We start from the raw sequence: 72,089 nt of genomic DNA, 5'->3' as shown, positions 1-72,089 counted from the left end.
AGTTACTAGAGCAAGACCGCTCTACCTGTCTATCCTGCATAGAAGTATCTCGCACAACCGACTCTCTGCTTTGCTCAGTCACTAGCAAAGCATGCATGTCTGACTCTGTCACCTCTCTGTGTGATTGCTCAAGTCGTGCCCCAACTGTGTGCACAACGAGCTCACTACTCTGCACTCCATGCAAAGCACCATACAACCCATGAGAAAAAGAGACTGTCCGGGTCTCTCGCTCTGTGCATGGCTGTAACAAGATTGAGACTCAAACATCTCACACCAGGACTACGTGCAATGGGTACCATGTGCCAACTGTAGCACCTCTCGCAATCACTAGAGAACCCAAATGCAACGCAAAAGATCGCTCAAGCAGTGATACCCGACATCCACTATCCCTGAGCTAACCAATAGAGATCAAACTCATCGTCAAATCTGGCAGATGACGCACATCTCTGAGCACGTACGATGCACCACTCGGTAATGACAATCTCACATCTCTTGAACCAGCAATCTCATGCAGTGACCCATCTGCCAATCGCACACTACCATGCACTCTGCTAGAATAGTTACTGAACCAGTCACGATACGAAGTGACATGAAAAGTAGCGTCCCTGTCTAGCACCCACTGCAAAAGAAGTGCACTATCCTCAGACGTCAAAAAATCAGGAGTAATATAGGAAGCAAATGTGACCTCACTGTCACTAGGGTACTCAGACTCTGTATCTGATCCTGCAAAACTGTTAAGTCAACAGAGCCTATATCATCTACTGCATCCTTGAGACTAGCCTGTCTCCTGTGCTGTCTCATACGACGAAAGAGTCGCCGTCTAATGTGCCCTGTGTGATCACAATGCCAACATCTCAAGTGTCGACACGAACGAGAACGCCGTCTCTCATGAGTCATTGTCATAGACTCGAAAGTCTCACATATATTGACTACTATAAGTGAATGTCAAAAATAACCAAGAGCTGTAACTCTACTCTAGGTACGGTAGCAATGAAATGCACTCAACTGATCCAAAAGAAGCAACCTGCAACGAGAAAATGCTCTCAAAAAAAGAGCTCACCAGCAGTCTACTATTTTGCTCATAACTTGAGCTACAAAGCTCTGATACCAATTGAAGGGGATCGGAGAGCACCACAGACGGAGAGTGTGAGAGAGAAGGAGACACACGACACACATATATGGGTGGGGAGACTCAATGAGTGAGCAACCCCCTATACACTTATGCTATGTATAAGGTATACAAGTCAGTGGGTGCCCAGACTCTGGGCAGCCGGGCAAGGCACAGGCGCCTATACCCCAACAAGGGATAATTATCCCTTATAGTGGCTGCATTTACCTTTTTGAGGTTTACACACACTTGCAGTTTTCCGTTCTTTTTGGGGACTACCACAATGGGTGACACCCAATTTGTATGTTCGATTTCATAGATGAATTCAACATCCATCAGCTTCTCAATCTCCTCTTTGATTCGTTTAGCAAATGTGTCATTATATGTATAAGGACGCTACTTGATCGGTTTGGCATCTGATTTCAAAGGAATTGTATGTTGGCATATCGATGGATCAACTCCTTTGAGGTCTTTGTAGGACCATGCGAACACATATTTATATTTCTTGAGAAGTTGTGTTAGCCGTTCTTCTTCTTTAGGCTCTAAATCAGTTGCTATATAGAGCGGCTGAGGCTTTTCACCTAGTTCAGCGAGGTGTATCCTTTTTGCATTTTCCGGCCCATCGTAAGATCCCCGGTTTGTTCTTTCCCTGACTGGTGGCGTCATTATGATTTTTCTGTCCTGGATGGTAAATTTTCGATAGTGTGATGGTACATTCATGTTTCCTTTTTCTGACTCCCCCTTTACCATCACTATCTCCCTCAGTAGTCCATTCCTCTCGTAAAGACCGTTTCAGTTCTTGGTATTTCTGTTTACGCTCCAGTTTGGTCCACTCTTGGTCTTTCTTGTTTCTTTTTTTGATTTTTGCTCTTTTTGTGATTTTGTTTTGGTTTTAGCTTTCCGTACTTGTCTTATTTCCTCTCGCGTTCCTTTTCTTCGAACTTTTGAGAATATTCCTGATATTTGATCTTTTACACAATCCTGTGCTTTGACAAGCATTAGATAGTGAGTTTTATCTTTTATCCTGGGCATCAGGTTTTCTCTCGCTTTGTTTTCTGCTCGTTTTCTCCTATAGCATTCTTGGCGTCTAGGGTGCTGATTAGCAAAATCAAAAAACATGATATTCTCTATTTTCTTCCCACGCTCACTTGAGCTATCTGAACACTCATTATCTGCATCGTTATTGACCTCCAGATGCTCAGAGGAGTTATAAAACTCTTCTTGTTCTGGTGGTTCTACCATCTCATCTCCTCCTGGTATAATGCTTACCATGTAATAGGTAGCACATCATAGCCATCCTTATCGCAAAATTTCATTGTTGGACTATCTGTAATGGTACAGACATCCAATGTTGCTAGTATGTGTTCCCATTCCAGAGGTTCCAAGGCATCTTCAGGAAAAGGTTCCGGAATATAATCCTTGTCCAATAGCTCTCTCTAAGACGCATTCCTCTCTTTTTAAGCTTCCACAATGTGAAGCTCCGCACATCCATAGCTCTTCTTGTTGCCCTAACCATGCTGGGAGTTTCGATCCTGCGATTGTAGCTGAATCAAACTCTTCCACTGGTGTCTGGTTCACATCTTTGTAACTATGGTCTTTCAAGTGAATTTTGGTTGTTGTCTCACCATGTCTGAGGTATATGTGGTCGTAACTCCAATCCTGGACCATCTTCAATTGTCTCATGAATGGTCTTCCCAAGATGATATCGTAATTGTTCTTTTTGTCAAAATCGACTATTGCAAATGTATGCTCATACTCGATTCCGCACGAGGTGACAATCACTTTTTCTAAGAGTCCTAGAGGCTTCCCCATGAACCCGTTTGCCAATTGCAATTTCATTCTGGTAACTCTTAAAGCTGGTTTTCCCCATTTTTTCCAGATTTCCTTGGTGGCGATAGCAACTCCCTCTCCATTGTCCAGAATAGCTTTGGACACTACTCCTTGGAATTCTACTGGTAGCGTGGTGTTTCCATCTTTCCCCTCACAATACTCTCCAACCTTGTTTAAAGGTACTGGCCTAGTATTTAGTTGATGCCTGTCCAATTCTCCGATCCCTTCCTGAAGCTTAGAGGTGGGGTCTTTCACTCCAAATTTTTCTAGGCATTTGCCTACTGTGGTCCACATGTTTGGTCGTAACCTTAGGAGTTCGGCTAATGTGATTGTGCATGCCACCGGGGTGGAAAATAACTCAATCAACCCTTGTGAATCCATCACTTTGTTAGAAGAAAATCTTTGAGATGGGATTGCTCTCACCTCAGACTTGGCTTCATACTCTCCTAGGTAAGAGAGTAGAGTTTTGAGCGAGTCTGGTTGGCTGTGCCCCGAACTAATCGATCCTTAGTCTCCCCCTTGTGAATGTATATCAAAGTTCATTTGTGATCTTGCCTCAAATTCTTCAATAGGAGGTAAGATCTCATTTTTCTCTTTTCCTTTGTTGTTCATGTGGGAACTCTCCCTGTTAGCTTCGTTGGCCTCACGGATTTGCTTCCACAGATCATCTAGAACGTTACAGTCCTTACCCATTTCTACTAATGTTTTAGGTTGGAACCCGTCACTTGCTTCATCTGTAGTATTTGGCACTATGATAGGCTCTCCCCTAGACTCATAGGCATTCGTGAGTCTTTCCTTCGTTTCTACTTGTTCCTCTAAAGTTGGTTTGATAGGGGTTGGAGTTGGTACTTCATGCCCATTTGCAGGTTTACCAAGCAGGTTTTCTATCAAGGATTGAGCTGTTTCAATCATCTTTCTACACATTTTCAACCTCTGTTTTTCTATTTTAGCATATGGATAAGTCATCCATCTTTGCTCTTGGGTCTGGTTCTTTTTGAGTCTGGCTTTGTAAGCTTTTAGAAGTGCATCTAACTGCTGTCTGCCAGTACTGATCCTCCCGATCCTGCACTTTTGGGTTCCGCTATTTCCTTGGGTGGTATGGTTGCCGCAGTGTGTGAGCTTAGGCTAGCTAGATCCTCTAACCGCTCTAATCTATCCTTTGTGTGTTTTAACTCCTCGGATAGAGCCATTTGCTCTCGTTCTTTCCTGGCTTTCATCCGCGCCTTTCTAGCTTTCCAAGTGCTTCTCTGATTTTTCGTTTCTGAACTTGGGGCATCGGTTTTTGGCTCTTCAATTATGGGTTCATTTGTCATTCTTTGCGCTTGGGCTCGTGTCACTGCCTGAATAGGTATTATTGTCTCATTTTATAACCCTCCACTGGAAGGCACTGCTTCTAGCATGTTCAAGGTAGTTTTTGCTCCTTTGCTCGGGTTCTTAGGGAAATCAAGAATCAAATGAGTAACTCCACAATCGGTGCAATATGCGTTGACTCTAATGATTTCATCATAAGGACAGTCTCTTAGCCAATGGTCTCCACCACACTTGTAGCAGGGTCCTTTAGGCTGTTGAGGTGCTCCTTGAGCTCCTCTTTGTTGGTATGCATGTCTCTGTCCGCCCATGCCTCCGTTGGCTATGAACAACAATGTTCGTTCATTTAAGCTATATCTTCCTTCTCTTGCTGCCTGTGCAGCTGTTGGTGGTCCTGTATTTCCTATCATGCTCCATGGTTCTGGTGTTGAGGGTTCTTCCGGTGGATAATAGGCAGGATTTGCAGCATATCCATTGGGATCTTCATAATATGCATGCATAGGCACCAAAGCCTTCTCTTATGATTCGGTTATGGTTGGTGCGTATCTTATGCCAACTGGTCGTACTCCTGGTAGGGGTGGTTGTTGCCCCAACATTGGTTGTGGTCTTTCTACACCTACAGGTCCTGGTAGGTTGCCTACTTGATACCTAGGCATCAGTGGAAGTTGAGGAGATGCTACCTAAGCTTGGGGAGCATAAGGTCTCTCTCTCACATATCCCTTGTTATAATAACATTCCTCCGTCCCATGGTTTGTCCATTTTTGTTCAATAGCACACCACTTCGGCTGTTTAGCTTGGGGTTTGGCGTACAAGTTAATCTTTTTTAGCACTTCCTCTACAAGCTGCTCCTGGTTTACAACTACTTCTCCTTTCGGTGCTATCTTAGAAGACTTGCTTCCACTTTGTTGTGAGGATGAATCATCGTCAAGATCCTTGAACTCACCCTCTTTGTAAACCGCACAATTTTCATCAAGGTAAAGAGCCTCCTTGGTTAACTCATTCAACGTCGTGCTCCTCTTCATATGTAAGTCCTTCTGGAGATCTGCATTCTTTAGTCCTTGGATAAATATAAGCATAAGTCTGGACTAAGTTGGCAGTTCTTCCATAGGGTAGAACTTAGCATATCTTTTTAGTCGTAGGGCTGCCTTTCGCATAGATTCTCCGTCTTTTTGTTTGAATTTATGGATTTGTGAGACGGTATTATGAGCTATTCCCCTTTGTGAGAATTCCTCGATAAACTCGTCAAATACCTCCTCCATAGACTCAAAGTCTCTATGCTCCACAAAATCAAACCAAGTAGCAGCGTCATCCTCTAGGGTTAGTCGAAACCCTGCAAATTGGGTAGGGAACGGTCTAACACCTCTTCCACTCTAATTACATGCACAAAGGCTGCTACATGATCTCTTGGATCTCTGTTTCCAGTGTATTTTTTGTTTACCCATTTTTGCACTTGAGAAGGTCTAATTCTACGATGGTCTACAAATCTCATCATTGGATCTCCTCTTCCCAATCTATATACCTCCTCAGGTCTTCTGCAATAGGGTGGTTCCTCTCCCAATGGTGCTCCTAAGCCATAATTTCTAACAGTTCTTGCAAGAGATGGCTCATCTCTTCGAACTCGTTCTATGTGTGGTCTCCCAGGATGTGTTGTCCCTTGATTTTTTGGCTTACTCTCTCCTTGGTACCTTGAATAGAGTGGTGGTTCTTGTAAATCCCTTAGCCCTCGTGCGGCTTAATAACCATCTTGGTTTCGGTCTTGTTCTAATGTTGCACTCTGTCAAAGCCATGCCTGCAATGATGGCTGGGTTGCTGGTTGGTTTTGGTTGTTGAATGTCTGCGGTCGGATGGAATGTGAGGTCACATCATACTCCTCTGAAAAGGGATTTGTCGACTTGGTAGGGGTCTAGGTGGATCTTGGCACTTCATCGGGGGCATATGTTGATGCTCCTAGAACTGTTGCCTTTTCTACCTCCTCTGGGAGAATACGTTGGTGTTCTATCCCGTACCTATCAACAAAAACGATATCCTTCCCCATAGAGAATAAGTTAAGAACCTTGTCCTTGCTTAACTCGGTCGGGTATGGTTCTTTGCAGTGAAAGTAAGAGACTATTCCCTCGCTCTCATGCTTGTAAATTCCCACGTTCTCATTATAAGCTGAAACCATGGTTGTTTTCTTATCATACATAAAAATTACTCCAGGTCGATCAATGTTTGGAGGCGGTTCTTGAGTTTCCGAAACCATTTTCCCCTTCGCTATGTTATCTCCATATCTGTTGTAATCTTCAGGGTTACTAACTATCAGATAGTGGTTCCCCTTTTCGTTTTGGAATCTATCTCCATCATCATAGACCCGAATCATCTCCAGTCTCTGGGCCGGTCTTTCTTCAATTCAAATGCACTTGCGTCCTCGATAGTCAGAATAAATTAGGGCTTCCCTCGAGTTTGTTCCTTCTAAGAAGATCACAATGAACTTGGAATCATTCAAAGGATTAAGGGAGGTGCTTCCTCCTGTCATGGGTCCGTCATAGGTGAAACCTCCTGGTTGTTGACTACCCATCATGAAGAAGGATTTGTCTGATGAAGTGTCAGTATCACTACCTTCCTCAATAATCGGTGCTAACGGATCTAGCCTTGCCCGAGTTACACTCTCCTCGGTGGACACTAAGCTACCTTGGTCACCTGCCACCTTCTGGTCTCTAAAAATGTATCTTCCTGATCTTAAATTCATCAAACTTAGCAATGCAACTTATCACAAATCCAACCACTCACCTGGAAAAGGATCAGTCTCCACACAACTTCTTGCTTTGCTGCTGCTGAATATACCTGTACACAAGCGTTTAATTTCGGCAATCGAATCAAAGCATTTAACCGCTAGAGGTGATCTCAGTAATGATTGGTATAACTGGAGAGTTAACCTCAACCACTACTGTATTTTATACATTGCTGATGTTCTGGATTAGGTCTGCTAATCTGGAACTATACTTCCCTCGGATGTTGGTCAATTTACATGAACTTGGGTAGGATGTCTGGCAATTTCAGTCTATCTGGCCTTATCCTCTCAAGATATGGTCAAATTTCCACTTTCCAGGTGAAAATAGGGTAAAACCTACCTTCTGAACACGCTGGTCAACTCAAAATTCCAAAATTCTCACCAGATTAGCCTGTAGACATCCTACGCGTAGGATGTCTCCTAGCTTAAAATTAAATTTTTTTCTGACAGAAATGCTCCTAATGCTCTATTGCTCTATCAAAAACACTCACAGTAACTTTTGGACTTCACTTCAGCTTTCAAACACACTTTTGCGTCTTTTACAACCTTGTGATGACTCTAACAAGCAAGTATACATGCATGAAGTGCTCTAGATCCTGAATCATGATGTCCTACTTACTCTACTCCTACTCATCCTGTGAAATGGTGATAATGGTGTTTTGGTTGCTTCCTGGCCTCTCCGGACACTCAAGCTCTCCTCTCACCGCTTCTACCACTCCAACTCCTACTCTTCTAATACCTAAAACTATCTCAGTCTACCTAAATCTACCTAAGTCGAAGGTGTTGGGGTATAAAGCCCAATGTGGTTGCCCAGGTAAGTGGGCGGGCCGCCAGGTATGTACACATATTCTTTTGTAAAAACCTAATAAGAACTCACTATGCTCTACACATTATAGTAGAGCGAGTTCACCATATCGTCGTGCTCTTCTTCTCGCACTCTCTCTCGCGTCGCACTTCCGCTCGTACTCCTTCAACTGGTATCAGAGCTCAGATCGAAGCTCGGGGCAGCATTTTGCAGGTAGCCAGAGTCACCTGCTCAGATTGGAGTGAGATTCGACAGGCGAAGACACGACCCCAATTCCTGTGGGTAAGCCCGAAGAACTTGGTGTACTCAGAATTTCATTCTGAGGTCATCTCGGCCACCGTTCGGCTTCGACAAAGATCTGCGCAGGCCATTTTCGACTACGTGGTCTCGGCGGGTGCAGATCCGACTCTGCAATTTTGGGGTTTCGGCCTACGAATGCAAGTGCTGAGGATATCTGCACTTCTAGAGTGCTGATTTGTGGCTATCTACACAACGAAGGACGGCTTACAGTTCTTGGAGGCGTGTCACATACGACACGGGCGAACTTACACACAGATTGTAGGCGACATCCACTAGTTCATCAGGTAGCTTGTGTTTGCTGCTTGATATTCCAGATTTCATCTTGACATTGCAGGTACTTCCACATGGGATGTATTGTCAGAGATGATGTATGTCTGTTGAGGGTTTGCTGGCTGTGAGTCACGCAGCAAACAACCGCCGCAGCGGTTACAACATGCAGTGGGAAATTTGTGGATGTATGACTTTGTGGGAAGTCTATGTACTGTCAGATTTACTGCAGCCTTTGTTGAGGGTCGAGTGAGGTTTTATTGAGCTGGGGGATTCTCGAATGTTGAGATCCTTTCGGTGATACAGGTCTTGGAGCGATCCCTCGAGCACCCTTAGATAGGCAGCTAGGATGTATTGATTGTGAGTTAGATAGTTGGGATTGCATCTTTGCTTTACTGCCGTTGAGGCATTGTTGCAGTCTATGCTTACAGGACAGTGAGAGACAGTACAGGTGCAGGACAGGTTTACCTACAGCTTACAGTGTTAAAGAGACAGTGGTTTTTTGAGCTGTTTTTGGTCTGTTTTTAGTACACCAGAGGCATTTTACAAAGGAGACTCTGCCAAAATTTCTACAGAATTTGAAGCTTTATTGGTTCATTTGACAGGTTGATATTGGTTCAGAGGTTAGTTTACAGGAGAAACTCTGCCCAATTTTTCCCAGGAAAGTAAACTACTGTGAAGCGTAGCTATGGCTGGATCACAGGACACTGCTCTTTACAATATCAAGAAGCTGGATGGAACCAATTTCCCATTGTGGAAGAAGCAGATTTGGCATGTGTTGGTACAAAAGAAGCAGATAAAACCTATAAAGCTCAAGGGGATAAAACCACAAGATATGGACAAAGATGAATGGAGCGAAATGGATGAATTGGCACTTTCTACCATTATGCTGACTTTGGCAGAAAGCGTTTACTTCAATGTAGCAGACGAGATGTCGGCTTATGAAGCATGGACAAAGCTGAGTGATCTTTATGAGAAGCAGAGTGCAGCTTCACAGGTATACTGGCTTAAGAAGCTTGTTGACTTGAAGATGAAAGAAGGGACACCTATGTCCAATCATCTGAATGAATTCAACACCATCTACAGTCAGTTGTCAGTTCAAGGTGTCAAGTTTGATGAACCTGTTAGAGCTATGTTCTTGCTGATCACATTGCCGGAAAGTTGGGACATTTTTCGCACAGCTTTGAGTAATTCTGCACCTCCAGATGGTTTGACCATAGCAGGTGTAGAAGGCAGTCTGCTTACTGAAGAAACCAACAGAAAGACAATGGACAAAGGCAAAGGAACAACCTTAGTTGTCAGGGGAAGGACCAAAGAAAAGTACAAAGGTGGAAAGAGGGATCAGTCTCGTAGCAAGTCCCGTAGTGCTAAAGGCAAGAGTGACATAGAATGCTACCATTGTGGCAAGAAGGGTCACATGAAAAGAGACTATAGAGAATGGAAAGCAAAAAAAGGCAAAGAGAAAGCAGAAGACCATGGTGAGAAGAACAAGTCCTCAGTGAAGATTCAAGAAATAAATGTGACAAACACTGTTGCAGAGGATGACAGTCTAGTGTCAGGAGATATCTACTTCTTGAAAAATACAATGGACTCAACTCTTCTTACATCATCTGATGGAAATGCACTGAATGACTGGATTATAGAATCAGGGGCATCACTTCATGTGTCTCCAAACAAGGAGTGGTTTATCTCTTATGTAACCACTAAAGATCATGTTCGATTAGACAATGGGCAGACATGTGAGATCTTAGGTGTTGGAGATGTTCAATTGAAGTTTCAGAATGGCTCTTCTTTCACGCTGAAGAATGTGAGACATGTTCCCGCAATTACAAAGAGCTTGATCAGCACAAGTTTACTTGATGATGCTAGCTACGTCACCACTTTTGGACAGAACATGTGGAAGATATCCAAGGGTTCTATGACAGTAGCACATGGAGTAAAGTCTCGAGGACTTTACATGATTTATGTATCAAATGTCTCTAAAAATGTAATCAATGTAACCGAGCAGCCGAACGTTTCTTTGTGGCATAGCCGGTTAGGACATATGTCCAAGAAGGGAATGGAAATCTTGTCTCGTTCTGGTTATTTGCCTGGCTTGTCATTTAATGATTTTGAATTCTGTGAATATTGTCTGTATGGTAAGAAAACACAGCAGCCACATAAGCATAGAAGCAGTAGAAGAGATACACAGTTGGCACTTGTTCATAGTGATTTGTGTGGACCTATGCCTAACCTATCTCTAGGGGGAGCTTCTTACTTTATGACATTTATAGATGATTACTTGAGGAAAGTATGGGTTTACTTTCTCAAGCACAAGGATGAAGCGTTTAGTGTTTTCAAAACGTTTGTGACACTTGTGATGAATCAGAGTGGCAAGAAGATTAAATGCTTACGCACTGACAATGGTGGAGAGTATGTTTCAAAGGCCTCTCAGGACTTTTGTGAGTCAAAAGGTATAAAACGTGAACTTACTGCTCCTTACAATCCTCCTCAAAATGGTGTTGCTGAGAGGATGAATAGGACCATACAAGAGAAGGTCAGAAGTATGTTGTCTAATGCACAACTGCCAAATGGGTTTTGGGTTGAAGTTGTATCAACAGCTGTTCATCTTATAAATAGATCTCCTAGCAAGGTTTTGCAGAAGGATTCAGTGGCAGAGATGGTATGGTTAGGAAAAATGCCCTCATACAAGCATCTCAGAGTCTTTGGCTATGAGGCATATACTCATGTTCCAAAGGAATTTAGGAACAAACTTGAGCCAAAGAGTAGAAAGTGCATCTTTCTAGGCTATGGTAATTTTGCTGAGATGGGGTACAGACTTTGGGATCCCGAATCCAGAAAGGTTATCCGCAACAATGATGTTCACTTTAATGAAGCCAAATATCATTCTAAACCAGAGAGGGTTGAGGAGATTAGAAGATTTTTCTTACAAGAAGATGGACCTGCACGTGCAAGATAAAATGTGAGGGCTCAAGAGGAGCAAGGACATGATAGAGTGGAACCACAGGTTGTGGCTGAGCCTGAGCCACCTATTTTGCGTAGATCTGGACGTATCACCCGACCTCTGGATAGGTTTGTTCCATCTATGAACTATGTCATGTTGACTGATTGCAATGAGCCTTCATGTTACAAGGAAGCAGTGCAAATGAAGGACTCCGGGAATTGGCAACTGGCCATGCAGTCAGATATGACAGCTCTGCATAAAAACCAGACATGGAAGCTAGTTAAATTACCACAGGGAAAAAAGGCTCTACCTTGTAAATGGGTTTACAGGTATAAGATCACCGCTCATGATAGTCAGCCAAAGTACAAAGCAAGGCTTGTTGCCAAGGGCTTTAAGCAAGAACAAGGCATTGACTTTGATGAAGTCTTCTCTCCAGTGGTCAAGATGACTACATTGAGATGCTTTCTTGCATTGGTTGCCATATTAGATTTGGTGTTGCACCAAATGGATGTCAAGACAACGTTCTTGCATGGTGATTTAGATGTGGAAATTTACATGCAGCAGCCAGAAGGGTTTGTTGAGAAAGGCAAGGAAGATTTGGTATGCCAGTTGTTAAAGAGTCTTTATGGCTTAAAACAATCACCGAGTGCATGGTACCATAAGTTCCACAAGTTTATGCTTTCTCAAGGCTACAAACGTAGTGAGTTCGATCACTGTCTATATACAAAGAAGGCTAAGGATGGTAGTTGGCTGATCCTTATTTTGTATGTGGATGACATGTTGATTGCTGGCAAGCACTTGGAAGAAATTTCAGCTTTGAAGTCAAAGATGGCAAAATCGTTTAACATGAAAGACATGGGTGAGGCAAGTCATATACTTGGTATGCGCATTGAGAGAGACAGATCAAAGAAGTTGATTTGGTTATCTCAAACAGAGTATATTGACAAGGTTTTGCAATGTTTCAATATGGAGAAGGGAAAGGCATTGAGTGTTCCATTGCCACCATATGTGAAACTTAGCAAACAAGATTGTCCTATGTCTGAGGAAGAACATGCTGAAATGGATAAGATTCCATATGCGTCTGCAGTGGGTAGTTTGATGTATGCAATGATTGCTACTCGCCCAGACATTGCATTTGCAGTGGGAGTAGTAAGTCGATACATGTCAAACCCAGGCAAGAAACATTGGGAGGCAGTGAAAGGAATATTGAGATACCTGAAAGCTACAAAGAGTATGCGCATATGCTATGGGAGTCAGGAGCTAAGTGTAAAGGGTTTTACATACTGAGATTATGCAGGTGACTTAGACAACCGAAGGTCTACGTTAGGGTATGTCTTTACACTGGCTGGTGGAGCAGTATCATGGAGTTCTAGATTACAAGATTGTGTTACTCAGTCTACTAGAGAGGCTGAATATGTTGCAGCATCAGAGGTATGCAAAGAATCAATTTGTCTTAATCGACTAGTAACAGATTTGGGAATCAAAGAAGAGATGCCTGTGTTATATTGTGATAGTCAAAGTGCTATACAATTGGCTCGCAATCCAGTTTATCACTCAAAGACAAAGCATGTGGATGTGAAGTATCATTTCATCAGGGAAATGGTCGAGGATAAGCAACTTCAGCTTGTCAAAGTTCACACCACAGAAAATCCTGCTGATCTACTTCCAAAAGGACTTCCCTTAGAGAGCTTTGCACATTTTCGCAAGCAGTTAGGTGTAGGGTAGTACATCACTTCTCTACATCTCTTGTATATTAGCTTGTATAGTAGCTTCTCTCACACTTAAAGTACCACATTGGACTTTAAGTGGGAGGTTGTTGGGGTATAAAGCCCAATGTGGTTGCCCAGGTAAGTGGGCGGGCCGTCAAGTATGTACACATATTCTTTTGTAAAAACCTAATAAGAACTCACTATGCTCTACACATTACAGTAGAGCGAGTTCACCATATCATCGTGCTCTTCTTCTCGCACTCTCTCTCGCGTCGCACTTCCGCTCGTACTCCTTCAGAAGGATCTAGGCCAGACACATGCTCCCTAGACTCCCTCTAAGACCTAGAGAGTCCTCCATCCTCTGATCCTATCTAAATGTAAAACGAGACTCTTGGCAAGCCAAAGAATCCCTCTCGTCAAGGACTAGTCTCGGTCACCTACCTAAGGTTTTCGTCCCTGGTAGCGATGCCAATGTTGGACGGATACGCCGCGACGGACGTCAGCATAGCTAGAACTTACCTAACAAGATTTGTCAGCTAAGGACGAAGCTCGATCTGCAGGTGCGTGGAAGCAAGCATAGGGTCTCAACCTACACTCGACCGACTCCTAACTAATTCCTACAGAGGTCTCTACCCAATGTCTAAGCTACAGTCTTCAAGATTGCATAAGAGGAAACTTCCTACAACGCTTTCTAGAGCCGAACACCCATCAAACAATCTCGAAACACCACAGAACTTGAAGGAGACCCTACTAACACAAATAGGTCGCTCTCCCTAAGGTCTATGAACCAAAACCCCAACCCAAAACACCCGGTGCAAAATCAGGTAGGATGTCTGGCCGAAATTTGCAGGTCTTCGTTTCCAAAATCTAAAGTGCCTAATGTGTAGCTCTACTCAATGCGAACGCGTGGATATGCTGCAATGCAAAATCGGACAATGTATGCTCACCGAATCACCAGATGAAGCTCATAGATGGAACTCGCAAATCCGGACCGTACGCGCACAATGTAGGTATTGGCGTGTAGCTCTCGTCGGGGGCAACACGCTGCACTTCTCCGCACTCGATTCCGATCACCAGTACGCGCGTAGCGTCAAGATGAAGCTCTCACTCTCTCTCGTACACAGTACGCTCACTCACAGACTTCAAACTTTTCAAAATGACAAAAGGTTTTTCATTAAGCTCAAAAAGTGGTATAAATACCTTACAATTCTCAAACCCTAAAGTTCCAAATTAACCATCTACTCAATCTAAATGTCAAAACTGGGATACAATCTGAAAACTTCTGTAAGCCCCAATATTTATAAGGTGAAATGTCGGGTTTTTCTCAATAAATGAATAATTACAAAAAATAATAATCTTGTCGAGCAGTCATTTTCCGTAGGGTGTGTCCAGCTTCTAACATATGTGCTTGGGGAGGAGGCAGATTTTCATATCTTAGTCTGCTTCCCAAGCTTGAGGTGGGAATATCTTCCTTAATTTTTAGGATTGGTTTTAAGCAGAATGCTACCCACTCTGGGGGTTCTTGTTCAGGAGACATACACTTCTAAAGGCGGTTTGACAGACTCAAGTGAGTGGTGGTTGGATTAGACAAAGTGTGGAGTATTTGGGCGTCTCGAACTAGTGCTTCATTAGCAAATAGATGGGCCATCTTACAAGGGCCTGTCCACCCAAGAGAGCTCGGCGAGCTCCACAGCCACACGTCCCTAGGGCCCTCCATCGAGCTTTGAGGTCCCCCCAACCGGGGCTTTGGAGACCCCAGAGATCCACTTTCAATAGTGACAGATGACCAGATTGTCTTGCCATGCAAGATGAATATGATGCAATTGTGAAGAATAATACTTGGTCTCTATGTGACTTGCTCCCTAGTAAGAAGGTCTTTGGTACAATGTGGATTCAAAGCAAGGCTATGCTCAGTAAAAGGGGATTGATTATGAAGAAAATTTTCCTCCCTCTTGTCGTATAACTACTGTTCAGTTCATTTGTGCATTGACAATTTATTTTGGAGGGGATGTACATCAATCGGACATTAAAATTGCAGTTAAAACCTCTACCTTTAGAACCCCTTGCTACCAAGCATAGGCCAAGAATAAGGATCACTTTGGTCCCCATTCCCACCTAGCTCTTAGTTGTTTCCTGTAGAACTCAGGAGCTTTGTTTTAACAATAAAAATGGGTCCTTATTTTTAGCACCAAACCATGATTTAAACATACTAGTGGTAGTACTTCAGAGCTGAGTCATGCCGTGTGTTAGTGGGGGGCAAGAAGAAGAAAGCTAATTGTAGAAAGTCCTAAAAGCTCTCCATGAATGTAGAAGCCATGCTAGTCTTGTGTTAACACCATGAGAAAAGGACATATTAAGCTATAGTTTTGGCAGTGAAGTTCTCTCCTCATTTGTAGAAGGACCTCCTCCAATCAGAGATAGGCACATTCAAACACAATTTTCTCCCTGCATCTACCTTTTCATTGAACACACACAGGGTGCGACCTCGCTTGCTCCTTCCCCCCACTCCCCCCACTCTCCTTGGTGCGGCTCAACTCTTAACAAAAAACTCTTAAGATTCCCTTCATCAATGTTGACGAAGTTTAATAAAGCCCAAGCCATGACAACCCGCTAACAACACACACACACACACACACACACACACACACACACACACAAGAGCGAGAAGAATGTGAAGAGCTATTAATTGCCATGGCAACGGTTCCTCCGAGAGTAGCAGGAAGACAGAGGGAGAGCACGCAGGACGGATGCTAGAAGGGGTTGCAAGTGCCAACCATGATACAAGCAGTCAAAGGGTTCAATGTGGAGGGATGGATGCAATGGCGAGGAGTGAGAAGAAGACGTGAAGATAATGTTTAATATTGTGGGAACATTTTCCAAAGACCTCATGATCTGTTTGAACTCAAGACCAAGGCGCAAACTAAGGATGGGTTCAGACAAGCTCGCAACAAAGGGAGAGGAGATGCCATTGCTTGACTCATCAGGAGGTTCAGAAGCAAAAACGTAATGTCAACCTTATTTAGGGCTATTTCGCACGGGCTGAGTTGGAACCCCCGCCGGTTGACCTGAGAGAGAGAGAGAGAGAGAGAGAGAGAGAGAGAGAGAGAGAGAGAGAGGATCACAACACAAATGCTGCTATGTGTGGAAGAGGGGTCGATGAGCCCCCCCCATTGACCATCAAACTGAAAACACCAATGAAAACACCAATGAAAGGCAATGTACAGATGATGATGAAATGTCTACCCCCCTGATATATATGAGTGCCCAAGGTGGGCGCCCAACTCAAGTGGGCGGCCGGTCCCAAACTTGGGCGGCCAGACAAGGTACAACCTATGCTATGGGTGGCAAGCCCATAAACACTCGCCGTACAAGGAAGTTCCCTGGACCTGTGTGTAGCAGCAGAGTGGTGTAAATCTAACACCCCCTCGCAGGATTGGATGCCAAAGAAACTGCATGAAGCCAAAGATGTGAGGCAAATGATGAAGATACATGTTGCAATGTCTGCAACAATCTGGGCTGTCCCAACCTCCGAGAAATCTCCATGGAAAGATGTCACCGCGAGCACTATTACGAACTACTATACCCCGCCGATACATGGTGAAGTTACTACGTGAAGGTCATGACCTGAGTGTGAAAACAACTCCTTGTCATGAAAGGAGTGCAATAGGCCCGCAAGTGTCCTGCCCAATAGGATGTGTGGTGTCTGTAGTCAAACCATATGGAGAAAATGGGGAAGCCCACGAATCGTCATGAGAATGACCGGAAGCATGTCAATGCATGAATTTGTAACCCAGAGTGACCAGGTGTTTAAGCTGTGTAAAACTCCAGGAAGGCCAGCTACAGCTATCATCGATAAACCGCACAGACCACCACCAGATGGTGTCCTCTCAATAGGTAGGATAATCCAATATGAGGGGAAAGCCAGATTCGACAGTCTGTGCTGTGAAGGGCCTCTAAGAAGAGGTGTGGTCATACCAAGCTGTCTGCACCGTAGCCATCCTGTATGAAGAAGGGAAGCCAGACTAGGCAGTTTGCGCTGTGAAGAACCTCTGAGAAGAGGAAAAGCCATACCAATTTGTCTGCACCATCTTGCATGTATCTATTGCCTCCAATCCTCCGGTGTCAACCAAAACAGAATCCGTGCCAACAATGCCACCAAACCGCAACTAGGCGTGGCTCTCAATGTGAATAAGTTGGGAGTGACCTACTACCCAGGTCGGGGGATAAGTCTAATGTAATGTTATCAAGGGTGAGTGTAAGCAACTTTGAAGGTAGAAATCCAAATGATCAGGAGTGTAGAAGAGCAACTGCACTACCATCCAAGCCACACTCCGAGTGACTCTAGATGTAGTCGTGGGATGCCCGATCTCCTGCATCTCTCGAGTAAACTCTCCAAGAGATTCCAAAGCACTGAAGTCCCACTCCAGTCTATAGATCCAAGCAATGAACTTGCCCAAGAAGAGATTCATGATCCTATCCCTAAGTCCATGTAGATGCTCCAATGCATGCAAGTGATCTGACATGTCGAGGTCAAGTGGTAAGTCTGTCCACCCAAGATGGTGGTGTCTTCTCTAGAAATGTCGGAATCCCATATGCCATGAGCATGGCCATATCTCGTGTGAACTCCTTTGATGAGTGCATAGGTGTTTCCACAGCAAACCACAAGTCACCACCCCCTCTAGAGTGCTCAACCACCAAATGATGGATGGAATGAATGGATCTCCAAAGGATCGTATGTCCGTAGATGATCAAGCTGATGTTGAAACTACCGTGTACTACAACAATCACTACAAGATGGCACGGACCACCACCAACGGTGTCTTGGCAAGAGGTAACTTCATCCTCTATGAAAAACATAAGCCAAGAGGCGGAGATTTGCCAAAATTGCAAATCTGGCTAAAAACGCAGATAGAGGGGAAGGGTTTTTTGACGACCAAAAGTCCCAAGAAGGGTACCAAGGCAGCCATATGCAAAAATTCAAGTAGCCCAACAAAAAATACAGATCTTGCAAAAAATGATGGCTAATGTTATCGCTTGGGAGGAGAACCTCTACAGAAACGCTTGGTCCATGGAGAGCCTGAAGCTGCTGATACCATGTGAGAGTGCACGTGTGCGAAAGCGTGAGAGAGGATACAAAAAGAGAGAGAGAGAGAGAGAGAGAGAGAGAGAGAGAGAGAGAGAGAGAGAGAGAGAGAGAGAGAGAGAGAGAGAGAGAGAGAGAGAGACCACACACAAACATTGGAGTGTGGAAGAGGGGGCGATCAGCCCCCCGTGACTACTAAAATAGAAGACTCATATAATGATCAGATGATAATGATATGTGTATTACCCCTAGCCCCATATATATGAGTCCTCAAGGTGGGAGCCCAACTCAAGTGGGTGGTCGGTCCAAAACTTGGGTGGCCAAACAAGGTACAACCTATGTTATGGGTGGCCATCCTGGAGACACTAGTCATACAAGGAAGTACCCAAGACCTGTGTGAAGCAGTAGAGTGGTGTAAATATAACACCCCCTCTTAGCACCTGATGCTGAATCAACCGCATGAAGCCGGATATGTGAGGCAAATAATGAAGATATCTGTTGAAATGTCCACTAAAGGAAAATACTCTGGCAGACTCCGCAAGTGCATCAGCAGTCCGGGGTGTCACAATCGCCAAGAAATCTCCATGGGAAAGTGTCATCATGAGCAGTGTAGCAAACTGATGTACTCCGTCGATACAGGTTGAAGATACCGTGTGAAGGCCCCGAATTGAGTGTGAAAACAAATCCTTGTCGTGAAAGAAGTGCCAATAGACTTGCAAGTGTCCTACCCAATAGGATTTGTGGTGTAGTCAACCCGTCTTGAGAAAATGGGGAAGCCCAAGAACCGCCATGAGAATGATTGAAAGCCTATCAATGCATGAACCTGCAACCAAACATGGCCATGTGGCTATGGATTTGTAAAACTCCAGGAAGGCCAGATGTAGCAATTTGAGTCGTAAACATCCTCCAAAACAAGGAAAGACAGACTAAACAGTTTGCACTATAGAAGCTACCGCAAGCTGCAGCAGTCACTGAGAGACCGCATGGACTAGCACTGGATGGTGTCCTCTCAGTAGGTAGGGTAATCCAAGATGAGGGGAAAGCCAGACTCAATAGTCTGGATTGTGAAGGGCCTCTGAGAAGAGGTGTGGTGAGACCAAGCTGTCTGCACCCTGATAATCCTACATGAAGAAGGGAAGCTAGACTGAGCAGTTTGCTGTGAATAATCTCTAAGAAGTGAAGTGGCCAGACCAAGATGTCTGCATCGTCTTGCCTTATCTCTTGCCTCCAATCCTTCAGTGTCAACCAAAATAGAATGTGTGCCAACAACACCACCAAATTGCATGTCAGTGTCTCTCTCAATGTGAATGAGCTGGGAGTGGCCTACTGCCCACGTTGGGGGATAAGTCTACTGTAAGGTTAATTAGTGCTAAGTTGTGTTCAACTATGATTTGAGAAAAACGCGTTACCTCGAAGACGCTCGCTGCTGCTGCACGCTCCCCCCCCCCCCCCCTGTTGCACCATCACTGCCCCTCCCCCCCCCCCCCCCCCCCCCCCCTCTCTCTCGCCCTCGCGCTGCCTCCAGCCCCCGCGCTGCCCCCTCGCCCTAGCGCTACCTCCCTTGCCTCTCGCTGCCCCCCTCACCCTCGCGTTGCCTCCCTCGCCCAGCCCAGCCCGCCACCCTTGCCCTCTGCTGCCCGCCGCCCTCGCCCCTTGCTGCCCCCAAGCCCGTCCGCTGCCCCCCCCTTCCCTGGCCGCTTCCCCCCCCCCCGCACAGCCTCTTGAACTCTCGCTCGCCGCTTTATCCGTCCCCCCATCCCCCCCCCCCCCCTGTCCTCATCGTTCCCGAAGGTCTTCTGCACTTGGCTCTGCAACACTTATTCTTTGGACAAGTGCTTGGCGTACTCGGTTGCATAATTTCTTCACCGTCCGCTTCTTCGACTCAGCAGTAGACACAGATGGAGGCTCCAGCTCCGCCATAGAGGGACTTGCCTGAAGCCCCCTCGCCCGACCCAGCTGAGCCCACCATTCGACTTGCTCTTTCGTCGACAGAGCAAGCGAGCCTTGCCGCAGAGGTAGAGCGTGTGCAGGCGACTTCTGTCATCTGCAAGGTTCTCGGCACCCGTCCTACCAGAGGAGAGCTGCGAGACCTTCTCCAGGCCCGCCTTCTCGTAGAGGTGGGCAAGATCTTGGATGTCCAGATTCTCGGACACGGGTACTACCAGATCGAGTTCGAGACTTCCGAGATGGCCTCCAAGGTTATAGCTATGAGTCCACTGGCCATCCGAGCATCACGCGCCCACTTTCTACAGTGGCGACATGGTTTTGACCCGACTTTGGATGTGCTAGTAGAGGAGGCAGACATCCCCATCTCAGTCTGCTTTCCGGGTTTACGGAGGGAGTACCTTCCACTTCTCTCCAGGATTGGCTCCGTCATCGGGACTGTCCTGGAGACACCTCGTACGACAGCATCAGTAGTAGTTGCCAAGGCGATTGGCATCTCTTGAGTTCGAGTTTTGGTCAGAGATACCCACACGCTCCCGAAGGTCATCCTTCTACCTCAGGTGAGTGGGGGTTGGTTTAGACAGAGTGTGGAGTACTCGGGTGTCCACGAAAGAGGCCACGACCTGCACCTCAGCCTTAGTCCCAGCCTGCCAAGGCTGGTGGGCCGTAGCCACAGCCAGCGGCACTGCGCACAGAGTGAGATCCACCCTCCGAGCCTGGGGCTCCAGCGGAGGAGGGGTGGCAACAGGCCCGTGGACATCGACGCCAGGGGCCACAGCGAGACAGCCTGGCACTGAGAGTGGCCCTCAGGTGCCTACTCAGCAGCAGTGGGAGGGAACCAAAGCGGTTCCCACGGGGAACCGCTTTGGTCCTCTTGAGGAGGAGGAGCCCCCTACGCCAGCCTCCACCTCCGCTTCACCCTCGCCAGCCACCCCACCTTTAGATTTCCCCTCCTCCTCCTCACCCCCTCCCCCGCCCTCTGCTCCCGCCCACTCCCCACCTCGCCCCCCCTGTCTCTGTCGCCCCACCCCGCTTCTCTTCTCCTCCGCCCCCCCAGCTCCTTCTCCCCCTCCTCCTGCTTCAGTACCACAGTCGACTCAGGAGACTGGTCCCTCGCCGACGGCTAGGAGATCTCTTGGCAGCGCCTTTGCCACGAGTCGCCTAGCGAGAGAGGGTCAGCCCTTCTTGCGGCCCCCTCTGCAGATTCAGACATCTTTCCTTGCAGTTATCCCTCGTGGTCTGACGAGCATTGACCTCCAACGCCACTGGGATTTCTTCGATTACGGGTTCACTCGCTTTCTCGGTGATTCGGTAGTAGACCACGAGGCAGCCTGCTTCAGGGTCCATGCTTTGTTCCTCGCCGCTAGGGGGACAAAGGCCTTGGACTCAGTAGTTGGTTTCTCCTTCCCCCTCTGTGGTAGGACTGAGATAGAGTGGTCCCTCGACTCAGTGGTTGGATGGTTGCATACACAGGTTCTCGAGTTCTCTCACCACATGGGAGAACTTGGAGTTACAGATTTGCTGCAGACTTTGTGGCCCCCAGACTCAGCAGGATGTAGGCACATTGCGGTGTACTTTTTTGCTGATACGCAGTGTTTACCTTGCTATGTATACATTCATGAGGACTCTTGGACAGAGGAGGTTGCTTTACGCACGGCTCGCTCTGCTTGGGCTTGGGTGAGGCACTCACTGCAGTCTCGCCTATCTAGAGGATGCTCGGATGCGGATTACTCCCCATCCAAGCCAGCCTCGAAGATAGCCCGTCTTGCTGCTGCGGAAGCATCTGTTCTCTCTCGCTCCCCATGAGGATCGTCTCGTGGAATGTGCAGGGACTAGGTGGGCCCCAGTTTCAGTGACAGCGGGGCCGACTGCGTCAGGAGCTTCAGCGTTGCCTTGTGAGAGGAGAGATTGATCTCCTTATGCTTCAGGAGCACCATTTGTCTGAGAGCCGCATTTGGCGATGTGGTTAGATTTTGCGTGGACGTTATGATACCTTTTGGTCAGCTGCTTTTGGACCTAGAGGCATCCAGGGTGGGGTATGTATGACTATTGCGGACTCATTGCAGCAGGCCATTGTGGGCAGAGGGATTATTGTGCTAGGCAGGGCTCAGTGGATTACTATGCAGGTTTAGGGTGGCCTTGTGGGCTTCCTGAACATCTATGCACCCAATGTGGCGAGTGCTCGTGCAGAGTTTTGGTCACAGATTGTTGAGTCTTTGCCACAGGTTGACCATTGGTGTGTAGGAGGGGACTTCAACATGTTGGAGGACCCTTCTGACAGGATCGGAGGCAGCCATGCTACTGTGCATGGAGCCGAGTTAGTAGCTTGGGAGAGGTTGTGTATGACTTTGAGGGTCTCGGATACATGGCAGCATTTTGGCTTTGTGAGGCCTCTAGAGAGTCTTGCCTTCTCTAGATCGGACCGCAGAGTGGGAGGAGTGAATCTATCGCGAATAGATCGCTTCTACACTAGTGACCACTTCAGTGACTTGGGGGGATCAGTGGGCATCCTGGCAGGGACATCCTTCTCGGACCATGCACCAGTTATCCTCACAGTGGCAGACAGGCAGAGGAGTGGGATCATGATGCTTTACATTCGCATCCCAGAGCGGGTCTTGCTGGACTCAACACTCAGAGAGAGGGTAGAGGCTCTTTGGACAGAGGGCATGGATAGCCAGGCTCTTCCTGCAGACAGAGTGGCCTTAGGCCTAGCTCAGCTTAGCCACTTTTTTCTCTAGGAGTCGCTGGATCGACGGGTTGCAGCGAGAGAGGAGGAGCAGCGTCTCAGACGAGGCATTGCTTCACTACAGAGGATGCAAGAGCAACATCCAGACAGTCCATGGTTGGAGGAGTAGTTACAGCAGGCTCGACAGGAGCTTGCTTGCACAGAGGAGAGGCGCCATGAGTTTGCCTTTCATCGACAGGCATCTCAGTGGACTCAGGTGGGTGACAGAGTGACAGGTTCTTTTTTTGAGACAGTGGGACCTCGGCACTCGCATGCCAAGGTCAATCAGTTGAGGAGACCCGATGGGTCAGTTGTTTGTGAGCCCGAGGATATGCGTGCAGTTGCTACTGACTTTTACCGTGAGTTACTGTCGCAGCTGAGCCCCAGTCAGAGAGACAAGATGCATGCAGGGAGCAGGTTTGGGCACAGATGCCTTGTCTAGTGACTGAGGAGATGCGCCGGAGGCTAGAGATACCTCTTCAGCTTGAGGAGTTGCACACGGCTCTTAGGGCCCTCCCTCGTGGTAGCTGTCCAGGTGAGGATGGGCTGACTCCCAGCTTCTTCTTGGAGTACTGGGACCTGCTTGGCCCAGATCTTTGTAGTGCCTCTGCACACAGGAGTGATGCCGAATAGCATGAGTGAGGGCCTGATTTACCTCATTACAAAGGAGGGTGGCTCCTTGGATGAGATTCGACAGTGGCGCCCCATCACCATCCTCAACTCAGCCTACAAAATTCTTGCCAAGGCTCTGAGTTTGAGGATTCAGCCACTTTTGGAGAGCCTTATACATGGGACTCAGATAGGTTTTGTCAAGGAACGCAGTATCCTTGACAACATCTTCACTTTCTGGGAGGCTTCTACCCTGGCACGACTCCGTGGGGAGGACCTTGTGATTCTTCTTCTCGATTTTGAGAAGGCATACGACAGAGTTGACTGGGACTTTCTAGAGGGCACGTTACGCAGGATGGGCTTCTCAGATGCTTGGATCAGAGGGGTGTCAGCTTTGTACAGACAGGCTCACAGTCAGGTGCTTTTGGCAGGAGGTAGAGGTGAGCGCTTCATGCTCACACGATCGGTCAGATAGAGTTGTCCTCTTGCCCCCTTTCTCTTTCTGTTCTATGCGGAGGCGATGAGTAGATTTTTGGTGTCACAGCAGGTTGGTCTGAGGGGCTTAGCACTCCCTATACGGGGAGATGAGCTTCTGGACGCTGAGTTTGCCGATGACTCAGCCTTGTACTTAGAGGGCTAGGAGGCCAATTTACACAGATGTGAGCAGGATTTGGAGACCTTCTGCTGTGCATCGGGCGCACTGATCAACTGGAGAAAGACAGTGGCTTTCTCGGTTGGCAGTGCTCCTGTTCCAGATTGGATGCCAGGAGAGGGTTTTAGGTGGATTCCTCCAGGGACTGTAGTTCGGTACTTGGGTTGTCAGGTTGGTTTGGACTTGATTGTCCCCCGAGCAGCAGATTGCTCCTCTTCTCCTGTCCATCAGGAGAAAGTTGTTACATTGGAGCTCAGCACGACTTTCACTGGCTGGTAGAGTAGTAGTTTCCAACCAGGTGTTGTTGGCGACTATGTGGTACATCACTTCTTGCTGGATCTTCTCGAGTTCTTGTATCAGCCAAGTAGAGAGGCTGATCAGGAACCTCCTTTGGTCAGGTCACGACACTCAGATTGCCCGAGCCAAGGTGGCTTGGTCGGTCATCACACTTCCTTGTTCTCAGGGAGGGCTTGGGATCATTGATCCAGCACAATAGAGCAGAGCCCTTCTTGAGACGTTCGTCGCCAGAGGACTTCTTCCAGGCGAGGAGCCCTGGAAGGAGTTCTTGCTGCAGAGGCTTCATGCCAGGGTGCCTCAGTCAGGAGGCCCTTGGCAACCTTCGACCAGATGGATCTTTACAGAGTTGCGCCGAGTTGGTTTGAGCAGGAGACTGAAGGACCGATTCGCTGTGAGTTTGCTTCGATCTTGGAAGCTCTTACGGCGTGGCCTAGAGCAGAGACAGCGCACGGAGGAGCGCTTACGACAGCGCCTCGTCTGGAACCCCATGGTTAGCACTCAGAGAGGCCACTTGGTTGGGAGTCGGCCTCATGTTTCTTGGGGTCCCATGGCAGCAGGTCCAACGCGCTCTCTAGGTGACTGGCTAGAGTTCACAGGTTTGTCAGAGGAGGTGCAGGCTGTCCAGCTACAGGGCATGAAAGGGGTGCAGAGCATGTGTCAAGACATCTCAGAGTCAGTTCCAGCTGAGTGGCTCACGCCTCTCGAGCCAGTAGCACCCCGGTGGATGGGAGCCTTCACACGACTAGAGGTTCTCATTTCAGTCAGGGCTTGCTCAGAGACTGTCCCAGCCCTGTTCATTGAGCTTCAGGGTGGGGGACGTGTACAACGAGTTACAGTAGAGGCCCCGCAGGTAGCAGAGTGCTGTTTCCAGAGGATCCGAGTTGTGGGCATTTGTGGGAGGACTTGCGTCATAGACCCTGACCTAGCAGCTCTTGAGACAGGACACTGGAGGCTATGGGCTTGGGAGTGCAGTGGGATCCTGGTGAGTGGCTATGGAGGGACCCCTTCTCTTCTGCAGACCGCCCAGGATTCCCCTTCTTTCAGTACACTGTTCGGCTTGGACGTCATATACTTGCAGCACAGAGAGAGGCCCACCCCGCTGCAGCACGTCATTGGCAGGAGGAGGGCCTCACAGTCGAGTTCTTGGCAGCTTTTTGGCAAAGGCTGTGGGACTCCAAACAGCCGAGGCGCGTCACTTTGTTCCAGTGGCTGGTTGCACACAGAGCCACAGCAGTAGGGAGCTGGCTTGTGCATAGTGGTGTCTCGGCCGCATGTGCAGCCTGTGACGAGTTGGTGGAGAGTCAGCGTCACTGTCTTTGGGACTGTCCCTCGGCCCAGCAGGTGTGGCTACGAGTTCTTCGGCTGATGCTTGCCCTCTCCACGGCTCGACAGTACACTTGGGGGGCAGCGGCTTGGTCCACCCTCACGGGCCTGACACTCTAGTTTGAGCTATCTTCCACCAACAGGATGATAGTGATGCAGGGGGGGGCGACCTACACTCCAGCCTGCTACAGATCTTACTCCACAGGAGTGGTGCAGTGAGAGAGAGGAGTGTTGGGAGCTCATCAGCGGCCTAGCTCTCTGGTTCATTTGGCGGGCCTGCTGTTTCCGCATCTTTGAGGCTCGCCCTGTGCCACTAGCAGAGACTGTTCATGACATTTGGCTAGAGCTGATCCATACTCTCAAAGGACAGCTTGAGGGACTACAGGGCAGATCTGACCGCATGCGGGAGCACCGCGAGGCTTTCCTTTGACTCTGGCGCCCTGGGCCTTTCTTCACCATTGTCCAGGGGGTTCTCAGATGGCACTACTGTCCACCTGTGTGGCTCTTCCCTCCCCCCATCTCTTGATTTAGCCTCATTGTATATATGCTGTTTTTTCATTGGGAGAGTCTCCCCATCATGCTTGTTGTAGACCTCTCCTGCAGGGGTGGATGTAGCCCTATGGGCAGTTTTCATTAACTAATAGAAGGATCTTTTTCTCGAAAAAAAATAAAAGTCTACTATAAGGTTACCGCGGGTGAGTGCAAGAAAATATGAAGGTAGAAATCCAAATGATCAGGAGTGTAGAAGAGCAACTACACTACCATCCAAGCCGACTCCGGATGTAGTCGCGGAATGCCTGATCTCTCGCATCTCACAGGTAAACTCTCCAAGAGAGTCCAAAGCATTGAAGTCCCACTCCTATCTGTAGATCCAAGCAATGAACTTGTCCAAGAAGACATTCATGATCCTCTCCCTAAGTCCATGTAGATGCTCCTATGTAAGCAAGTGATCTGATGTGTTGAGGTCAAATGGTAAGTGTCTCTCCACCCAAGATGGTGGTGTCTTCTCTGGGAATGTCGGAATCCCATATGCCATGATCATGGCCATATCTTGTGTGAACTCCTTTGATGAGTGCATAGGTGTGTCCATAGCAAAACACAAGTCACCACCCCCTCTGGAGTGCGCAACCTCCGAATGATGGCTGAAATGAATGGATCTCCCAAGGATAGTATGCCTGTAGATGATGAAGCCGATGTTGAAACTACCGTGTACTGCAGCACTCATTGAGAGACGGCGCGGACCACCATCAGATGGTGTCCTGGCAGGAGGTAGCATCCTCCAATGCATAAAACACACGCTTGTAGGTTGTTGTCCACCCAAAAATGCAATTGCAAGGTGGTGAAAACGCTATTGTCCAATGATTTTTAGCGTGCTCGTACGCTCCTAGAACAGATCGGAGCGAAGCAGAGGGTCCTTAAAGGGTTTATCTCTGTGTGAATAGTTGTTGGAGGGCTGAAAATAGAGAAAAAATAACACCAAAATTCCTACAAAACGGTGCCAAAGGAGAGGAATCTAAGCCGGTCCAGGCATGAGATGCCTAACTAGGTAGATAGAGTAAGATCTGACAAGATCTGGGGTGTACCTTGTGCCACAAGCAACCCCATGCCTAGAAAATGTAGTTCCTCCAAAAAACACAGTCCCCCCCCAAATGCAGGTGGCTGCCTCAACAATGCAGATGGAGGGGTGTTGTTCTGGCAAGGGGAAGGGGTCCAAGCCCTAGAGCTAGCAGAGTGAGAGACAATAGCTTCTTGTAAATACAAAAACGCAGGTGGAAACTGAGTTCTTTGTGATAGAAGTGCTTCAAACTCCATCATTCGCTTGGTTGACGCAAAAACACTAGCAGATAAGGCTTGGGGAGAGAACCTTTGTAGGAGTGATGCTCCCATGCAGAGCCTGAAGCTGCTGATACCATGTGAGAGTGCACATGCACGGAAGCGTGAGAGAGGAGAGACTATAGACACAAAAACGCTAGAGTATGGAAGAGGGGTTGATCAGCTCCCCATGACTACCAGAGTAACAATACCCGTACAATGATCAAATGATAATGATATGTGTACCCCCCCCTAGCCCCATATATATGGGCGCCCAACTCAAGTGGGCAGCCGGCCCCAAAGTCGGGCGGTCGGACAAGCTACAACCTATGCTATGGGTGGCCAACCCAGAGACACTAGCCGTACAAGGAAGTGCCTTAGACCTGTGTGAAGCAGCAAAGTGTTGTAAATCTAACAAGTGAACGCTGCGTGCTGCTTCCCACTTTACTAATTTTTGCAAAGTTGGAAAACACCCTCTTCTACCCCCGCTTTTGAAATGATGGGTAGCTCACGCATAGAGCCTCGAAAATCACTACGCTCCAAAATGGATTAATAGCGATGGGGGTTCTACCCCGCCATGTGGATGTGCCCTTAGTGGGATATGCAAAGCTGGTGCCACCTTATCCTCCGTTTGATTTTCTCTCTTTGATATTGTAGGTCTTGCGAGCTTTTCTATGCATAGTTCTATCGGAGAGGTGGAGGCAATAAAGGTTCCTCCGTCTGAACTCACCCTAGTAACCATGCAAATTGTGTGTGTGTGTGTGTGTGTGTGTGTGTGTGTGTGTTTTGTTGTTTTTAAACTAATACTTAAACACAAAAGAACATATCAATTCAAAAGACAACTTGCTTTAGACAAAGGACAAGCCTTTAGCACAAAAAAGACTAAGTCTTTGATTCATTTTTGTACATCATAGTGAGAATGAGGTATCATTCGAGTGACTTCTACATAAGATAGTTAAGAACAATTGATACTAAAGTGACAGAGACCAAGTATGTCAGTGACGGATAGTAGCAAAGCCAAAAAGATCCTAAACAAAGATAGAGTCCTCACCTGCATCCATATAAACAAGACAATAGATTCATTAGTCTTGAATACATTTTACAGGTGTCAATGAACCCTATCTGTTGTTATCCATGTCCTACTTAAAACATTTTTAAACTTATACCTACCATCCATGAAGAGTGAAATTCACCTAGTATCCATTCCCAAAAAACAATGTAATGAGGCTGTCAGGCAATTACTCCTTATCTAGTAAAATGTGTGTTTCAAAAAGATCTTATAAAATTCATTTTTAGGCTTGTGATTAGAAGGCCACTAGCCTTTCTAATTCAAAGTGGTATCTTTATAATAGGTTGTAAAAGTAAGTAGGTAACCCATTTTTTAAAGAGAATTATACATACTAATTAAATTAAGTTCTAATCAGAAGTCCATCACCCCTTTTGATCCAAGTGTTTTAACCATGTTTTATCCAATGAAGCCTTTTTGTCAAACCCCTTTCAAGCTTTAAGGTGTTCTTGTTTGTAATGAAATCTATGGTTAAAAAATGATTTAATCACATCTTAGTCCAAACAATCTAAGGTTTATTCAATAACTATCTATACAATATAGCTGACTAGTTTTTAAGACAAGTAGTTTAGGCGTTACAAATGTTAAATGCTTCCTAGTTAAATAATCATTAGCACAAGCTAGTTAGTAGAAGGTAATATCAGCCAGGCATTAGGTAAGTTATGAACCAACATTCCTCAAAGTATGCGCCATTGATAAGCTAGGTCTACGATGAAAACACCCCCTTTCCAACCTAAAAGGGCTAAAATGAATAGTTTAACATGTATAACATCAAAACATTACCAAGTATAAAAACCTAGTAGCCCAGAATCAGCCAGGTGTTGGGAGCCAGCAAGTGGCATTATTTTGAAGCAGCCTTTTTGCTAGAACTACTCAAAATCTAAAGTGGTTTTTGTAATCAAGAAATAGGCCTAAGATTTTACATGTGTTATAAGCAAGATCCTCAACCAGCTAATATCCAACCCATTAGTGAAGTTCACTCATAGTGTTTAAGAAGGTATGCCAACTATTATCCAATAATTTAGGTGATAGCTTATGCCAAGTTGAACCTACATCTGAGGTAGAAATTTCCTATTAGAGTTAGAAAAACCATATGCTAACATCTAGTAAGCATTGCTTCCAAAATAAGCCTTATGGCCAAACCATTTATAGTTTATAGTGCTTTTTGCAAACAAGTCACTAATGGAAAAAATGTGTCAGTAGCCATGTATCACAACTCAACTGAGAGTAAGTGATCCAAGAAAACCCAAATTATACCTACCATAGGGTATAGTATTACAAATCTCAAAAGTAGGAAAGCTTAAAAGTACTATATGAGCTAGGCATTTTGAGCCAATAGATGCCCAAGCACTGCCAGGTCGTATAGCTCTATTAGTTTTAGAAGTAAAGGATCAGAATTCCTATAAACAACAGATCGATGAAAGCATCAAGAGCTTGCAATGTTTAAAGTCAACATGAGTCAGAACTAATATCAGTTTTATTATCTAGGAGCAGCAAACTGATGCTATCAGACCAGTGTAAGCCGAGCCCTAGGCAGGTTATGAAATTCTTGTCAGCAAAGTATGCAGTTGCATGGGTGAGCCAGGTGTGTTAGTAAGTAGGTGAAACAACCCAAGCCAACAATGAGTCAGTGAAGTTAACCATATCACCAAAACATTTTAAATAGAAAATTTTCTTAACCTCATACCAGGTAGTCATCCCAAGCCATAAAAAGTGGCATGTTTTTTATCAACTATTGAAACCAACAGTATTTGGATTGTATAAAGCCAAAAGTTGCCTAGAGTGGTTTGTTCAAAAAATAGGTAAATTAATCCCATTATAACCCCTAGTATAAGCCAAAGTATCAAGCCATGGTCTACAAAATCCAACATTTAAAGTATATTAAAGCCCTTAGAATAGAGTTATGAGTCAACAAAGGAGTCCAGCTATACTCAATATAAGCCAAAATTTTGATCTAAGTCATAACTCATCAATCCAACCCTATAGCTAGATTGAATTTCTTTGGAGGCATATCCTATGAAGACAAGAACCAGCTCTCAATAATGTACTACCATAGAAATCATTGTCCATATAAGCTTTGATAACCCGTTAGTGAAGTTAAGTCAAACCAAAATCACAGCCAATCTCATTAACCACAGACATACTAGGCATCCATCCTAAGTGTAACCCCTACGGGAGTGAGAATATACAACATCAAGCTTGTTATCAAATGAAGGAGAAGCTTCTCTCATAAAAATGTAAATCTGAGGACTAGTTGAGATACCTAGTAGCTATTTGATTAGCACTACACCATCATTAAAAAAAAGTGGGAAATTTTACCCAAATCTGAGAGGGAACCATGGGAAGGAACCAACATTGCTCAATCAATCCCCCCAAAAATAATCAAGCCAAAATGTTTCTTTTATCATAGTAAGTGAAAAACCAAAAGATACAACAGCATGCGAACAATTATAGCTTAAAGTCATCTAGAAACATTCCCTCAAAACGATCAAGATATTGTCACCAACCAATCCAGGCAACTACCATTAAAAGAAAAGCATAGAGTGGTGAATTTATTTAACCAGACCAGAGAGATTAGTTCATCGGCCCCATCCAATAGGGATAATGCATCACAAAAACTAGTAATACAGTATATTCAAGGCTAAGTGAGGCTAAACTGAGTCAAAGAAGAGGTCAAGAACAACCATTTATAGCAAAGGTAGGTTTCCTTTAAAAAACCAAGTATTTTCAACTTTATGCAGTTACCACAATGGAAAAAATGAATTTTTGACCTGTGCAACAACTGGTTGCTCAATAATCTCCATGGCGTGAGGAGTAAAACTGGTGTCACCCATAGTAACACTCACTCTCTTTTTAACAATAAAATAAACAAGTCTAAGTGAGGGGGTAAAACAACCCCTCACCTTGTTTAAGTAGTTAATATTTTTGAGTGGAGTTAGCTTCATCTAGCATCAATACAAGAGCCACAATCCCCATTTATGGCTATACAATCCCCACGAGATCTCAATTTGGACGTAATGTTTTGGTGAGCATTTTTTTGCAAGCGCTTTTTTTGAATCCGATGAGTGGATTCCAACAAGATTCTTTCCTACGTTCTCAACTTTATTCTCTCTTGATCCTTCTTCTTCCTCTCTCTCTCTCTCTAGCGTGTAACCCTAGCCTTAGCGCCTTCTCTGCGGGTCATCCTCTCCAACCTCCCCCTGGGAGAGGGGCCTCCTTGTGGGAAGGAAGCCAATGCATAAGCTATGCCCCATCCAGATGCATTGCTCTTACCCACCAGCCATTCCTTGCGTCTCTGCTACTCTTGGCCTCCTCTTGTGCCTGCGATGGTCGGCCTTCTACTCTATGACGGTCGGCCTCCTACCTCTCCAGCCTCAACCTAGAGGCTAGACTCCTTGCCCCCACTCTCTAGCACTGATCTACCGCTGACTGTTTGCTAGCCTCAAAGTGATTCACAGATTGGCCCCAAAGTGAGTCTTGAGCTAGCATCAGTCCCGAGTTACACCATAAGAAGAAACAAACACATGAGCATGACTACTAGGGCTTCGTCCCGCCGCAAACTCACCTTTTTCGAGGTTGTGGAAACGCCCCCAAAGCTAGATAGCACTACCCACCTCCAAAGTGAAGTTGAACGGCTCCGCAAGGAGAACAACGAGCTGAAACAGAGATTTGTTGCCATCGAGGCTTGGCTCACCACAATGGAGAAAGACAAGAAGGAAGAGATAGAGCAGATGGAAGCCAAGCTCAACAAAACAAAGGTAGATGTAGAAACCACCCTCACAAAGGCTGTCAAGAATCAAGGCAAGAGGTCATCTCTAACAAAGTTGAAGCACGTGTGGTATCCACTCTACATGAATGACAAAGACAAGAGGATATCGCCCTCAATGTTCACATTGGCGGGCTTCCAAGTGATTGGAAAGGGGAGGGGGACCTCAAGTTCCTTGAGTCCCTTACTGGCATTAAAATGACAACCCACATGATACAATGGGATCTAGAACCAATTACCTCTCTTACACACGAGCATCGCACCAACCATGCAATTCTTACTTTCAAGACCAAGGTGGACCGAATCAAACTCCTTGAGCAATCGAGACTTCTCAAGGACACTAAAATTTGGTTTGCAGAAGACCTTACACCCATCCAACTCAAACAGAAGAAGGCAAAATTACAAAAGATGCAAGAAGAGCGTGCCACAGGAAAATGGGCAGTTTACCGAGGAGGTAAAGCCATTATCTAGGAGTTCTGATTTCTCAAACTATCTTCCCCCTTACTCACCCCTCTTTAGGTTTTCATATTTTCTTGTCTCACACCTCGTTGGACCCTCAGTCACTAACTCAGATGTGTCTAACAATCTTGAACCCTTTGTAATGTTTTACTTTCTTTCATACCTTCTCAACTTTATTCTCTCTTGATCCTTCGTCTACCTCTCTCTCTCTCTCTCTCTCTCTCTCTCTCTCTCTCTCAGATGTGTGTGTGCTTTCTTGATGTTTGTACGTGTGTTAAAAAAATTTGGTAAATGGTTCAACCATTCTACCACCCAAGCTTGGTCAATCGGTTTAAGGTATTTCCATCTTGAATAACCTATCTTGAGTTTGACTCTCCTCGTTGGATAGATCTCCAAGGTCTCTTCGATTAGTTTCCTACAATGTTTGATCAATCTGCTTCTTCTTCTCTATCATCATCTGATTCTCTCTCTCTCTCTCTCTCTCTCTCTCTCTCTCTCTCTCTCTTTCGATCAAACATTCATAAATTTATATATCTCTCTTTCACTATCCTCTCACTCATACATGCAACTTGTCTTCTCAAATGTTGTGATATATGTTGGGCAACAAGCTTAATCACCAACGTGATAAGTGTCCTTCTATTTTGTCACACTTGTAAGCACTCATGCACGTGCACATTTGTATACAAACACCGAAAAAATACCCATAGCAGAGCACACATGCTCTTTTTAAACATCATGCTATACATTGTGCAACATGATAAGCCATCAACCGGACAATGATACATGGACAATTTTTTTTTGCAACAAATCAATTTCAACGGTTAACAAATCAATTTTAAACAATATTTTAAGACTGCAATAAAAAATGACAGACTAATATTAAAAGGGTTTAAAGTACACAACTTAAAACAACAACTACAATAAGATAGATATGGACAAAGAAAAAAAGTACAATATGCTAATATGGTGTGAAGGCCTTATTTCTCTAACAAGAGCAAGGAAAGGTGAGATGTAGTTGTTGTTTTTGTTGTTGTCTCTATTGGCTTGTCCTTGCAATGTATGCCATCCACACTTCTACCCAAGACTCTACATGTCGTTTGAAGGATGCACACTCCTGTGGGGTGCGAAAACCATGTTCCCCCCAAATCATGTTTGCATTGTTGGCTAGTGTGGAAACTTTCTCGATATCCCCTTTGGCTGGATGTGCATTGAAATCAAGGTCTTGCATGGCATTGAATTTGGATCTTGTGGCCTCGTTGACTGCACGGAGAGAGTCCATGTAGTTGTGTGCACTCTGTGCTATGCATACAACACTCATAGCATATACACTATTGAGAATGTAATTGGTGTGCACATTGTTGATGAGATCAATACAAGGAGGGGGTTGAACACGCTGATCGCATTGTCCATGATTTCCCCTAAGCATGGTAAATATGTGAATGAGAGAAAACTAAAAAAATAACTTTAGAATTTAGATACTTAATTAGCGTGACTTGCACATGAATGAATGAATGAAAGTAGTGTTCTTTTGGCTATTTATTAAAAATCCCAAGCGTATTTACTTAAGGTCATTTGCACCATGTCCTCCATAATATTTTCACATAAAATATTATGAAGAAAAAAAATCTCACTAAAAGATTAACCACCATTGACTGACCTGCCTTCAAAAATTAAACATAGTTACAAAAAAAAACAAAACATAGTGGCAAACACATAGCACATGGTACGAAAATTAAAACATAGTATGACCAACCAGTAAGTTTTGGTGCACCATTATATAGAGAATAAGTTCACACGGGGTTATCAATACAAGTCGAGATTTAGGTTCTCGGTGGTTGCAAATCCTGTGGGGGTTGCACTAGTAGGGCATGTGCAGGTGGGGAACCATGGACAATGTGAGAAATAGTGGCTGATAGAGCAGTTGACCATGGCTTGGACAACTTGGAACTATAGATGGAGGTCCACTCGAAGGAGGAGAAGATGGCACAACCGACTCTTAGGGACATCGTAAAGGAGATGGGGGTGACTGTGTTTTGCTCTATGTGATACCTCGCCCACATGAAGAGTCGATCCCAGACCAACAGGAAGCCGCTACTACGGTTGAATACATGTCAAAAACAATTTCTTATCTAGTCAATGCTGATGCAATGTCGTTGTAGACGCTCGCACTCCATTGACAAGCCACCACAACTTGCAAGACTATCTAAAACTGCATCCCTAATCTTTGTGAAGGTACCCAATAACCACTTTTTTATAGTAGCACAAACATTAGTAGACATTTCAATGACACACACTGGACTAGTTCAATGGCAAAATATGAGCATAAAAGTACCCTCCTTGACTTACCAATCAAAGAAATCTCTCTTCTCCACTCCAGGCTGAAATGGTGCTCCAAGGGCATCTAACGTCCATGGTAAGTCTCATAGTGGCTCTCAGATCATGTCACTATCAAACTTGAACCCATCGCTGTTAGTTGCCACATCTCCTACTTGATGATCATATAGTGGAATCGTTGGAAGACCTTCAATTTTACATGTGAACACTACTAGCAATAAGGTCGTGACCTGCAATATGGGTACTATTTTAAACAAAAAACACACCAATATCTACCAACCATGAAATTTTTGGAGAAATGGTTGAGAGCTTACTCGGATCCGTGAAGTCATCTATCACACAGTATGTGCAGGACACCATCCAAAGAAAAATGGTGCAAAGATGGAAAAAATTGTGCAAGCGGCCCTCCTCGGTGATGAGTGCCAAGTGGTTTGCTCGGCATGCCATGACTACTATGCCATCCGATAGTAAAAAATCTGCAGCCAAGGTGAACATACTGGCAATGAGCTCGACAGAGAATGCATTCCATCAGGGTATGCCACCAATGCCAGCATCAAGTTTGCAATGTGTGGGAAGTTCTACCCACACAAGTCGCACTCCTCCAAGACGCTGTTCATGCTCCATTTTGTCAGAGTGTGAGAGAGACCCAATCAAACGTTGGATCACTTAAAGGCTCCTGCGATATATAAATACCATACTAAAGAAGATAGTAAACTTACCAATCAATATTGATGGAAATAGTTGTCCTCATCAATTTCTCGTAATGAAAGACGGAGGAATCAGAGAATCACTATGTTCGGGAGTTCCATGGATGAGAATGTACAATGCAGTCAATACATGTGCTGATGTACACACACAACTCTAACACGTACATGACTCCATTCACTAAAACAGATCACTCGTGGCCGATTATCCCCATCAACAAAAGCAATCAGCTCATCAGCCAGAAACACCGAAAATGGCTGATTGAAAAGTATGGATAAAGAAAACCGTCGTGCAGAACAAACAGAAACAGATATGGCTACCCAAGGCACAACTCTCGACGACAACAACACCACATCAAAGACCTTCAGGAGCTAATCCAAAATGGAAATGGCAACCAAAGCTGGAGACAACCAACAATTCGACGACAAAGATCGAAGGGAGACCAAAAAGTCAACACAGGAAGCCTGAACTAACAAAATGGCAATGGAAACCTAAGAAAATTCAGGAACCTACATTAAAATCTACAAATATGAGAAAAACTGAATACAAATGGGTTCCAAAAATAGTTGCCATCAAAAAATCAACAATCAAGGAGAGAGCAATTAAACTGCAAGCTCTTCTGTTCCATAAACAGCTAGCCTCGCCATCGAAAACCACTGAAAATTACATTCAGTCCCCGCATCTTGCACAACACTTTGTTACCCAATGCATTGTCTCAAACATGAGGATAGGGCCACATTACACGGCTGTGCATAGACACATATTTCAAAACCCATGCACATGCACACGAACTTCGTCCGAGATGACTCAGTTTAGGAAGGGGAGAGAATCTAGCAGCAGTTAGGACCATTGAGGGGTCCAACATGTATATATGTACATAACGCGTGTGTTTTTTGTTTTTTTTTCATTTTTTAGAGTTCAATTTCGAACAAATTTGATCAAAATCTGGCATTTTTTGGTGTTTTTATCATCCAACCAGCATAATGATGAGCTGTAATGACAAAATCCGAAGCATTGGAATGCTTCTAGTGAAAATATATGCTTAGGGGTGAGTATAATAATTTTTGGCTGACTTTTGCCAGTTAATAAGTATTTTCAATTTATTTTGTTTGATTTTTGTTAATAATCTTCCAAAAATTAAAAAATATCACCCACAGTGTCGGAATCAAGTTCTGGAAGCAAACGCCGAAGTATCATGATAGGGTCATCAAGCATGGAAGATATGAAGCTAATCTGAAGATGTTGAATTTTAGCCTTAATGATCATGACCACATTTTGCCAGAATCGCATCAAATGGTCATACGACGCCAGCATGACGAACGGTGTGACCCACAGATGGTCTGCAGATTATATCGGGATCAAAGGTAATGAAAATAATACCTAGGTCACGAAAACCTCGGAAAGATATGGGCCAGGTAGGCCAAATTCTAGCTCATTGTTCATTTTCACATTTTGAGAGAGAAGAAGAGAGCTTCTTGACCTAGAGCGAGCTGCCACATTTCTACCCCATACGGACGATCAGAGTCAGCATTTCATACCAGATTTCACAGGTATGTTCCTTATCAAGTAAAGAACAAGTCTATTAAGTATGCAAGCGCGAATCATTGCACAAATGGGTGAATGGATCAAATCAAAGACGGATTGAGTCGAATAGGTCAAGGGCCCTTAGAGGCATCATGAAAAAACTTTTTCAAGCATAGAACACATCAATGTGTTCCCCACAATGTTAGGAACCAAGCCATATGATCAAATCTCAGTTTGGTGGTGGTACAACGATCGCGATCGGTGTACCCCACTAACTAAACTTGGCACAGAAATTGCAAAAGGCATCCTCTTAGCTTCGCCAACAACTTGCTGGTGTCAAAACTCAATTTGAGATTTATGGTACGAGCGATCGGTGCCCCCAGATGCAGGTTTTAGAAATTTTGGCTTGACCCAGACTTAGAACTCAGTGAGGGATACACTCTCTTGAATTTTCATGAAAAATGTACAAATTTTGCTCATGGAATGGGCCAAATTTTTCAAACACACCCGAATCGGGAAATTTGATCTACAAGTACCAAAATTCGACTGGAAATTATGACGGGTGGTTTGGAAGGCATACCTGTCCGACTAGGGGTCAGCACAGTAGTAGAAAACCCTGAATGGAGCTCAGAATCTCCTACAAGGACGAAGATGACTTTTTCACTCTCGAGTGATCACACAAAGGAAGAAATTTGGCCGAACTAATGCCAAAGACTAAAAGGCGACTTAGAGATGCCCAAATATCCCATTGGTATCCAAAGAATGCCTGAAAAATGCACAAGTCTGGAAAATCTCCCAAGACGGGGTAAAAAGTGCCTGATCAAGTCAGAATCAGACAGCGGAGTAGGCTGATGATAGCAACACATTATCGAAGCAGTAAAAGCTCAAAAACTAACATCAACTTACTCCAGGATCCAACCAGAATTCATCAGGAAAACCCAATATGGTTAGACTTAGTAAAATAAGGTCAAACAATGAAAAATTGCTCTAATTTGTTCATTTTAAGTCCAAACTTGAAAATAAATCATTAGTGAGCTAGGCAGGCATAGGGGACCAAATCCATCCAGTTTTCACCCAAAAAAGCCCAGGTACTATGATCACAATCGATGTACCTCAGCATCATATTTTGACCAAAACCTAACAGATCTCTTGTACACATTTTGTTCAAGTCACACATCAAGCTTCAAGCCAATTGGACATCAAAAACCCATGAAAAATCAAATAGTCCAAAACTACCTTGTAACCCAAAATTGAGACTTTATAAACTCAAAGTGGTTCAAATAAAAGACAGAGTGGACCAAAATGACCCTCTAGCTATCAGCAAACCACTCATGTGATCAAATCTCATTTTGGCCTCTGTACTACGATCGCGATCGGTGTACCTCAGGCCCATAATTGGCTCAGATCTCAATCAATCATAGCTCTAGTCTTCCTAGTCCCACTGGTGAAATATGGACAAGAATAGATGATATTTGTTCAAGTTATAATCAGTTTTAACTTTTGAACTGCTTTTTACTAAAAGTCTAAATGCTACTCGTTGCGAAAGGAAAATCCTGACAGCTTGTGATTCTAATGACACAGAATGCCTCGCCAAAAGCAAGCAAGGCAGTGGACAGCAGCACCATATGAAGTGATGAGCTCTCTACGAACGAAAAATCTCACATCTCGGATGAAATACTAGCTCAGATCCCTGCTCACATTTTCATCGCGAAGTTTAGGGATGCTGATGGTGACATGGTAAAGACGACTGTCATGTCACGGGAAATATGGAATCTCCACCGAAGGCCCGAGGTCACCGAAGCCGTGCGGGCTGTTCATTTAGAGCAGTTTTCAGATTGCAGCCATTGGGAACAGACTACATGAGGGCCCACGAGCTCATGAGCTCGATACAGTATGATGGGCAAGCAATGCTCACCGACAAGGATGGTTCAAAGGTAAAAGTAAAGATCACAAAAGAAATCATCAACGAAGCTTTGCACTTCCTTCCAGGGCAACATAACTTGCTGGCAAAGACCAAGTCATTGGATAACGAGAAGGCATTTATCAAAGCAAAAGGAAACAAGTACAAGTACAGTGACATGATATACGGTGGGTTGGAGTTACCAATGAGATTGATCTCTCAACATTTCAGGATACAAAAGCCTCCTCGCTACACCGAGCCAATCTTGCACATTGCAGTGGTCATGGCTCTAGCAACAGCTGAAAACAGAACCATCCGATGCAATTATGGTCCTTACATCTTGGAGAACTTGATCGAAGAAAATTTGAAAAGCTCGGCAAAGAACAAAAGCTACATGAGTGCAGGGCCAATGCCAACAAGAATAGCATACCAAGCGTTGGGCATGATTGAAGACCTGTCGGCGGCCAGTTCTCAAACGGCCTTGATTCAGAAACCAAAGCTGGTTGCTCACTTTGTAAAGACGACCACTAGCGCAACATCATCGCGGTCGGTCAAGGCATCCAACAAAAGCTCAAGCAATGAAGAAAAGACGGAGACCGAAGACGAGGGAAACTCTCAAGGGTCAAAAGACAAAGGACCATCGGAATTTGAAGAAAGCGAGGAGGAAGACTCCACCACACCACTTGAGAGAAGAAAGAGGGAAAGAAGTACAATGTCGCAGTCTGACCTTCAAAAAGCATATGCAGAGGCCCAAAGAATTGAGGAAAGAAGGACCAAGTTGCGGGTTGACAGAAAAGCAAGAGCTGTTGCAACACAACAAACAAAAAAACGAAGGTTCGAGAAGGAAAGACAAGCAAGAATAGAAAATGCAGCTCGCATACGGGTTGAAAAACAAAGGTTAGAAGCGGAACAAAAGGCTGCAAAAGTGGACATTTCTTCTCAGTCCACTGAAGGAACAAAGGAGAAAGAAGCGGCTGAAGATACGAACCAAATAGAGCAATTAAAGAAAACTCAAAGAGAGAGGAATGTGGAAGCACGATGGGCGGCGGATTTGACTCGCCAAAGAATAATAAATATTTTAAAGAAAAGAAAAGCGGACGCGTCTCCTTCACAACCAAGAGAAGATGCATAAAAAAAGAGGCATGTACAAGAAGTGGAGAAATCACCACCTCTTCCCTCGCCTAAATCACCACCTCCTCCCTTGCCGAAATCTCCTCCTCCTCTTCCTTCTCCATCAACCAAAAAACCACCACCTCCTCCTCCTTCATCCTCACAAAAAGAGTATATGCCTCCTACGAAAGCAATAGGATACCAAGAAGCCTGTCAGGCTATTGTTGATTTTGACTACAGGAAAACCTTACAGGAATTAGAAAGACAATTCCAATGCCAGCATGTGGTGCTGAGAGAAAAAGAAAAGCAGGTACAGGAGGCTCAACAAAAGCGAAAAACTGGGCAAGAGGAGTTAGAGAGCCTGCGGGCACAACTGGAGCTCACAACCAAGGAAAGAGACACTGAGCGATAGTAGGCTCAGTCTCTGATCAGAGACGTGGTGGATGTCACGAGACTGAGTTGACAACCAAGGAAAAGGAATGCCAAGACTTGACAGCAAGGGTAAAGAAAGCGACGGAGCAGCTTGCTTACGAAGGTGCAAGGTTCCAAAGAGTGACAAGCTCATACAACACAATAAAAAGCATGCTTACCACATTGATGGCGAACCAGGAACCAACTGGAGCATTGGTCTCCACATCAGACAATGCTATAACAGTGAACACCCTAGCGGCGTTGAAAGGGGAGCTAGAGCAAGAAAGACTTCAGAAGCAGCTGCTCTTATCGAGAATGATGGCCCAGACGACGGCCAACGAGCAAAAGGTAAAAGAGCTGGAGCAGTAACTCACACAAGCAAGGGCCGAGTTAGAGACTCAGAAACAGATCAGTGACACATTACTAAAAGAAAAAGAAGCATTGAGTTCTCAACCGCAAATCAGAAGAGTGGAAGCCCAAGTGCAACCGCAACTGCTGCCAGGACAAGAAATGCTTGACTTGCTTGAAACATCACACCAACGAGAACAAGAGCAAGGATCAGCAAAGGCAAATCTAGATATAAGAGATGAGCTAACTGAGACCATCAAGGACATGCTAGAAGGACCAACAAAAGATTACATGATATACGAAAAGAAGATAATGGAGTTGGCGGCCCTGGCATTCTTACAGCCAGAAGAGCAGGTGGAGGGGTTTAGCCATGAGTACCTACCTTTTCCCTTGATATGCCACGAAGCAATTCTATGGAAGGAGAAGATGCGGCCGACCCTGCCACGAAACAAAGACGGGGGTTACGAAGGTGTAGCACTGACTGCTGAAGCAGCATGGGTACTCGTCGACGACAACCCAAAGTAGAGACAGAAGTGGTTGGACAAGCGGCCACAGAATCTAACCAACTACCACAACGCTCCTCAACACATTCAAATAGATCATACTTTTTGCCTTGTCCCTAGAAGACGCACATGGAAGGAGTTTGCCACATTGTGCGCGTATGTCGCACGTGTCAATGCAAGGAACTTGCCGATACACCGCGTGCGAGCCACAAACGGCTCCAAGCACACAACAAGCCTAAACTAGTAAGCTCAAAGATGACGATGGTGTGTCACTCACCGCTCTACGCTTGCTTCGTGGATGATTCCTCGCCGCGAAGAAGAGGGAGACGCCGCTACGCCGCACTCAACCGCCTCGCCGCCGTCGTGCCGCCGCAATGCTCGATCGCACACACACTCTCTCTCTCTCTCACGCATACACACACACACAAGGAGAAGAAGAAGAAGAAGATGGAGATGGAGCAAGAGCACTCTTCAATTGCACAAATGAGAGAATGAGTGAATTTTAGGTTTAGTTGACTTTTATACGAGCTCACCCCATTCACACTTGGGCGCCCATGCTTAGCCAACTAATCCCTTGAATGTTCCAGTTAGAGTGCGCCTCTCATCGGCGATCACTCTTATCCTTTTCCTATTGGACCGACAAGCCCGATACTTGACTCTACCAAGTAAATAATACAACGTCCATCGTAGGTGATATGGTATCCGTGATCCGTGAGGGTTAACATGCCCCCCTTCCTGATGTAGATTCCATCCTCGGAAGCTATTGAGTTGAAGCTCGTTCATCGAGGTGGAAGAGCATCTGAGATGAATGTCCTTAGCTTCCTTCAGTCACTGCAAAATCAAACAACATTGGCACAGTAATTGCATTCTCATAAGCAATTAAAAAGCATGCAATTGTAGGCAGACAATTTGATTGGTAACAGAATCTTAAACCTTTTGTCAGCAATAAACATTAAATTGCAATATAATCAAACGCATAAACAGTTGTAAAGGTAAAAATTTGAACAAGTATGGGGTTGCTAATTTAACAGTGGAAAGGCACTAAAGATCGACTATTAATACCATGGGTAAGCTTCTCAATTTTCTCTGGTCAATTAAGTTGTTTAATCGCGAGAGCTAAGTATTTCATGTTCGAGGGCTAACTAGAGGCTATACCTAGAAGACCTTGTAGTTAAGTTACAATAAAAGGAATTTCTCATGAAATCATCGCCTGGTTGATTACCTTTTCTTTGACCCCCCAAAGTCTTTTCACAGTGATTCAATTTTGATGTGTGTGCTTATTTTGTATGCCTTGGGTTTTTTGCTTTTCAAGGAAAAGCGCCCACACTGGGAACCTCTAGGGCTCTAGTACCATAGGCGATACATGTGAGTGAAGTACCCAATCAAGTTGAGATTTCTCTTCTAGCTTAAGATTTTACATTGTGGCACTTTGATTTTTTGTTTGTTCATTTTCAACATTTTAATTTTGTAACTTTGGGGGGTCATATAACACTGTTACACCTCCCCATGCTCATCACACTAGTAAACTCCCTTTATAATACTTAAGCTAAAGGTCAATAGGGTCAAGCCCACTAGAAAGCCCTAGTACATTTCACAAAATGCTGCCTAAATCGGAGTAAGAACCTAAGTAACCATTGATTATTAGGAAGGCATTCCCCATGGTATTAAGAGAAGATCTCTAATGCCTAGCTTGGTCAAACTAGCTTAGTCGGACTGCTTGATTTTTAAACCTAGACAAGTGATTATGACAAAAAATTACATTGAATTTAATGTTTGGTACTAAGCAAATGCGCTGAATATTATGCTACCAATCACAATCAAAGCAGACAAACATAGATGCAAAAAAGATAAGGGGCAATGCTGATGGACAAGAAATACCTGTTTGTGTTGATGGTCGCGCTTGATTTGAAGTGTGAACGAGAGAAAGATCCCATGAAGGTCCAAATCCTAACAACAACAACAAGTTCCTGTACACACTAAGAAACACAAAGAATACCTCTAGGAGGCACATCAGTGGGAAAAAGGAACTTTGCTAATCACTCAACTCTAAAACAGAAACACTCCTATCGTACTAATCCTACCTACCCTCCATCAGTCGAGTGATGAGGATCAAAGGTGTTTCATGACATAGGTTTCTGTTTCAGTGTACCGGATGTGAATGTGTAGGTTTGGTCAATGTTTTGACTTATATTGTGCATACTCGTTTGCTAATTGCACTTGCTCTTTATTATTTTTGTTTTCTATGAGTATAAGGCTTTATATGTACATTCCCTAAGATTGGGAGATTGAGAGGTCAAGGAGGAAGGTTGAGAGGGAAGCAAGTGAATGATGACTGTCAGCAAACACTCCCCCCTTCCTTGGGTAGATCATACCGTTTGAAATGAGCTCGTCACCCTTTGGTAATAGGTGAGGATTTTTTCCAGTAGTTTTCTCTAACCTTAGGTGCCTCGTCAAGTTGCAAGGGTGGTAAGGTACTCTCCCAGGATCGGACTTGAAGTGGTTCATCAGGTGATTCTTGAACACTAGGAAGTGTGGATTCCTTTGTAGCTTTATGGAGGTCCACTATTGTAGGTGGAGGCTGTGGAGAAGCTTTTACCTCTATGGATGCATTAAATGAGGAGCTAGAAGCTTCATGGGACTCCCCCCTTCCTGAGCTAGGTGGAACAAATCGTTCTTTCTTCGGTACCCAAACTAGCTTTAGAGCGGGTGTGTAGCATTCTGTGATTTTTTTCTTTCCACGATCGTTAATTCGTTTTGGAGCTACAGGATTGGGCTCACATGGGTTAGGTGACAAGTAAGAACACAACCTACATTTTGGCACCCAAATTTGATAATTTCCTTCATAGTAGCCTTGGGCTTACAATAGTCGTTTAGGAATCCAACGCAACATTTTCTTACTTTTCTTGGACTGAGTGGTACGTTTCTTACAAGGCTTCTGTTTTTTACCATCAGCCATGGTCGCTAAAGAAGCTTTAGGGACCCACTTGTATGTTTTCTTCGTTACATTAGGATGAGTCTTGTCAGAAGCTATATGCATTGCTTGTAGCATAATAAAGGGTACGGGCATTTCATCCCCCTCAGGTGTTACCCATGTCGTCCCCATGTTTCCCCGAGTGTCTATGGTTGCTGCTAGGTGGACCCAATCCACATTGTCCGACTCAGTAATCCCAGGTAGTACATCCATATAAGGAGAATCTTCCCCAACATCAGTGTCCGGTTTACACGTGTAACAATACTGCAATGGGGCCGAGTGAACTGTGGTGTTAGATCTATGATCAATTATAAACCTGTTTCCTAGAGGATGTGCTCGACCCATCACAAGATCCACTCTAATGACAAAATCTTGGAACTGCAAGTAGACATGGTTTTTAGACCAGTCATGCACCATTTTTGCTTCCCTCATAAAGGACGTCCTAAGATCATCTACGATGCCATAGTGTGCTTGGAGAAATCCATAACAATGAAGGTAATCCTTATTTTATGTCCAAAGACCTTGATCTTGAGATCTTCTAGCATCCCAATAGGTTTAACAATAGACCCATTGGCCATATTCACTACTATGGTTGTGGTCGCAAGGTGAGGTCTTCCCATAGCTTCCCATCAATTTTTAGTCACAATGCTAACCCCAACGCCACCATCAAGAATTCCCTTCACAGTTAATCCTTAGTAGTGATTGGTATGGTTGCATTGGATTCATCACGCTCAAAGTATTGTCCCAACTTGTTAACAGGTATCTATATAACAAGGTTCTCATCTAGGTTGGGTTGTGGATCTAAGTGTTCCTCCTCTATTGGCATCTCCCCAACTCCATCCATCTGTGCAAATTGTGGTAGCCCAAACTTTAGTTCTCCATTGACGAAGGCTCGAAGAGCTGAGACTAGCTCAGGGTCTTTATATAGTTTGGACATGGTGGTGGTTCTAACTTCTGAAGACATGAAATCCATCAATTTGGCAATGTTTAACGGCACCTTTTGGACTTCAGTCCCTTGACGTGGGGAAGATGGGATCTCCATTTCTTCGATAGGATCAAGTAGTCCCTCTGTAAACATTCTTTCCATCAAGAAGTGAGTACGCCCACTTTCCCATGACTTTAAGTCACTTTCTTCTTGGATGACACTAGATATGGATAAGGGTCTATGGACTTGGGTGAGATTGATGTTGCGTAGGGAACACGGTGTCTATAATATGAATCTGCCTAGGTGCTGGTTCTAGATCCCTTTGGGTATCTTCTACCAAACTCCTTAATCGCTTGACTCGCTCAATCTCCTCTGTAGGGTTTGGATAAGTTCCTATCTTCTTCTTGGATCCCTCCCATTGTGGCTCATGAAGATCTTCCTTGTTGGTTTCTATCTTAGTGGTCGTTTTGGTCTCCATGGTTTCTCCTGAATCAGAATCCTCTTCAACGTCATTCATATATACGGGGTCGTCACCAGTCCCTATGTTGGTCTTTGAACTGGGATCTGACTTCGCTGCTTTTTGCGATCTCTTCCTTCGTGTTTTCTTCTTTTTCTGAGATTGGGAAATTGATGCCGTGTCTCTTTCCTCAAGGATATAAATTTGTTTTTGGAGCATCGATCGTGTGAGTACGTTTACTGGTACCACATGTGTACTTTGTGATGGCTCCTCGGTAACTTCAATCAAGTTTAATGGTGTGATCTTCGGTGCATTTGGATTATTTGGACATTCAAATGATCTATGCCACATCGATTACACATGAGTATCGGCATTGTAGATATGCTCGCTTGATTGGTTTGCACTAGTGTGGTGTTCTTTTGTAGCCTAATAGGACACTCGGCTACACGATGCGGACCTCCACACTCATAGCATTGAAAAGGTGGTCTCTTAGCAGTGTAATTGATATTTTGGCCCCTTGCCGCAAGAGCAGCTACTTGATATATAGGTTGACTTGTCCCCAATAGTCCTCCATGTAGTATTGTGGACTTTCTTCAAGCACATCCATCCCATAGGCAATATTAGGATCTATATCTTCCTCATAGCCTTCCAAACAAGAAATAGATGACTCACAACCCACTTGATTCACAGAAGTGATTCTTGGATGTGGTGGTTGCGGTCTTAGCACTGGAGGTGGTAAGGGTGTTGTTTGAACAACATTTTGGGCCCTAGGGACCATGTGTTGTGATGTTTGTTCAAGAGGTGGGATCGACATCAATGCAGGCACTCAAGGTGTGTCTGCCCATGCTAAGGTTGGTCTATTGGCCATCGCGCGCTTAAATACTATGCAATCCTTAGCTTGATGACCATACCTCCCACATGCATTGCAATTCCCATTGAATTTTACTCTAAAAGTAGGGCATTCACTGGTACTATGCGGTCCATAGCATACTGAGCACCATTGTTGCTCCCTTCTTGGATATATATGATTTTTTTGTGGAGCACGATTGTCTCTAAGGTTCTCTTGAATAGCCTTGGTGAGATCTGCTAAAGTCATCTCAGATATCTTTGGCTCCTTAACAATAGGCTTTAGGGTCATTGGCTGAAGCCTCGATGCTTGTGAGCTAATAGATATAGACTCAACAGACACTCTTTCTCCTTGAATCATTAAATTATCCTCCAAGTGGATTGCATTGTTGGTGAGTGCTTCCCAAGTGGTGATACCTCTAATGACTAAGCCATTGTAGATATCCTCATGTCGTAATCCCCTAATAAATCTATCAAGCAATTGGTTATTGTTGAAGCGCTCATTTGGATTACAACGAGAATTCAAATGCTTCAAGCGACTTATAAAGTCTCTCACTGACTCTCCTTCCTCTCGTTGGGCTTTCTGGAGCTCAGAGGCTACACCCCAAAGTACTCCCTCTCGTATGTATTCTTTTAAGAACAGTCTCCTAAGAGTAGGGTAAATCGTTTTTTCTTCCACCCTTAGGATTCTATACCAACCCTCAGCCTTGCACTTAAGATTAGGCTTAAAGCATTTCTCTTATGCAGGTCATTGTGTTCTCCTAGAGAATCACATATTTGTTCAAACACTTCGATATGCTTTCTCACATCCCCGTCTCCACAAATTTTTTGTGTGAGCTTGTCTATTTGTACTGCCTTACTTCTAGGCTCTCTATCACGCATGTTAAGCATATTCTCAGCAATAGATCGGCCGATAGCTTGAACAAATGTTGCCAAGTCACCTAAGTGAGCAGGCACCGTGGGTGGAGGTGCTCCAGAGACTACATGTGGAGTAGGTATTGGCATCGGGCTTGGTGCATAGGAAGCCCTTGGGTTCCACGTTGGGTACGATGTTGTGCCATGTGGTGGTCCATAGTTCATATGTGTGGCCCTAGGCATAGCAGACATCGGATGTGATATGCTAATGCTAGCCGGTATAGTCCCATGGAAATAAGAACTTGGGTGTTGTGGTTGTGGAGCATAGGTAGTTGAAACAATGGGAGGGGTAGGGACTACATCCATGACATATTCTGATGGCAATGTACTCAAGACTAATGTACCTGCCTTCACATTACTTGCAGACATTCGAGGAGACCTTAGTCACACAGGTTTCTTCGAAATCGACTCAAGGATCTTTCATCCTATGGCGAAGGACCTCAAGGCACGGTACGTAGCATACCAGCACATTAAGTGAAAATCCTTTCAGACAGCATCAAGAAGCCTTGAAGGCTGTGCTCCGCACGCGAAGTTTTTCAGCAACACTCGCCTCCTTGGAGCCCCATCAATGACCAAAGATCTGAACATGCATGAGGACGTGCAAGGATAAGAAAGGGGGGAGTGTTTGGCGGACGAAGCTGCGTTTTCTAGAGAAGGAGTCACATTTTAGTGGGAAACCCTTGTGAAATTCTTTTGTAAGAGAGCATCTCTAAGCCGAGAACTTGTAAAAGAATTTATGATTATTTTTCTGGGAGCAATTGTATATTAGAGAGCCAGTTAGAAGTTTAGGGGCTTTTGGCCGGACAAGCCATTTGTAAAGACCTAAACTATAAAGGTCATTTTTGCAAGTTTGAACATCATCTTCTTTTATCAAAAACGGAGAAGACAGCATATGTTTGAGAGAGTCTTCTTGATCCAACTTGTAATCTTTGCTACTATGGCTACGGTAATCCAAATTCAGATTCGTTTATTGCATTGTGTTCCTCTTACTTTGCTCTTCCATTCAAGTGTAATCATTCAAGATTCGGTGTAGGTTTCAACTACGAGTTTGAGACCTTAAATCACTGTTTTGAGTGCTTATATGCGTATTTTATGTTGTTTTGACCCTAGGAGAGGCTTTAGGGACCCTAAAACAACCCTTTAGGATCACCTGTTCACTGTTTTTGTTGACTTTGGGACGAACGGTCGCGATCTTTGTACCTCTCCAGAATGCTGTGACAATGATAGGATAGGATCTACATAGTCCCCTGTAGCTCCCCTTCAAGTTTTGTGCGAATCCGATATGATTTGCATGGTAAACGGGCGTGATGACTGTAGAGCTGTGTAGAAGGACATAGGTAGATTACTTGGCTTTAGTGTGTATGATTTTCTTGCAGATTTAGTAGTTGCATCTCATCGAGTTCACTTCATTAGGAATGACACCCTAGTGAGTTTCCATGCCTCATCCTGGTCGCTTCCCTTGTATTGATATTTTATGTTGATGCGTGAGAGCTATGCTATGGATGTCCGTCACGGCGACCCGCAAACAGTCTGGGATGCATAGGTGGCTGTAGCACCATCTGACAAGGTCCGTCTCAATAATGCCACAACATCTGCAACACAGTCTATCTTTGGGAAGTTTGGCTACAATTGGTATTGAGTTAAAGACCTTTTTATCACTGCTCCCGCACCATCATGTTCTCCCTTACCATGGCCGGATCCAAAAAAGTTCCAAGATATTTTCCATCCCGTCAAAACACTGTATCTGCCTTTTATTCAATGGATAGAAGAAGATTAATATACTCTTGGCACGATAAAATTACTCAAAAAAACACGTATTATAATATTACTTATGTTAGACAAGCATTTTATTACAAAATTAATGCCAATATTATAGGTCTCTATATTAAAACCACCTTCAGATAATGTTTGTTAGAACGTGGTATACATGGCAAGGAAATAGAATGTTCTTCTTGCTTTGAATTGTGAAGCTGCTTCATCAGACCATACCCAATGACTCCTTATGTTTAGACCAAATTGCTTTAGCCATTCCGCATGTTTCAGAAAACAGTGTTGAACAAAATGTGTGTCATGTTGCTTGTCATCTGAAATGAAGAAGTGAATTGTCTTGTGGATGTCACCTGCATAATATAAAAATCATAAATTATTGAAGGCTTAATACAAAAGAAATAATACTGATCTAGGGTGATGTCTTTACCTGCAATTCGAAAATATGTTATGTGCACAAAAATAGTTACTTGATTTGAATACCAGTGCATGGACTGAATCTCATTTTGTTCTTTGAAACTATAATTTTCAGCAAAGTCAACAACTGACACAACAACATCTTTTGGAAAGCTTTGTATAAATTCCTTATATTGTTCTGCTTGCCATCTATACACAAAATTATGCATTATGTATTTCTTAAGATGGTCTTTGAACATGACTGAGAGATCCTGGCATGATATTTCCTTATGCGACAAGAATTTCCTTTTCTTCTTATGACTGTCACGCGCAGTTCCTACCTCTAGGTCCTAAAAAATCTTCATCACAATCTTTTTAGCAATAAATGCGGCCTCTGCAGCACAAAAATCTAACTTATCCGGACCACACCTTTACAGTGACCACTCAAGCAAGCAAGGGCATGGAAGGTGGACGTATCTGATTTTGGACACAGTATAGAGTCCAATAAGGCTGTTATACTCTTGATAGGGTTTTTTGGTGCCTTGCATCCACCATTGTCTTTGCATATGTTGCATTGACATTGGAAAGCTTTTCCATGCATACCGAATACATAACTTCGCATGTGATTTATGGCATCCTTTAGGAAGGACATTTGAACATGTGAAATGCAGCAGCAAGTATATCGGTCTCTCAATTTCCGCACAAAATATGGCTTCATGTACTCAAACGCATGCTGCCTTATTACAATTTCAGGGTATTGTTCTTTGAAGTTGAGAAAGAGCTCCACCTACAATGAAAGACATATATGGTTAAAGAACATTGAAGAAAACTGCAGGTTTTTATTATCTTTGAAGAAAACTGTTACATTACTATAAACCAATATGTTTTTTCACTTAATTGGTTAGGCAAACCAGTACATATGAACACATGTCCTTGGTACGTACGAGTGGTATATAAGTGTCAACCAGTTCAAATGTTCTTACTACTAATGTAAACCAGTCTTTTCATTTAAAACCGGTGTATTATTTACCTAACCAGTACATGTGAGCACTTAACCACGATGTATACCAGTGAGAAATAAGTGTTAAAAAAAATAAACACATGTCCTTGGTACGTACCAATGGTATATAAGTGTCAACCAGTTCAAATGTTCTTACTGCTGATGTAAACCAGTCTTTTCATTTAAAACCGGTATGTTATTTACCTAACCAGTACATGTGAGCACTTAACCACGATGTATACCAGTGAGAAATAAGTGTTAAAAAAAATGAACACATGTCCTTGGTACGTACCAGTGGTATATAAGTGTCAACTAGTTCAAATGTTCTTACTGTTGATGTAAACCACTCTTTTCATTTAAAACCGGTATGTTATTTACCTAATCAGTACATGTGAGCACTTAACCACGATGTATACCGGTGAGAAATAAGTGTTTAAAAAAATGAACACATGTCCTTGGTACGTACCAGTGGTATATAAGTGTCAACCAATTCAAATGTTCTTACTGCTGATGTAAATCAGTCTTTTCATTTAAAAGCGGTATGTTATTTACCTAACCAGTACATGTGAGCACTTAACCACAATGTATACCAGTGAGAAATAAGTGTTAAAAACATTTTACTGGATATGTAAACCATTATTTTTCTTTCAAACCGATATGTCTTTTACCTATCTGACATGACAAACAGTACATGTGAACACTTAACCACAATGTATACCAGCGAGAAATAAGTGTTAAAAGTTTTTCACTGGTTATGTAAACCAGTTTTTTACCTAACTGGTATGACAAACAGTACATGTGAACACTCAACCAAGATGTTTACTGGCATAAAATGTGTAAACAATTTTAAATCTATTTACTGGTTATGTAAACCGGTATTGTAATATCAAACCGCTATTAGTTTTTATATAACTGGTTATGTAGTATGTCTACTACATACCACATATACACTTGACCGAGCTGTAAAATACTGTGAAAATGTGTTAACCATTTAAAATTAATTTACTCGTTATATAACTGGTCTTTTCATTTCAAACCGGTATTAGTAAGTGCATAATTGGTCGGGTTAACTAGTACATCTTTCACATACCACATAAATACACTTGACCAAGTTCTATACTAGTGGGAAAAAAGTGTTCTCCGTCACATCCAATATTTATTTAGTCTTAGTCTAGGACCAAATACAGATTCCCCTTATTTCCATTTATAACTTCCTTCGTATCCGATTTCATATCTACTCTTATCAACCCAATTATAGTGAATATAGGTCATGAATGCAAATATTAGAAAACAAAAATGGATATAGTGAAGCAAGTTATTACCTGAGATTGTTCAAGAAGATGCATTTATCAAAGAGGCCGCCATGGTACACCGCCCCAAACCATGCAGTTGCAACCACCTTCACTCAGGTCTTGAAGTCGACAACCAAGCAACCAATTGATCGTGCACAATATGTGCTGACAACGCTGAAAGGCACAAAGAAAGAACGTAAAATCACCTATCTGGGCACGCTTGAAGTGCTGAGACAAGAATAGTATATCATGCTATTGGCATGGCCGATAATTTTTCATTAGCCCCATATCAGAACACATGGATTGTATCTGCTCAACCTTCTCCAAGAAACACTTGTTCATCAAAGAGAGTCTACAAATTAGATGAAGATTCTGCAGAAAGCTCTCATGAAGCTCATAGCAGTGAGAGCTCAGACAGTGAGGAAAGAAGGGCCAGAACTGAAGAAATGAATAAGAAAGTTGTAGCTGCACACCAAGAAGAACCTCAGCAAAAGAAGGTGGGGTTTGAAAGAGAAAAACAAACTTATGAAAGGAGCCGCCACGTTGAAGGTGAGGACCCGAAAAGATGGGTTCCAAGAGAGATAAGGGGACCCAAAACCAAAAACCCTGCAAGGAAAGGAGCAGAGGATCCCACGGACTTTCTTGAATACATGTATGCAAAGGTAGAAGCCCTAAAGTTGAAACAAGCTCAAGAAGCTGAAAAGAAAGCAAATGAAGAAGCGGTCGAACAACAAAGATAGACATAGGCTATGGAACAAAGTGAGACACATCACAACCAAGGGAAGATGTCTCCGAAGCCCACCTCACACACTATGAAGCAAGAAGACCACCCAATGCCAAGCCCGCGTCTTTCACCAACAGCTAAACCCAATGAGGACGAGGAAGCCAAGAAAAAAGAGCAGGAACATGCAGCAACAAGTTTTGAATAGCCAAAAGAAACAAAACAAATTGAAGTTGAACCTTCTACGACAACCCCACCAGAAACAATAGAGGCATCCACAAAAAGCCTCAAACAACACAAGCAACCGAGGCAACCACGATGCCTCAAGGAGAAGTAGAACCCCCTCCGCAACCACAAGCAGCCACCGCAGCACCACCCAAGGAGCCGCAAACCAAAACGACTGAAACCTCTAGACAGACTCAAGTAGAGCCTGAAGATTGGGAAACAAACGACGTATCATCATATAGGTTAATAAATATGCCAAGCAGATGCAGCAAATGACAGAAAAAATGTGAACAACAGCACTTAGCCGCAGTGCTAAGGCTAGGGAACTTGAGCTAGTCGTCGATGCTCTACGAGGAGAGCTGGATGATAAAATGAACATAATTTTAGATCTACAAAGACAGATCAAAGAGAGCCGAACAACACCAGCTTGAAAAAGAGAAGCAATAGAAAGAAATGGAGGAGCTGGGAGAACTTCTAACCAAGTTATCGGATGCCTGCAAGACCAAAAATCAACAACTAATAGAGGTAACAAATGAACTCCTAACCACTACTCTATCAGTACAAAAGATCCAAGTGTAGCTTGATGTAGCAAACACTTCCCTCTAGTACTCTGAGAAAAGGATCAATGATCAAGCAGCCTTTTTGAGATAGATAAGGGAAAATCCTACTGTCGCTTCAATAAAAGGTACCGATGAGTTCTATAAGACTTTGGAAAAGAGAAACAAGGATCTTGAGCTGGAGCTAAAGCTAGAACAATCACACAGAAGAGGCATTGCTTTGATGCGGGTCCAAAGAGAGGAGCAACTGCTCAAAAAGATAGCTGAACTAAAGAGAGTCAGTCAACTCCTGAGAGAGGGACATCTAAAACATCAGGAAGAAGCCAGTACCTCTGAGCAATCAGCTGTTGACATTCCCTCAATCTCTTTTGCTGACATGGAAACACAACCAACAGAAGGGCTGGAAGGAGAAGAGGATTTTCAGTTACCACTAACCGAAGCTGGCAAGTGCCCATGGTCCAACTTTCTAAAGCTGAGGAAGATGCACTAAAGGAACAGCTTGCCCAGAAAATAGAGATTGTATCACCCTATCTTTAGTTAGAGCTCCCAGATTATTAGTTTTGACCACCAAAACCTTGGCTAAGGTATAAAAGCCAATTTTTGTAAGTATTTTATAAGTTTTGGGTAATAGAAACAATGCACGAGCTGATGACGCTCACTTCTCTCCTTCTTGCGCTTCCTACTCCCTTCACGGTTGTCACATTGTAGTGCCGTCCGTTGCTTTGCAACCGCAGGTAAGAGTTCCACGCATTGACGTAAGCATCTCATAGTAATCCATAGATTTTGGCATCATCGACCCGTGGCCAAATTTCATCATAAGTAGGAATTTAAGCTTTAAAATCATAAACTAAGTATAGGTGGGGTATTGGGGCATCATTGCTAAGTATTTAGATATATTCTAGGTCGAAAACGACTAGGTCAAAAACTCACTGTTACTGTTAATAATTGTAATTTTTGCACTTGACCTAAAGTGAGATTTAAGACCATAAGCATGTGTGCTTAGGTCTTATAAGCATGTCCTAGAAGTTTCATAACGTTTGGATGTCGTTTGATGCTGTAACGGTGATGAGCGATTAGCTTTTGGTGATTTCTGTCATTTGAGTGTAGCATGAGTTAGATGCGAGTTGTTTGTTGTTTTCCAAGAGATTGACAACCTCTTGTGTCCTCTATGCACTAGTTGAGTCAGCTTCATACCATGGATTGACAATTATATTTGTGGTTCTCACTATGTCTGCAATAAGATAGAAGTGAGGTTAGACACCCGCCCCACAACTCTCTACTCCCCTTGGCTGGCAAATTTTTGTTTCTTCAGCCGATAGATTGCATCGAACTCTTCCTACAATAAAAATCACCAAAACAAAGTTATTTTTGAGAAAAAGGTACTTACCTAATGCATGTGTATTAAAATTTTAGAAATACCTTCCATAGTAGTTGCACGAGCAAAGACATAGGTAGTCTAAGCCATTTTGAACGGTTCATTCTTGTCCCATGAAGTGACCTCTCGGCTTTTGCCCTATCTTCTTCATTGAATTTGTTCAATAAGGATTGTGGGTTGGCCAGGTGCTCCCACATTGCCTAAGCTTTCCACGCATGGAGCCAATGGTTACCGTCCCATACAATGAACATTATCTCCTCCATGTGAGAGAGCTCGGGAATTTCTCTAATTTGGTCATCAAATGTGGCCGACATCACTACCTCTCTCCCGTAAGTGCCATGTCTATCGAATGGTATGGGATCTTGTCCGAAAAAAGCTTCGGACAAGATGAAACAAGCCATCGTGGGCTGGTAAAAATCTTGGGACACAATGAAACCATGGCTCGTTTCATTGTGTCCACAATGAAATGAGACATCGTGGGCTGATAACCTATTTTGTTTGTAGAGGTTGTTAGTGCGGCCACACAATCATCATTCATTTTAATGGCCGGATTTGCCAAAAGAAGACATAGAGAGATGTGTGGCAACATGTGATTGTATGGAACAACATGAGCATCAATCCATTCTGATGAGATGTGGCTATCAACCACATATCCAAAGAGATCGGTAAGAGGGTAATTACCCGTGTTTTTTGCTTCTATGGTTGTCGATGTGACTACACCCGTCAAGGGAGGGGCAGGCACTACCATCAATACGGATGCTCCAACCGCAATTGTCATTGCGAGAGAGAAACCACTCTCTTGAGTGGTGTGCACAAGAATCTCTTCTTGAGTTGTGTGGATTGTCATCTCTTCTTGGCGGTCCACTCCTTTGGACTATTTTCTTGTTAGGATTGGCATTTTCTTTAAGATTTGGGTGCTTATGACTTTCCAAAACAAGATGAGTGAGAGAAGAGAGAATAGAAAATTTAAAGGTTGGGGGCAAAGGTTTGAGAGAAATTTGAAAGAAGAAATAATGTAAAGAAAGGGCAAAGGTTTAAGCAAAGAGATAAGAAACAAGTAAAGAAATGAGAAAGGTAGTATAGATGAAAGTCACTAACGCTTAACAACAAACACGCGGGTATGTAAAGAGAGATATTGAAAATGAGGACCACAGACGCCAAAAACTTGTGGGGTCTCCGTGACATAGTGTTTGGTGTCTACGTGGCATGCCACGTGGACCATGTGGGGAAACGTGACAGTCCACGTGGCATGCCATGTGAATGTGTCTACGGAATTGGGCCCACATGGACTCAGGGTGGGAGGTCCCACACGGGAAGAGAGAGAGAGAGAGGGAGAGGGCGGGCGAGAGAGAGGGGGGTTCCCACATGGGAAGAGAGAGGGTGGAGAGGGGGGTTCCCACGCGGGATGAGAGAGAGATGGGAGGAAGAGGGGAGGGAGGTGGGGGACCTGGGGAGCGGGGGTCCCACGCGAAAACAGAGAGGGGGAGGGGGGTACCCACATGTAGTGAGAAAGAGGGGGGAGGATTGGTTCCCACGCGGAGACGGAGAGAGAGAGAGAGAGAGAGAGAGAGAGAGAGAGAGAGAGAGAGAGAGAGAGAGAGAGGGGGGGGGGTCCCACGTGGAAAGAGAGAGGAAGGGGGGCGGGGGGAGTTCCTACGAGGCTCCGAGGGGGGAGGGGGGGGGGGAGAGAGAGAGAGAGAGAGAGAGAGAGAGAGAGAGGGGGGGGGGGGGAGGGGGGGGGGAGGGGAGTCTCTTCCCATGGGGGAAGAGATGTAGAGAGAGGCGGGTTTCCACAAGGGAAGGGAGAGAGAGAGAGAGAGAGAGAGAGAGAGAGAGAGAGGAATTTTTTTAAAATTTAGTTTCAATTTGGATTTAAAAATTTATTAAATATTACTAATAGCTACTAAGGTTAATATAAAATGCTCTTAACTCTTCTAAGAACAATTAAACACTTTCACTCTCATCTTTTCAATCTAGTGCCTATCTTTTCAACTCTACTATCATGTCATGCACTATAGTCTTTCTTTCTTTCGAAAGGGATTTTCTCTTTACCAATGGGAATATTAATTTTGGGGTTGAATATCTACAAGAGCATGTTGCGCTACAAACATTTACTGCTCTGCATGCAATTGTCATGGTTGGGAGTGAAGAATTAACAGTGTCAATGGAGAGAACAAGCAATCTCTTGGGAGAGGAGTTTTATGTTGTGGACGCATCTCTCTCTACAAAGTTCATGGTGCTAGTCAAAGATGACACAATCTCAAATTCAAGTGGCGTGGTTGCTCCCTTGGTGGATGTTCCATACATAGATCTTACTAGTCCAAGCAAGGAACAACTCTTTGGAGAGCAAGCATTGCAAAACTCTACCGAGGTAAGGAGTACAAATAGTATTTTGTCATTTTTTAATGCAATGATGAAGCCCAACAACTTGACAAAGCTTCTTTCAAAGATAGTGGAAACCAAACAAGTGTCGGAAATACCAAAGGTGTACAATGGTAACATGGTGTTTGAGTTTCCACCGACCTTAAGAAAGGTCCATTCAATGGATGCTATGGAACATAGATATGATCCACACCGGTGGACCAAACCGCAAACCTCAAACATCACATTTCCTAGTGTGTGTCGCAAAAGTCAATGTGCAAATGCTCTAAAGTGTGTCAATGAAATCTGTGCATATATTGGTGAATTTTGGGAAGTCAAACACAACTAATTTCAATGGCAATATGCTAAAATTACCTTGCAATGGCAAGTTTTGCGATGAACTTGGTGGCAAGCGTACTTGCCACTATTGCGGTCAACCACCCATTTGTTTGTGTGCATGTGATTGCTTCGTATATTATGTCATGCCAGGGGATGAAAGCATGAGCAGATTGATGGTACATCAAGGAACTCACCAACATGACATGAGGGATGGGTCGTCGAAAGGGCTCACCGATAAAACCAAAGAAATGGCTGCACGAGTCCTCAATGTGGATAGACATGCAAGCGCAAGAAAGGTACAAATGTGTGTGGCAAAGGAAATTGTGACAACAACTTTGATGCAAGAGGGGTGGGCTAGCCATGTACTTGGTGAGCAAGAATTTCTAAATGTTGTCGAGGCAATGGGTCCCTTAGTGGAGGAAAATTGGTGAGGATGCTTACCAATTCTCTTGTTTGTGCATGTTATTTCTTAGTAATTTTACTATGAAATACAGGTTTTGAAGGTCCATGGCTACAATACAAAATGAGCCAACAAGGGAGAGCTTCGGTGTGGACTCCTTGCTATGGCTAAAAAGAGACTGCACATTTGATTTTTTCCACAGAAGCAGGTTTCCCGGGCAAGAAGCAAAAGGAGAGGAGTGCTTTGTGTTCAAAATGTCTATGATTGGTCCTGCATCTGGATTGGATCTGATTAATTGAATGCAATGAAGTGGACCTAAAGATCTTCGACACGCTTGGGTGAAGTTTGATCACACTCACCGAGTGGCGGATTGGGTCACCATGGCATGCCATATTTACGATCCAAGGTTTGTTCTCTTAGAAACATATTTTTGAAGCTTGGCATATCTTAAGAAAAAACCAACAACATGTTTACTAATGTGCATGTCTTATGTTGTAGCATGCAAGGTAGGTCTGCTCACTATTACAACTTGTGAGATGAAAGAGGAAGACATGGAAGCACAAATTCTTTTATGGCAGTGCATAAATGAAGTTATGGAGGGTCATGGATGTGAGAGAGTAGATTTTCATGGATTCATGGCGAACGAAGCTCAAGACAACTGGAATGTAGTTCACACCGTGTTCAAAGGTAGTAAAGGAAATTTTCTAAATCATCGAGAGTGATATTGCCTTTTTCATTGGAAACAAAGAATGGTGGAACACACCACAAAGTACATTGTCCTTTATCTCAACAAACTCAAAAAAACATGTGCAAAAAGTGGCATTTAGCACCCTCTAAAGAGGTAGCTCCAGCAGAGTCTGGTCTCCTTCGACAATGGTGGTGAAATGGAAATTGCATGGATAAAAACATCCCTTCAATGGACTCTTGGTTGAGTTGGGGGGAGGTGTTGTTGGAATTAGGGTTGCAGAGAAACGCACACAGCTTGGAGAAGACAAAGGAATCTCAAGCACACAATAGAGAGTGTGTTACTTAGTTTGCAATGGAAAGATAGATAGCCCTAGAGTGATGGGCGTATATAGAATGCTCGGGGGGAAAACCTCCTAAAGAGGGAAAAAATGCCCCGGCGGTCCTAGTATGCTCACACACATCACTACCACATGTATATGGTAACAAATCCCCCTTGGAGTGATGCGGTGAACGGGAGCTGGCACATGAGTAAAGGGAAGTGCCATGCCCTAAGGACATGATCAGTCCACAAAGGGGAGTAAACCCAAAGCTTTGCGGAAAGCTTCAAGCTTCTCACAAGACAATGCCTTTGAGAAAAGATCTGCAAGGTTTTCCTGTGTTGGCACATAAGCCAAGTTGATCTCTCCTGCTCAGAGCCTCTCCCTGACATAGTGGTAATGCACCTCAATGTGATTTGTGCGGGCATGAAAAACTGGGCTCCTCGCAACTAACAATGTGCTCTGACTGTCAGTGTAGATAGTGTTGGCAGTGTCCTGTCCAACACCCAAATCAGCCATAAGGCGTCTGAGCCATACACAGTCAACCGTAACTATGAAGACTTCCATGTACTCAGTCTCACAACTCAAAGTGGCCACAGTAGGTTGCTTCTTGCTCAACCATGATATACATGAACTGCCAAGCATGAAACAAAAACCACTTGTGGACACTCGCGTGTCAAAACAACCAGCCCTTGGGATAAAACAAGCCACGATGTAAAGTGCCATTAAGGTAGTGGAAAATCCTCTTGACAGCCTGCCACTGCTTAGACCTTGGGCTATGCATAAATCTTCTGACCTGTGAAACTGCAAACTAAATATCTGGCCTTGTGTTGCATACATAAATGAGGTAGCCAACAACAGTTTGGTAAAGAGTGACATCAGCAGGATCGCCAGCATCATGTAGACTCAACTTCAAACCTGTTCCCATGGGAGTGGCAATAGGTTTGCAATCCTCAAGTCCAAACTCTCTATGTAAGTTTTCTGACACAAGGCAATACCACCATCACACTGCTTAAACTGTATACCCAAGTAATGATGCAACAGCCCCAAATCTTTCATCTTGAAAGTAGCATTCAAATCAGCCTTAAATTCAGCAATATGTCTCTCATTTGGTCCAGTGATCAGCAAATCATTGACATAAAGAACCACAATGAGAAGTACATCTCCCTCACGCTTTACATACAATGTGCTTTCTATTGGACTGTTTCGAAAGCCTGGTTTAACCAAATGAGTGTCAGCTTTCTCATACCAAGCACGAGGAGATTGCTTCAACCCATACAAAGCCTTCTTATGTCTGCACACTTTGTCCTCTTGTCCTTTTATGACAAAACCGTGAGGCTGCGTTACATAAACTTCCTCAAATATGTCACCATTCAAGAAAGCAGTAACAATGTCTGATTGATGTACATCCCAACCAAAATGAGTTGCCAATGCACATAGAAAATGCATAGTAGTCATACGACAAGTGGGAGCAAAAGTCTCTTCATAATCTATGCCTTTTTGTTGTGCATAACCCTTTGCAACAAGTCGAGCCTTATGGCGATCGATCTCACCATCCGGCTTGCGTTTCAACTTGTAAACCAACTTCGTACCATTAGGAAAATTTTGAACTCATTTTTGGGCCTTTTAAGAGTGCCACATCATCAAAGTTGTGCAAAAGAAAGCAACCCGGTAGACCTCTCTAAATATTGCTTAGAACCCCATGATATGACCTATCATTGGAAAGTTCTTGAAAAATGGATTCTAAAGAGTCAAGGTCCGAAAAGTTTGGATGACTTCTATGAAAGTTATTGCCATTTTTTTTCAATCAGCCAGGTTTTGTTACCGTTACGGTAATCTAAAATCACCTTTTTCTAGATCTACATGAAGGCAATGTCCGATACATGCATGCTATATATCAATAGATAGCATTTGAAGAGTAGATTCTAAATATCCAACCTCCGACAAGTTTGGATCTTATTTGCAAAAAATTTACCGATCCCCACTTTTTGAAAGCTATGCCACATCAACAATTCTTACAAGGCCCATTTTTGAGTCCAAACTTTTCCTAATGTAATGGCCTTTTTGCCAGGAGGCAAATCACATAAAGTCCATGTGTCATTTTCTATAAGTGCATCATATTATGATTGCATGGCAGCCATCCAATTTTATAAATTCTATGCTTCATCAAAAGACAGAGGCTCCTCAACATCATGTAAGCTAGACACAGCCAGAGCATAACAATCTGATGCATAAGATGCATGGCAAGAGCCTGAACGAGTACGACTAGACAAAGGTGCATCCAATTTACTGTCACACAAAGTGTGTACCAGCCATTTGGGCATACCTCTAGCCTGCTCATTTTCAGCCCTTTCCTCATCAAGTACATCATGTACATCTGCATTAGTAATAGGCTGATCTGTAACATTTTCAGAAACCCCCATAGGCTGTACATTTGCCTCATTCAAAATTACATTTGTATTTCCACCACTGAAAAGAGGCAACAAAGTGTCATAATGTCCTATGAGCTTACATTATGTCTCTAGTACATGACAGTAAGGGCTGAACAAATCTTCCACAAACACTACATCCCGTGAAACCAGAATACGCTTTGTTTGCAGATGATATAACCTGTAACCTTTGCTTTCAACACTATAACCAACAAAAATACATTTGATAGCCTTATCATCCAATTTTTTGCGATGTGTTTGTGGCACCAAAGCATATGCCAAACAGCCAAAAACAACCTGTTTAGTACATAAGTGGCACACATGATGGCCTCAAGCCAAAAGGAACGCGGCAAAGCTTGACTTTTGACCATACATCATGCCATTTCCGTAAGTGACCTGTTTTTCCTCTCAGGAACACCATTTTGCTGAGGTGTATAAGGCATTGTACATTGGTGTTTTATCCCACAACTAGCCAGAAATGCATGAATTCATGAGACATATACTCCCCCCCTCGATCGGAACGGAGGGTGCCCATAGTACAATTCGAGACATTTTCAGCCATAGCCAGAAATTGTTTGAAGCACATAAAAAATTTGGACTTCTCTTTAAGCGGAAATACCCATGCATACCTGGAGTAATCATCAATGAAAGTCATGAAGTACAGGTAATTTCCCAAGGACGGAGTTTGCATGGGCCCACAAGCATCACTATGCACAAGCTGCAACCTGCATGTGGCCCAAACTGAACCATCCTTTGGAAACTTAGAATGTTGCATCTTACCCAAAATACAGCCTTCACAAACATGTTTGACAGGTGCTTCAAGAGGCGACAAAGAAGCAACCATATCAGATTTCTGCAAACTCAACAAACTGGCAAAATTCAGATGACCAAAACGTGCATGCCAAAGTTTTGCATCTAAAATAGCCCTTGAATCTGCAAGAGCGTTTGCAAAATTTTTTCCACACTTGTCATACAAAGTGATCTTATACAGCCCACGGCACAAAATGCCAGATGCAATAATTTCATCACCAAAACTGAGATCATGAACTGTACATCTCTCATCCACAAATTTGACTACACGTCCATGTCTAGCAAGTGCAGATAAAGACAAAATATTCTTCTTGATCCCAGGTACATAAAGTGCGTCAACAAGTGTGAAAGAACTGCCATTAGCAGCAGTAAGAACAATCTTTCCAACTCCCTGAACTGGATAAGAGCCATTGTTGGCACAAGTGACAAATTTCCCATGAGGGACAGACTCGGGAGAGGTGAACAATTCTCGATGTGAGCTAATGTGCTTTGTAGCACCACTGTCGAAATACCACACATGTGAATCTGCAGCAACTGACAAGCATGCATCATGGACAGCAGGATTGTAAGTGCACTCTGCGTTAAAGCCCATTCTACATCAATATCAGCAACATAGTCTCCTTTCACAGAAGACTCAACAATGGCTACATTTGTAGTGGAACCAACATTTGCAGTGGAACCACCCTCTTTCTTCTTAGCCTCTTTGGCCTTCAACTTAGGACACTGCTTGATCAAGTGATCATTAGTTTTACAATAATGGCAACACATCTTCTTTTTGCCCTTATCACCAGAATTGCCAGACGAAGTGCTGCCACCAGAAGCATTAGGAACAGAAATTTTGCCACTCGTAGCAGAACCATAAGAAGTGGCTGCATTGTTGTTACCACCCTTTCTTTGAGAAGCAATAAAAGCCTGTTCAACTGCATGATGTCTAGTCCTGTTTTTTCTGGAAAGGGACTCTTGCAATAGCAATGTGCATAATGAATCAAACTTGACAACTTCTGGATTTCCTTGGGTCATAAGTCTCCAGCTACTAGCAAAAGTCTGGTAAGAATCTGGTAAGGCATCAAGAACAGTCTGCACAAGGGAACTGTCTGAAATGACTTCATCTGCATAAATAAGTTGCTCATTGATATCCTTGACACTAGTAAGGAAAGTGTCAATATCATCTTCCTCATGCATAATCTTCGACTCCAGCTCTTTACGCAGCAAAGAAATTTTAGCCTCATTGCGACTTGCATAAAGACTAGTCAATATATCCCAAGCCTGTTTTGCAAATTTTGTTGAATGAATGTGAGGAACAATGGTGCGCTTCACAGAAAATGCAATCAATGCATGAGCCTGTGCATCCTTAACATCCCAACGAGATTGTTCTACCATAGGCAAAACAACATTATCCTAACAACTTGATCCACTTAGTCAATGCACCACCTGAGCTCAGAGATGATAGAACTTTTTTCCCAACACCCAAAACTTATACTTACAGCCAATAAAGCCTTACAAAGCAGAAATCCCACATGGCTGAACTATCCAGTTTTGCCAAGACCGGCCGAAGGAGAGAGAATATCCGATTCTTACATGGTGAAAACCCTTCAGGGCGCCATTGCGGAATTCGGAGACTCTCCCGACCTCTCCTACAAAATGCTTTGTAAAATAGCTCGGAAGTTTTTGGCCTATCTCAGAGAGTTGGAGTTCAGAGTTCATGAATACGGAAAGAAACATATCGGAGCTATCATATGATTTAAGTCGGCGTTTTGCACGCATACTTCAGACAGCCCATGTTTTTGCCCAGCTACCATCTGCAGACATTCGAAGAAGCATTTTACACCGGCTTCTTCATGTAGAAGTCAAAAAAATTTGGCCCATTAATGGCGAGCGAATCTATGAGATACGATGCGTTTCTACATCAAATAAACCAAGAAGAAAGACAAAGACATTGAAGACAAAGCCAGTCATGTCGTGGTAGACATGAACTAGGAGGAGGGGAGTGTTGGAGCCCAACTTGCCCAACTTTTGTAATGAACCCACCTTGTAAAGCCTATCAAATTCCCATTTTTATGTCAAAGATGTCTTATCATTTTGATCCACTTGTCTGGATTATGTAAATATTAATTAGTGGGCCGGGACCCAAATGCATTTCCACTTTGTAATTATGATGAGTAGAACTCAATTAAAACCCCATGTACATTTTGAGCTAAGGTGACTAAAGTATAAAGGTCACCAAGTTAGAACCATTTTTGAAATAACATTTAAATGATTAATCCTGTGTCATACGAGTCTGAGAGAGAGAGAGAGAGAGAGTGTGTGTGTGATCTTATCCTCTTCGCTACGCGCATCTCCCTCACTTGATTCACGAAGCGACGACACCATTGCGGTAGCTCTCCGAGAGCTAGGCATCCACGCCACGCATTCACATCTTCGAGCTGCTCACGAGCGACCCTTCCACGAGCTTGTTTTGCTTGTAAGTAGCACAAACAATGTCTGTTTTCAACCATCAAGTACTTTATGGAACGAGGGCGAGACTAGCTACACATAGATGTTCATAGACTTAGGTTTCGCACACTTTTAGGTTATGACCTGTGAGTCTATTGTGACTGTATTCGAGGTAGTTAGGGTTATAATCGAGTGAGATTGGACTTATAGGTGAGTGTATCCTAGTAAGGGGATAGCGCCTAGCAAGTTTGAAGCAATTGAGTTCATTTGATGTACAAACGATGTTATGGGCATTTAGGGATAGAGTGGGTTGAAGTTAACAATGATTAGTGATTGATGCATCATAGAAGTGCGTATGTGTAGGTTGGTATCAGCCTGACAAGCTAACGAGATTGCCTCTGTGCACCTACGGGTTAGTCGTGTCACTGGATGATAAATATGTTGTCTGTGTCGTGCTTGTGAGCATGAACAAGGGAGTAGTTTGCCCTAAAACAGTACTCAATCCAAAAGTACATTTTGGAAAAGACAATGTTCGTAAATATACGCTTTGCAAGATGTCTTCTTGGTAAGATGCATCCTAAACAACAACCTGCACAACATAAGTGATCATAATTCAAGAAGGTGCCGGATAGGGGTGTTTCTTCCTCTTCTCCTAGTAAAGCTACAAGATTTTTATGTATTAAAATTAGAGGAAGAACTAGGTGTCAAAAATGACGTGAATGAATTGGGGGTGGCTAAAGAGTTAGGTCTTTTCAGCGGGGGGGGGGGTGTCATCATCCTCAATACATGGCTTGAGTAAACTAGTGATAATCTTAACACCTATGTAGTTGGCATAAGTGGTCAAATATGTCCCAGGTTCATCAGATTTTAGTTCTTTAAGGATATCCAGCATAAGCCCATGAAAAATATTGAAAGCATAAGTGGTCAAATATGTCCCAGGTTCATCAGATTTTAGTTCTTTAAGGATATCCAGCATAAGCCCATGAAAAATATTGAAAGCAATCTGAGCAATCACTAATTGTTTAACTTGGCCCCTTAACCAAGAACATATAAGGATAGATGAAAGTCCACCGGCTTCTTAGGGAAGAGCTGGTCCAGATGGTTGAGGATAAACCAGATAGCATGGTCAAACCACATAATGCTTGTTACCATATACATGTGGTAGTGATGTGTGTGAACACACTAGGACCGTCGGGGAATTTTTTCCCTCTTTAGGAGGTTTTTCCCCCGTGCATTGTATATACGGCCATCACTCTAGGGCTATCTATCTCCATTGCACACTAAGTAATATACTCTCAATTGTGTGCCTTGAGCTTCCTTCATCTTCTGCAAGCTGTGTGCATTTCTCTGCAACCCTAATTCCAACAATTGGTATCAAAGTATGTTGCGTCCTCTCGAGCTTAGTCGCCAACTGCTCCAACACACGCCTTCTCACTTTCTCCGATTTCAGTGAGGTTTGACGAGCGTTTGCAGGTCGACAAATATTTTGGGACAACTCTGTTACCATATACATGTGGTAGTGATGTGTGTGAACACACTAGGACCGCCGGGGCATTTTTTCCCTCTTTAGGAGGTTTTTTCCCCCGTGCATTGTATATACGCCCATCACTCTAGGGCTATCTATGTTTCCATTGCACACTAAGTAACACCCTCTCTATTGTGTGCCTTGAGATTCCTTCATCTTCTCCAAGCTGTGTGTGTTTCTCTGCAACCCTAATTCCAACAATTGGTATCAGAGCAGGTCACGTCCTCCCGGGCTTAGTCGCTAGCTGCTCCAGTACACGCCTGCTCACTTTCTCCGATTTCAGTGAGCTTTGGCAAGTGTCTGCTCAGAATTTTGATTTGGGCTCATTTTGGCCTCCGTTTCCACTACAGGCAGTACTGCACAGGCTATTTTGTCATTTTGTGCAAAATTTCTCTCAGTGCCGTTTTCTACATAACAGGTGCCTTATAGTCTTCTACGGTTTGTGCTATATAGCACAGGTTGTTCCCGCTCCGTTTCTCCTATTTTCGGGTAGTTTTCACATCAGGTGCAACATTTACCATGGCTGACAACAACAATATAGATGTGTTCAAGATGTTTGCTGCTGAGGACAGGTTGGATGGGGACAACTACCCTATGTGGGCTTATATGATGCAACATGTTCTTGTGTCAAAGGGTGTCTGAAACATTGTGCAGGGCATTGATGCACGTCCTGGTTCTGAGGATGTAGGCGATGTTGAGTATGTTGCAGGTCTTGCTGCAAGGATTGCAGCTGTTAGAGTTGTTTTGCCTATGGCAGAACAAGCTCGTTGGGATGTTAAGGATGCGCAGGCTCATGCATTGATTGCGTTGTCTGTGAAGTGCACCATTGTTCCTCACATCAGTTCAGCAAAATCTGCAAAACAGGCTTGGGATATTCTAGCAGGTCTTTATGCAAGCCGCAATGAGGCTAAAATTGCTTTGCTGCGTAAAATTGCTTTGCTAGTGTCAAGGATATCAATGAGCAACTTATTTATGCAGGTGAAGTCATTTCAGACAGTTCCCTTGTGCAGACTGTTCTTGATGCCTTACCAGATTCTTACCAGACTTTTGCTAGTAGTTGGAGACTTATGACCCAAGGAAATCCAGAAGTTGTCAAGTTTGATTCATTATGCACATTGCTATTGCAAGAGTCCCTTTCCAGAAAAAATAGGACTAGACAGCATGCAGTTGAACAGGCTTTTATTGCTTCTCAAAGAAAGGGTGGTAACAACAATGCAGCCACTTCTTATGGTTCTGCTACGAGTGGCAAAACTTATGTTCCTAATGATTCTGCTGGCAGCACTTCGTCTGGCAATTCTGGTGATAAGGGCAAAAAGAAGATGTATTGCCATTATTGTAAAGCTAATGATCACTTGATCAAGCAGTGTCCTAAGTTGAAGGCCAAAGAGGCTAAGAAGAAAGAGGGTGGTTCCACTGCAAATGCTGGTTCCACTACAAATGTAGCCATTGTTGAGTCTTCTGTGAAAGGAGCCTGTGTTGCTGATGTTGATGCAGAATGGGCTTTTAGCGCAGAGTGCACTTACAATCCTGTTGTCCATGATGCATGCTTGCCAGTTGCTGCAGATTCACATGTGTGGTATTTCGAAAGTGGTGCTACAAAGCACATTACCTCACATCGTGAATTGTTCACCTCTCTCGAGTCTGTCTCTCATGGGAATTCACTCACTTGTGCCAATAACGCCTCTTATCCAGTTCAGGGAGTTGGAAAGATTGTGTTCACTGCTGCTAATGGCAGCTCCTTCACACTTGTTGATGCACTTTATGTACCTGGGATCAAGAAGAACCTCTTGTCTGTATCCGCACTTGCTAGACTTGGACTTGTAGTCAAATTTGTGGATGACAGATGTACAGTTCATGATCTCAGTTTTCGTGATGAAATTGTTGCATCTGGGCTTTTGTGCCATGGGCTGTATAAGCTCACTTTGTATGACAAGTGTGGGAAAAAATTTGCAAATGCTGTTGTCTTGCAGATTTAAGGGCTATTTCAGATGCAAAACTTTCACATGCACATTTTGGTCATCTAAATTTTGCAAGTTTGCTGCGTTTGCAGAAATCTGATATGATTGTTTCTTTGCCGCCTCTTGAAGCACCTGTCAAACATGTTTGTGAAGGCTGTATTTTGGGTAAGATGCAGCGTTCTAAATTGCCAAAGGATGGTTCAGTTCGGGCCACATGCAGGTTGCAACCTGTGCGTAGTGATGTTTGTGGGCCCATGCAAACTCCGTCCTTGGGCAATTACCTGTACTTCGTTACTTTCATTGATGATTACTCCAGGCATGCATGGGTATTTCCGCTTAACACTAGAATGGTAACATGACACTTTAATGTCCTTGGACACTTTTGTGTCCTGTTAAGTGACCGTTTTGCTTGAATTATTTGAAGAGTATGAAAATGAATTTCTAGGTGCTATATATCCACAAAGTTGCCTTATGAGCTGAAAAAAACTTAGCATTTGTTTTAAAGTATCAATCTCACCATTAACCTTACTCTTGCACAACATTTTTGAACCTAAACTATGTGAAAAAACGATCCTGTTTTTGGCTTTTTTTCAATTTTTGGCAACTATACCACTCTAAACTTCATGTTTGTGAGGTTTAGATGGCTAGAGGTTAGGCCTTCATAGTTCTCAACATGTTTTGATGCTTGTAGGGAGAGCTAAGTGTTAAAATTGAAAGTTATGACCAATTTACAAGAATTGCATAATCCTGTTTTTTGGTCAAAATTAGCACTTTTATGATTTTTTTGGTGGCTTTCTTGATATCCAAATTCAATTTTGATTGTGTAAGTGTAATGTATAACATAAAGCTAATCTTCCTTGAGTTTTGGGGGACCTAATATGCTATATATCATAGTATATGATAATGGTTGAGTTTTTTGATTGCTGAAGAATACGATACATTTTAGAGTAGCAAGTATAACTTTCTCAATATTGCTAGTTTCTTAGGCCAATTGCGTGTATTTTGTAGATAGTAACCATATCTAATCATAGACTACAAACTTGGCTAGATATTGAGTAGTTTCTATGGGTTTCTAGAGGTCATAATGCTAAACCCAGTTTTTTCATGTTTGCTGTATTTAGCACTTTATCATTGCCCCCAAAGTTCCAATTGTAAGAGATCCATTATCCTTTTGACATGCTCCATGGCTCCTTTTGAATCCAAAGGCCCAAAGGGAACTAAGAAAACATGTATATAGTATCTGTATTGAGCGTGACTATAGAAACTTTGATGATAGGTCCGCAGAATGGCAAAAATGCAACTTTTTTGTACCTATTTTTTTTGCCCAAAAAAAAATGGTGAGGTAAAAGCAACCATATGTTTTGTTCACCAACCCACTGAAGTTAACGGGGCATTTTATCTCATGTCCTACAAAAATCCCCACTCTTATTTATATGCAATCAACCATAAGAAATTGCTGTTTTGGGCAAAATGCACTGGTCCATCAACTTTGGAGGCTTCTAGTGACCAAGGGATGAGAAAAATTACAAGTTTCTCATTTTTCCCATATGTAGTAGTTATTGAACTATAAGCTCATGAAAGGATTCTTCAAAATGAGTGGATCTACTATGGTTTTGGAATTTTTTCCCAAAACCCTGAAAAGACACTTTTATGTCCTGTTAGGTTACCATTCTAGTGTTAAAGCAAAGTCCAAAGTTTTTATGTGCTTCAAACAATTTCTGGCTATGGCTGAAAATTTCTCGAAATGTACTATGGGCACCCTCCGTTCCGATCGAGGGGGGGGAGTATATGTCTCATGAATTTAATGCATTTCTGGCTAGTCGTGGGATAAAACACCAATGTACAGTGCCTTATATACCTCAGCAAAATGGTGTTGCTAAGAGGAAAAACAGGTCACTGACGGAAATGGCACGATGTATGGTCAAAAGTCAAGCTTTGCCGCATTCTTTTTGGCTTGAGGCCATCATGCGTTCCACTTATGTACTTAACAGGTGTCCTACAAAAGCTTTGCAGTCTATTACTCCATATGAAGCATGACATGATAGAAAGCCTTCTATTGAGCACATGCGCGTTTTTGGCTGTTTGGCATATGCTTTGGTGCCACAAGTGCAGCGCAAAAAATTGGATGATAAGGCTGTCAAATGTATTTTTGTTGGTTATAATGCTGAAAGCAAAGGTTACAGGTTGTATCATCCGCAAACAAAACATATTTTGGTTTCTCGGGATGTAGTGTTTGTGGAAGATTCTGTTCAGCCCTTGCTGTCATGTACTAGAGACAGTAATGTAAGCTCATAGGACATTTATGACACTTTGTTGCCTCTTTTCATTGGTGGAAATACGAATGTAAGTTCCAATGAGAAAATGTACAGCCTATGGGGGTTTCTGAAAAGTTTTTAGATCAGCCTATTACTGATGCAGATGTACATGATGTACTTGATGAGGAAAGGGCTGAAAATGAGCAGGCTAGAGGTATTCCAAAATGGCTGGTGCACACTTTGCGTGACAGTAAATTGGATGCACCTTTGTCGAGTCGTACTCGTTCAAGCTCTCGCCATGCATCTTATGCATCAGATTGTTATGCTTTGGCTGTATCTAGATTACATGATGTTGAGGAGCCTCTGTCTTTTGATGAAGCACATAATTTAGAAAATTGGATGGCTGCCATGCAATCAGAATATGATGCACTTATAGAAAATGACACATGGAATTTATGTGATTTGCCTCCTGGAAAAAAGGCCATTGGTACGAAGTGGGTTTACAAGTTGAAACGCAAGACGGATGGTGAGATCGAACTGCTCACAATTTCTGCTGCTCGTTTCGAGTGACATCCACTATCAAGTGTTCGCAACACTCTTTGCTCGAAGCCTTCAAAGAGCTGTCGCGACCCCAGCAAAGTTTCTCTCTCCTACCTATTGTCACCTCGACAGCCCTGCCTTCAAAAAAGCTCCACTCTTGGCCTTGGTAAAGCGGCCGAGTCCCCAACGAGGCGACTCTCGACACTCGCGGGTTCCTACACGGTGTCTCTTGCGTTCTTTGCGAACCCCCGAAGTCTCCCTCAACGTCTACAATATTGTAATACCCCAGCTTCTCCATCCCGGCATAACAAGATAAATTTGGTTTACCTTTCAAAGGGCTCTGGTGCAGTTTTCTCCCTTTTACCCTTTGCAAGTTAAAAAGAGTGCTCACTTTTGCCTAACTTTTTTTTTTCCCCTTATGGAAACTCCTCCCCCCTCTTCGTCTTCAACCGTGGGATCTTATCCCACCCCAATGGCATTAGAGGGCACTCCCATGGTTTCCGTTCAGGCAACTTCCGTTACGACATCCCCTATCCCCATTTTGGCGGTCCACCCTCCAAATCCTGTAGCATCCTCATCCGCCTCCCCAGCCCTTGTAACTCCTTTGAAACCCATCACCCTTCCCGTCGGTAATCTTGCCTTTCCTGGTTTTACTTCGGCAGCGAAACTCATCAACCTACCGTCTCCAACGGCAATCTTTCCCATGCAACCTGCAACTTGGGCAAATCAACTCTTACTTTGGAAGCAAACCTCCCTCAATGATTTTGATGTGCATCTTCAAAACAAAATTCTCCAAGCCCATTTGGCCTCCTCCTTAAGTGTAGCGCACACAATTCTAGGAAGAGAACACAATCCTCCATCTTGGAAGAAGTGGAGTCTTTACTAAAGAGGAAACAGTGGGGGAATTGGTGCTTCACGAGGTCACCACCCAAATGAAAAAGCTACTTTCGCCCCCCCGAAATAAACCCGCTAACAA

The sequence above is a fragment of the Adiantum capillus-veneris genome, chromosome 15, assembly GCF_014529385.1.
Source record: "Adiantum capillus-veneris isolate H3 chromosome 15, ASM1452938v2, whole genome shotgun sequence".
Lineage (NCBI taxonomy): Eukaryota > Viridiplantae > Streptophyta > Polypodiopsida > Polypodiales > Pteridaceae > Adiantum > Adiantum capillus-veneris.
The sequence above is the reverse complement of the archived record's forward strand: the minus strand, read 5'-3'. Positions refer to the sequence as shown.